This window comes from Canis lupus, chromosome 22, assembly GCF_003254725.2.
Source record: "Canis lupus dingo isolate Sandy chromosome 22, ASM325472v2, whole genome shotgun sequence".
NCBI lineage: Eukaryota > Metazoa > Chordata > Mammalia > Carnivora > Canidae > Canis > Canis lupus.
In genome coordinates, this window is record NC_064264.1 from 1,300,570 (window position 1) to 1,372,658 (window position 72,089).

The 72,089-nt window shown below is 40.1% G+C and overlaps 1 long non-coding RNA gene across 1 annotated transcript; it reads left to right on the top strand.

The window, feature by feature from the left end:
- Positions 1 to 6,208: 6,208 nt before the first annotated feature.
- Positions 6,209 to 38,211, top strand: LOC118351909 (uncharacterized). The gene is made up of 3 exons (XR_004808110.1): positions 6,209 to 6,312; positions 37,018 to 37,116; positions 37,761 to 38,211. It is a non-coding gene; the product is annotated as an uncharacterized LOC118351909 (long non-coding RNA).
- Positions 38,212 to 72,089: the final 33,878 nt, after the last annotated feature.

Genomic DNA, 72,089 nt, shown 5'->3' on the forward strand with positions numbered 1-72,089 from the left:
AGGAGGACAAGAAGGAAGAGGAGGAGGACGAGGAAGAGGAGGAGAAGGAGGAGGAGGAGATGGAAGAGGAGGGGGAGGAGGAGGAGAAGGAAGAGGAGGGGGAGTAGAAGGAGGAGGAGAAGGAGGACGAGGAGAAGGAGGATGAGGAGGAGGAGGAGAGGGAGAGGGAGGAGGAGGAGGAGGTGGAGGAGGAGGAAGAGGAGGAGGAGGAGAAGGAGGAGGAGGAGATGGAAGAAGAGGGGGAGGAGAAGGAAGAGGAGGAGGAGAAGGAGGAGGAGGAGATGGAAGAAGAGGGGGAGGAGGAGGAGAAGGAAGAGGAGGGGGAGTAGGAGGAGGAGAAGGAGGAGGAGGCAGAGGCGGCACTCTACCCCATGGGGCCTGAGGCTCGGTCAGTCGCTGGGTTTCCTGAGGAAGGAAGGCTCCCCCAGAGAACCGTCAGGCCCAGGCTGGGCCCCATATAGAAGGCCCCCTGGGGGGGGCAGCGAGAGCCTGGGGCCCTCCCTGCCCCCAACACCAGCCGCGGGCTTCTGGGGAAGGCCGCTCCGCAGTAGGACAGCTGGGGACACACTGTGGCGGGACACGACCAGAAGGGCATCGCGCCTCCAACGGCCCAATGGGAGGCAGTGCGGAGTGGGGTGAAGGCCGCCCGAGGGCCCACGGGGGAGGATAGGGTGGACCATGGCGCGCGAGACACAGGGTGCAGCACCCTCAACCCTTCAAAGAAGGACATCCTGACACCTGCTGCTGCACGGGTAGCCTCGGGGACATCTCAGTGGGTCAAGCCAGTCACAAAGTCCCAGGTACTCTAGGATCCTACCTGCATGAGTCACGTCCAGGGTCAGATGCAGAGGACTAGAGCCAGGATGGCAGGTGAGGGCCCGGGGTTGGGGCCAGTGGCCTTTTAGTTCTGAGAGACGGACAGGTTCTGCAGATGGTCATGCGACCGTGTCAACCTACTCAACGTGACTCAACTAGACACTTAGAAATGGTGAAGATGGGTTTGTTTGTTTGTTTTACCACGATGAAAAATTATTTTTTAAAATTCCAGGGTTGGCATCATCAAGAAAGAGCCATGCTAGGAGGCGAGGGAATGACTGTCATCATGGCGAGACTAAAATGTGGCACCTCTGAAGGGCTAAACTGGGACTTTGCTCATGAGAGGACACAAAGCCAATGCAAAGAAGCCAACGTCGGGACAAAGAAGCCAAGCCTCGGCCCACGGCGTGGAAACCAGCCACGGGCCCAGCCTCACGGCAGGAGCCCCAGAGCTCGAAGGACTATCGTCCTCTTCCCCTTTTCCTTTCTCTTTTTCTAAGGATCTGTCCTTTACCTAAAATCTCACTTCATCTCTTCCCCTGCCTGTCAGAGACGGTCGTTCAACACGGATCATGAACCTTAATGTCAACGGCCAAACTACCAACTTTTAGAAGACAGCGTACAAGACAATCCATGCGAGTTTCAGTCTGCCAATGAGTTTTTGTTGTTTTTTTGTTTGCATTTTTTTCATATTCCTTCTTCTTCAGCTTTAATGAGCTGTAATACACAAATGAAATCTGTATCTAGCAGAGGTGGGCAAGTGGATGTGTTGATACACACACTACGTTATGAAACAATCGCCATAATCCAGCGGGTTCCCCTCCCATCACCTCACGTGATGACCATTTTCTTTGTGTGTGTGTGGTGAAACACTTGAGTTGTGCCCTCTTAGCAAATTTCAAGTAAGAACACAGTATTATTATTTATTTTAAAGATTTTATTTATTTATTTACGAGAGACCCAGAGAGAGAGAGACACAGGCAGAGGGAGAAGCAGGCTCCATGCAGGGAGCCGGACGCGGGACTCGATCCCGGGTCTCCAGGATCACAGCCTGGGTCAAAGGCAGGCGCTAAACCGCTGGGCCCCCTGGGCTCCCTGAGACCGCAGTATGATTAACTACAGTCACCAGGCTGTCCATCAGCTCTCCAGACTTACTGAGCCTGCATTAACTGAAACTTCTCAACAAATACCAAGAGAGCTCCCTCCCGCCACCACCACCACTTTTAGGTGTTAAATGAGAAAAAGTTCAACCTCCTGCTTCCCAAACAGCAGGAACTAGCTCTCCGATGATTGCATTTGCATCTTTTATCAACTGTCAACACACTCTCCGTACCAGGCCCTAGTGAACCTAGGCTTCTTGCAAAAAGTAGGAGACAAAGTCTTCTTCTTGAAGAGAAGAGTTATGTGAGAGCCCTCATGTAAGACGCTTTGCCACATACATACTGCATATTTTTATTCCCTCATAAAATTGATTTATCTTCTCAACAGAGCAAGGACGTCTCTATTTTTTTCTTTCTTTTTTTTTCCCCTGACCAATGGGCACTTTCTCCAATTTTTATGGTAGATTGACATGACGCCAAGGAATGATGACTAAGATAGACTATGCAACCCAACTGCACTTGAAAATCTAACTTCTTCATCAAGTCAGAGGACAATTGCGCCTGCCTCCAATGGCCAGTGTCCCTTAATGCCTTACAGAATGCCCATAGTCGGAGTATTTTTACCACCTGGACACTGAGTTTTCAGCATTATAAAATTTGAGAAAATTCATTCACTTGAAAAAACATTTAACCCGCCTTAACACTCAGCCCCATACTAAAAACAAAAACCAACAATGTCTGGAAACATGTTTTTCTTCTATTCTACTTTCCACTGTTTCAATGAGCATTTCCTTGGAGCAAGCTGCTGTCAAAACTAAATGCTCCCTAGAGGGAAAACAAAAACAAAAACAAAAACAAACAAACAAACAAACAAAAAAACAAGCATTCTCTCTGACTTAGGGGCCCCTCTTGGTATGATTTATTTCACCATAAACTAATTCAGTGAGAATGATGGAGCCTGTGCATCGAGGTCACTCTTCTAAAACCCAAACAATTCTCGCACACAAAAGTGACAACAGGTAGCGAAGGAGGCATGAAGCTTACTAAGGCTGGCTGTTTGTGCCTTTTATTTTGTTCATTTTTGTTTCTCTTTTTCTGAAAGCCCAGCTTTTTAATAGCAGGTGTAACCCGACTCAACCCACCCAAAAATTCCCATCTTTCCAGTTCAGACTATCTCCTGCCATGGAATGACTCCAGATGGTCAGTCAAGAAAATAGTGATGGCAAGCTCAGAGAATTCTACAAAATGTGTAAATAGTCCACTAATAAGTTAACTACTGGGGGAAGCAGATAGAATTAAATGCAAAAAAATTAATTTTGAGAGAGAGAAAGAAAAACATGGCAGAAAGAACGCAAGCCACAGAAAAGGGAAGGGAGGGAAGGGAGGCAGGAAAGAGGCGGTTATCCTCTAAAGCAGTGACAGTTGAAAACTGTGAGTGCTGTAAAATATTTACACGTCCTGAGTGCTTTCCCCTCTCCTGCCACATTGTGCCAACTCACAGCATCTTATAAACTCTTCCAATTTTTATGGTCCTTTAGGTACAGAAGCTCATCAGCTCAAAGGTGAATGGCAACTATTTCACAGAAAATAAACTTGGGATATTTTTATGGGATCATTGCTCCCAAGACAGCAAGAGAAGGAAGAGGAAAAAAAAAAATTCAGCACACTGACCATTTTTAAGTTTCGATCCCAGCCAAACCTCCAACCCAATCTGACTCTGAGACTGGTCACCTCAGACTCCTTTTGATTTCCTGCACACCAGAACATAACCATGTGACACGTCGAAGAATCAGAGGTCTTGGAAGTCAGTGTTGGCACAGCTGGGCTGGCGGTCCAGCCGTCTTGACGTTGCCCGGGGTCCCATTCAGGAAGCACAGGGGTCAGTATAAGGATTTTATTTAGACATTATTTTTGACCTTTGGGTGTCATAACTATGAAGAAAGGTTTCAAAACCACACAATAAACTGGAGCATAAAGATCCCTTATGGGATACCTGAAAATAACTTTTGGAATAATGCAAATGTTTAAAGTAGCCTGAAGTGAAACTTCAATGTTTAATCAGCCCAGCTGCCTGTGAAGCTGGCGTTGGGGCTGGGGGAGGAAGTAGTGGTTTCTTTTTGAAGCCTGGCTGCTACCAGGCCAGGAGTGGCCAAGTTGGGGGGGGGGGGGTGTGGACTGCCTCTCCCCAGCCCACGTGGCTTCTCTAGAGTGGTAGAGACAAGAGAATTGTCTTTTTGCGTCTTTTCCTGAAGGCAGAAGAGAAGTTGGAAAACATGAAACACAAAAGGACGAGTTGGAAAACTTAGGGCTCTAAACTGAAACATTTTTGTGGCAATTAAATTATAAAGAAACCAAGCCGCTTGTAGCAGAAGGAAGTATGCTGAACACTGAGCAAACAGAGGTGGTTGGAAGTGGGTCTTTTGTTTTCTGCTTTGATAAAAAGAAATTGAGGGCCAAGAAATAAAAGAAAAGATGACCAAGTGGGACGACTTCTCCCCTGGGTTATTTCATTTTATGTCTTTGGTCATGAACTACCCGTGAACCCAGAAAGTACCCTATACCGCCCTTCTCTTCTAAGCAGTCTACAGCCTCGCAGCTTTTGTTAAGCTCTGTGGTCGATGGTGTGATTACAAAAGAGGACCTCCTCCCCCATGCTCTTTCTCAGCTGAAAAACGTCCTTCCTACGTCACTAAGAATGCAGAAGAGGAACTTCCATAAATACTCACCTCTCTGCTTCCAGGCCCGTCACTTCCCTCCGGTTACTCTGCATGAACCTCCCGCTGCTCCGTGCTGTGAGTTTCTCCCAAACCCCCTTCACCACCAGCTATGACCCTGTTTACTGTGTATCCATCCTCCTTTCTAATAAAACCACTTAAAAGCAGTGTTTCTATCAGCGCTCTTCAGGAGAAATATAAGGAGCCGCATTTGTAATTTTGATTTTTCGAGTAGCTACATTAAATTCTCTTGCTGAAAAGAAACAGGTGAAATGAATTTTGATGATATATTTTCTTTAACCCAACATCTCCAAAATCGTATCTTTTCAACATGATTGTTATAAAATTATTAGGGTACTTCACGTTCTTTTTGTGATTCTACTCCAATGGGGGTGTTACCCTTATAGCACATTTCAATTACAGTGGCCACAGCTCAAGTCCGCAGTGGCAGCCGGTATCCAGCGGCCCATCCTGGACGGTACCTTTCTGTGCTGTCCCAGTCCCTCCTCCCATCCCCTTTTGACTCCACTCTAGTCAGGCTTTCGCCGTCACCACGCTGCTGAAATTGCTTTTGCCAAAGTGCCCAGTAATCTCCATTTCACTCTATCTAGAGGTCAGTTCTCAGCCCATATCTTGCCTGACCTGCCAGCAACATTTGACCCAGTTCATCCCCCTTTCCTGCCTGATAAACCTCCTTCACTCCACTTCCAGGACACCACAGCCTCCTGGCTTTCCTCTTGTCTCACTAGTTGCCACCCTCAGTCTTTTCTGTTAGTGTACTCTCAGCTCTCTGCCCTGCAAACGACGTCCCAGTGGAAGGTCCCAGGGCTTAGTCCTTCATTTTATTCACTTTTCTAGGTCCCTTGACCCCTTGGTGATCTTGTACGCCTAGCTGTCGTCTCAAGCCGGTATTTCTTCTGAGCCGCAGCCCGCCCTGCAATCTTCATCTGGGCCTGCATGTACATCTCCATCTGGGTGTCACAGGATATCGGACTTAACTCATCCAAAACTGATCTCTTGATCTCTACCTCCTGAACCTCCTTTTTCAGCTGTCTGTCCCATCTCAGTATATGGCAATTCCTTACTTGAGTGGCTCGTGCCAAAAGCCCTGGGACACGGTTGCTTCTCTCTTGCTCATAACCTTCAACCAGTCCTTGAATAAATACTCTCAGCTATGTCTTTAAAACAGATCCAGAACCAGGCTATTTCTTTCCACCTTGTCTGTTTTGTTTTTTTTTTTTTTTTAAGATGTTATTTGTTTGTTTGAGAGAGAAAGAGAGACAGCACAGTAGAGGGGAGGAGCAGAGGAAGAGGGAGAAACAGAATCCCCACGGAGCAGGGAGCCTGATGTGGGGTCCCTGGGGCCATGAGCTGAGCTGAAGGCAGATGTTAACCAGCCAAGCCCCCCAGGTGCCCCACCACCTTGTCGGTTTTGCGCCCCATAGTAAATGGCTAGCACATGCTAGGGTAGTCAGTAGTAGGTGAGGGACCACTTCTTGAACCTCTGAGAAACAGGAACTGAAATAAGTTCTCAGTGGCTTATTCCCAAGTGCAGCGGGTGTTACAGATGCTACAGCAATAGCACACATCTGACGGTAGGAACAGGACAGGCTCAGAGTCGACCCTGGGTAAGAGGACACAAAATAGAATGGCTGAACCGTGGTCACTTGCAGCATAACCAGGTAGGAAGCCATGGCTCGGTCCCTCACTTTGCCACTCTTTATCCATCCAAAGCCACCAACCTAGGCGCGCCAATCATTACCTCCAACCCGTCTAAGAATCACCATCGCTGTCTCTTGCTTGGGTTGCTCTGATTGTAAAGGCCCTCGTTCCAGTTCCATATGTCATCTTCCCTTCTCCCTTAACATGGTGTAAGAGAAGGAAAACCTTTGCAGGCTCCTATTTTAATGTTTATAAATCAGCTTTGTGCTCTAATAGTTTTTCTATGTCATTGAATCCAAAATTTTTTAAATCGGGGAGTAGAAATCACAAAGTAGGAGACTTGCAGATTTTACATATTAAAATGAAAATTTTCTGAATATATAAAAAAAAGCTGAAAAATATTTAAAAACTGGGGCAGGGTGCCTGGGCAAAGATGATTGAGCATCCAACTTTTGGTTTCGGCTCAGGTAGTGATTGATCTCAGGGTGGTGAGATGGAGCCCTGACTCTCTCCCTCTCCCTCTACCCCTCCCTCATGTGCTCATTCTCTCCCCCGTCTCTTTTTAAAATAAATAAAATCTTTAAAAAACACATTAGAAATTACTCAACAAACTGAAAAAATGTCACAGACACTAAGTTAAATGATTAATATTTAAATAGTGCAGTAGAATAGGAAACAAAAAAAAATATGTCAATAATACAAACAGTCCTTGAGAGCCAATACAAGTGGTTAGCAAACATACTGAAAAATGAGCATCCCTAAGAAAACAATTCAAAAACTGATAAATAAATCTTGTATTCAAAATCTCTTATTCAAAATTAATAGCAAACATTATTTTTCCAATAGTGATAGAATAAACTGTGATATGTATATTTGGTATTATAGAGCCCATAAAAATGACATATTGCAAGAATTTATAATGATAGAAAAAATTGTAACTTACATGAAAAGAGTGAGATATTAAATTATATGTAATCTTATATTTTAAAATTTCTAAATTTTAAAAAATTATAAAATAAGTAATAATTACACATTGAAAAGATTAGAAGAAAAGTTGCCAAAATATTATTATCTTTGAATAGTGGCATTTTAGACATTGTTGATGTTTCCTACAGTGAATATATATTATCTTTACAGTGAAAAGAACTCCCTTATTTTTTGTAAATAAATGAAATAATAAAAATACACCTCTCATCCTATTGATGTAATTCTCTCTTAACATCATTCACTATTAGGCTTTTATGCATTTGGTAAACACAAATCCTTTTTATTTATTTAATAATATTTTACTGTCTTAGTAGAATCTAAATTATTGCAAACATGTTTCTAAAAACAATGGACACAATGCTGGTGAATAAATAAGCAATCATAGTTTCTTGTTGACTTCATGAAATTAGAAAGAATCTAACCATTTACATCTACATGGATGGAACTGGAGGATATTATACTAAGTGAAATAACTCAATTGGAAAAAGACAATTATCATATAGTTTCACTAATATGTAGAATAAAGAAATAGTGCAAGGGACCATAAGGAAAGGAGCGGAAACTGAATGGGGAAAACTCAGAGAGGAAGACAAACCATGAGAGCCTCTTAACTCTGGGAAACAAACTGAGGGTTGCAGAAGGGGAGGCTGAGGGGAAGGTAACTGGGTGACGGGCATTAAGGATGACATGATGTGATGAGCACTAGGTATTTTACACAACTGATGAATTATTGAAAACTATATCTGAAACGATGTACTTACTATGTGTTGGTAAATTGAATTTAAATAAAAAATTTTTTAAAAGAAATAAAAAATGCCCCCCCCCAAAAGAATATGCCTCTCATCCCTCCCTGTCTACAAAGGGACAATAACTAAACAAGGCTTTGGATCCCTGAGGTCTTTCTTCTCTTCGTATTTGAAACACACAATCTCCTTGAAATTCCAGAAGGAATTTCAGCAAATTTTCGAGATGAAATGGGTCAGATCTGGGCTTAAAGAGTATAGAGGTTGATGTGACCCTTGATCTGAAAAGCTGATATAATAAAACAAAACTAAACTAATGCTAATTTTTAAATCATTGAATGCCCAGTTCATATTAAAAAGTCCAAGTTATTTCCAAAATGTCTTTTTACTTTTTGATTGTTCCAATCAGATCTAAACAATATCTTCTTATTGGATCCAGTAATATTCTCTTAAATCTAAAAGCAAAATATTAAAAATGACATAAATTTCCAATTACAGAAGAATGCTTAAATACATCATAACTATGAAAAGAAATAATATACAATCAGTAAAAATATTTTTTCAATTAATCATTATTTCAATTATTTATTATTTATTGTTTCAAAGACTATTTACTGGTATGGGAAAATGTTCCTGAGATCAAATTAAATGATAGGAAAAAAGTCAACAATTTTTTTCCAGAGGATAAATTCTTCGATATGGGATTTCTGTAACAAAGTGATATATTTAATTCCAGCAACAGTGTATAAAAGAACTCCCTTCCCCTCATTCTCACCAGCACTGGAGATACAGATTTTTAAAAATCTTGATGAGCAACAAATTATATCAGCCCATTTAAATTTGGATTTTAATGCTGAATTCTACTCCCAAAATATACTACATTATATGTTAACTAACTTACTTTAGATAAAAACTTGGAAAAAAATAAAAATTAAAGAAATTTGGATTTTAAGTTGGGGTGAGGGCAAAAATTCTACATATGTTTATTGGTCATTTTTATTTCTTCTTTGATGAACTACTTATTTCTAGACTTTATCTACTCTGCCTTTTTTCTATATAAAAATAGTTTTATGAATATACGATGTTTTTGCATGTTAAGGATATTAATTTCTTATGTTACCAATATTTTCCTTTACTCTATTGCTTGCATTTAATGATAAAAAATTTTAAAGCTAACATATCTTTTGAAAAATCAAACTTTTATGTAATCAAAGATCTTTCTTTTGCTCCATGTCTTTCCTCATTCTGTTTACTCTTAAAAAGTGTTTTTACATTTTTTCTAATCTTTTTACAAGTTCACATTTTATATCTAGATCTTTATCTATAATGTGGTTTTGTATCAGCTAGGAGAGGAAATCTAACAACATTTTCTTCTAAAATATCAATATCTTAATATATATTTCTTAATAATACATTAGTATCCCATGGATACCATGATACTGATGCCATCAGTATCAAATCTTAAACTTACATATATACTCAGTATATTCTTAGATTCTTCTCTGTTCTACTGATTTACTTGTCTTTTTCTCTGTAAAGTGCCATATGATTCTTATTATAGTAGCTTTAGAGTCTGCTGAAATATTTGGACAAATGTCTTTTTGCTATTCTTTTTCAAATATTTATTGGCATGTTTTATACATTTTCTCTTCCATAAAATTTTATATAAATCTATAAAGTTCCTTAAAATCCTCATCTATATTTAATTAAGCATTACACTTATGTGTACATTTGAGAAGGACTGACAAAGTCACAACTAAAGGATGCTCTCTGCAACAAAGTTTACAATAGTAATAAATTTAAGTAATCCAAAGTTATTTTAATCAATAAAGGAATGGTTAAATAAATTATGGTATATCCACATATGATAACTATTCTGCAAAGAACACTCTCTAAGATTCATGTTCTTGTCCAGGCCCTTCCCACATTGAATCAGGGTTGGCATGTGTGTCCAATAAAATGTAGCAAATGTGATACCAAGTTGTTCTTAAGAAGCTTTGAGGATTCCATCTTGGTCAATGGGAAGTATACTCTGGGGGAAGCCAGCTGCCATGTAAGAAGTTTAGATGCCCTAAGACCTTCCTGCTATGAGACATCCTCAGGTACCTACATGAAGAGGCCACGTGGAGGCAATAAAGTGCCCAACCAGTCTCTGCTCTTCCAATTGTCCTAATTGAGGCACCAAAACCATGTAAATGAAGAAGTCAGCTTAGATATTCAGCTCAGCCGAACGTTGGATTCCAGTCCCAGCCGCCATTAAATTAGAGCCACACGGCCTAACTTAGTCAACCCATGAAGTTGTGAGGCACAAAATAATTGTGTTAAGTCACTAAATTTTGGAATGGATGGTTTTGCAGCCAGAGATAGTCACAACAGAAATTGGAACCTGGAACTGGAGTGCCACCATAACAAAATCCAAAACGGGTGACTTTGACTTTGACATTGGGCAGAGGCCAGAAGGTCTCGAGAGACAGTAAATGAAGGCTAAAAAGGCAGTGAAGATAATCTTATTGGAGGATGAAAGAAAGGACTAGTGTTATGTAATGGTGAAAAGTTTGGCAATATGTCACTCACGATAATGAGAAAAACAAAAAGGATTCCTAATGAATTGGTGAATTTGGCTAGAGAATTCTAGGCAGAACATCCAAGTGGCCAAATAGTTTCTTTTAGCTACATATGATAAAGTATGGATAAAAAGAGAGGAGTCAGAAACAGAGCAATTTTTTAATAGAATTTAAAGAAAATTTATGATATCTAAGATAATCTGTCTTGCAAAGGGTCTCAAAGTAAGAAATGCCCTCAGGATAAAAATTAAAGATGTAGCTGTCAGACATTTTGTGAAATGCAACACACATACATGTTTTATGAGTGTTTATAAGATACACACATACACGAAACATGTATGTGTGTTATATTGATACGCATACATGATAGGTTTAAATTTTAAATTCTATTTAATTTTTAAGAGATTTATGAATGTTGTTTTCATTAAATTAAATGAGCCCCAATAAGATTCATAGGCAATACACAAAGTTGTTAAGAGAATACTCTTCAGAGAAACATCACCAGCTTTGACCAAAAGGAACAAAGATAGTTCAAAATGAGAAGAAATCTCAAGGCCTCAACATTTACAGAATGAGATAGCCTCTCAGTTGCAAATAAGGACTTTTTCTTCTGAATCAGGAAAATTGACTTGGAAAGCCAGATAAGAGCCATGGAGAAATGTTTCCAGGTAGTAAGGCTGGGTCCTGATATAGCAACTAGCATTACGTGCCTAGTGGAGATTTGGAATTGCTATGGAATAGTTACTATTATATGATTCTAGTTCTCATCTTTTCCATGTTATCCTATGTATGTTTTATAATTATATCTTAAATGTGGGGTCCACATAACTTGTCTCACACAGTGGACAAACTCAAAAGGACAAAATACTATGACAAACTCAAAAGGATGTGATAGATCTGGAATAAAACCTGTATGTAATATGACTTTAATTGAGAAAAACAAGTATTTAATATACATGTTATGTAAGTATTTAATATAGTATGATTCCATTTTGATTAAAAGAAATATATATTCATACCTATATTTCTTATGTTTATCAACAGAGAAATAGATACATAGATAGGTATACGGCAGGCATACACATAAATAGATCTTTATAAGCATAGGAAAAATTACTCAAGACCATATACTCCAAACTGCTAATAATGGTTATTTCTAAGGATTGACATGGATAGAAGTGAGACTCTGTTTCTTTATAAAAATTCAAAACATGTGCTGGGATTATAGGTAATTTTTGCTTTTGGATATTTTAGAGATAATTTTAAATAAGATTAAAGTTTAAAACCAACCAGCTGTTATCATATACACACACACACATATATATGTATATGTGTGTATATATATATATGTACATATATATGTATATATACATGTGTGTTTTTAAATTTACATTTTAAAGCCTACTATATTTACATATAAACATGGATGTGTGTATGTACATATATATACATAACACACATATATCTGTGTTAAACTTAAAAGATGACTGTTACATGGAAGGCAGTATGTTCCTTGTTGCTTTAGTTACAACAATACTGGCCATACTTTAAAAGAAAAAAATGATCTTTTTTTTAAATGACATTTTTATGATCAAATGAAAACTATGTTCTCAAAAGGACTGGAAGATATACAGGCAATCTGCTACAAAGTCACAAAGTAATTCTTGAAAATCCTAACGTTCTGAAAAATCAAGTACTGGCAATAATAAGGCTTACCAGTAAACATAAAGGCTAGACAGCCCTCTTAAAACCTATAGAACTTTCTGACAAAAATAATCAAAACAATAGTACATTTGAGTCCTCTCAGGCATTAGACCCAGCATCACAAATAGATTATTTTTTTCACCCTTAAATACTAGGACTCATGATTCCTACTTCAAGAGTTAAGTCCTTCAGTGTATGTGCTCCTAATAGATACCAGTCTCATCAAAACTTAAAAATATATTTAAACTATGGCAATTCATCAAAGAATGTATTAGCATTGTGAATAATTCTTATTATACTTCAGGTTTTTTTCTTGAAGTATATTGATAAGGCTTTTTCAAATTATTTTAAGATAGCTCACTCTTAATCTCTTCAAAATGTTAAAATGCTGGGAAAAAAATAATCTCCCAGTAGATATAAAACTACTGTGTATGGACACATTTCTCTATTTATCAATCACATATGAGTTAATTGGCATGTAAAGCAACTCACATTATAGCAGAACACTGTGCAACAAAATGTTAATACTAGTTATTCCTGAAATGTGAAACTATGAGTAATTATAATTTCTTTTTATGATTTATCCTTATTTTTAAATTTTTATATAACAGGCATTATTTTCCTAATTAGAAAAAGAGGGGTTTTTTTTTGTTTTTGTTTTTTGTTTTTTTTTTTTTAAGAATTGAAACTGTCTCCTTCCTTTGTAATTCCTCACACTCATGTAATATATACTTAGTCCTGTCACCAGTTTCTCTCCAACAGTACCTTCAAATGATTGCTCACTTTGGCCTCCACCAACTTCTTAGTTTTCTTGTAGAATTTAGAATTTAGTTGAATTTAGGAAATAGTTGAAAAATATTCCTCTACATTAGATATGAGATACAGAATGAAGAACCAAGGGGCAGTCCCAGGTCTTCGGAGATTATTTTCACTACAAAAAACCACTTTTGGTGGTTCATGGCAATTTCACGACCCATATTTGTGAGAGCGCCTGGCTCCTGCAGGAGCATCAAACTGCCTTGGCCACTTGACTCTTCTGAAGTTTTCTTCATTGACCAAAGTCTGGAAAATCAGGCCCTCTGGATAATGAAATCCTCCAATGGGCAAGTGTATTCTGCTTCTTTTCCAGCTCTAACTTGGCCATGTCTGAGCACTATTAAGCAAAGCATAAAATTCTTTACTTTTACTGTCATCAGTTGGGAGCAGACAAGGAGGAACAGGCTTGGGTAGGAGGGAAAAAGTTTTTAGTAAATGTAAGAAAGTTGCTTAATTGCAAGAATTTCATAAGTCATCCAAGAAGTGGTTGTTTCTAACCTGCATCCTAGGGATATTAACTCTTCTGAAAATGACTGCTTGATCTCAGCTCCACTTTTGTGAAATAACAAACCCAAATTCTATCATAAGTAACTATGGAAAGGATTATTTTCCTGACCTAAGGACCTAGAATATCACTTTTTGAGGTTTATATGACATTTCTGGAAAAATCACCCAACACTAAATATGGTGCAGGGATTTTAGCCTATATAATGTCAGGCTGTACCCTGGAAGCCCTCAAATGATGTCAGCCACTGGGCCTAGTACCACAGAAGGACAGGTAAATGAGATTATAACAGTTGGAACAGATGATCCCATGGGCATAGTCCCACCATCATCAACACCACAAAGAATAAGCCCACCTTGCATCAATCCCATATCAGAACACCATTCCAATGATCCTTCCTTGTCTGTTCCAACCCTAATACTTCATTTCCCATAATCTTTAACTAGGACCTCTGGAACTATTTTTTAATCAAACTTCTATATACCCTGGACCTAATTTCTACCTGCATATTTTTCTCTTGAAGTTACTGTTTCTCCTGTAGCCCTCTTGTACCTGTCATCATCTTACACTGCATATATCTGTAGGATCAGCAAACTTCTTTGTTCCCCATTGCTGTTTCTAGTTTATTAGCTTCTTATAAAAAATGTTAATCATATGAATTAATGATTAGTTTTGGGATTCAATAATTTGTTTATACTATTCTCTCCACTATCCTGATGCTATCCTCTACTGATCTAATTATTCCTTTTATTCATCAAAGATTTTGTGACTTTGATCACAGTTTTCTCTGCCAGGAAGCACAAAGTCTCTGGATCAGAGAACATCATGTTTATTACTCACAGAGCATGTTCACACCAGCTCCCTGAGCCTCAATCCCCATAAGGTGACATAATGAGAGCCAGAAAGAAGTACCCCATGCAAACAGCAAGGTTGTATACAGGGGAAGGTACCTAAGATGATAAGCTTACTTAGGGTGCCTAACACATCTGCCCCGCCTCCCTTCTGGAAGGAAAAAGAGAGAAAGAGAGACAGAATTTTACTCTGGAAGGTAAACAAATCCTCTCTGAGATTCTGGGTGAAGGTCCTTGGGTGTTTACTACCCAGAAATGTAAGCACATGACCCCATGAAAAGTAAGTCTCTAAGTCTCTCTAGAGTAACACACTATCTCTAGCTTTCTAAGGTATATTCGTTATTCAGTCATCATCTAACCAAGTTTGCTAGTGTTCTCTGCTTGAAAAGCCCAGTCGGAGCAGAAATGTAAAAATATGCATGGAGAATTATCTCTCAGAATTACCCCAGAACTGGTCATTACTCAAAACCTCTCTATAACCAAAATCATTAAATCATGTTCCTGCTAACTCCTTTCCACCCAGGTTGCTGCGTGGGCTCCTTAGATTACAAATGTTCTTTAATCTCTTTAGGGTCTCTAGTCTACAGACTCTTCCTCTTCCTCCCAATCCATCAGGCTTCTTTTTCGAATCCCTCCTTTCCAACTTGAATTTCATGTTACATAATTTCAATAATATGTTTGCCAGTATCCTAAACTCCCTCTTTTTTTATTTACATTTATATCAGCAGCTGCTAACAAAATGACAATGTTACCTGAACCTCTTTCCCTCTGTTCCTGAGTCAAGATAGACAAGTATTGATGGAAAAAGTAACATATGGAGCATATGGGGATCATGGTGAAGTCATAAACACCAAAACAAATGTGTCCTCAACACATCTTAGCAAGATTCCTACATGCATTTAAATCAGTTCTCTTTCCCACTTTCTAGTAAATACTTCAAATTTTCTCCACCCTTCTTGGATCTCTAATTTGCCCTTTTATCTTCACCTTCCCTTTCACTCTTTTTTTTTCTTCCCTCTCACTCTTAAAAAATGGCCTCACTTCCTACTTCACAAAGAAAATAAAAGCCGTAGGACGAAGCTCCCATGGTGAACTCCTTATATCTACTCATCGTTCTTTCTCCTCTTCAGTTAGAGTAGAATTAGTCCTTCTCTTTTCTAAGACAATTTGTTCCGATTGCTACATTGGCCTTTCCAGGTACCTTTCACCATCTCTTCTCTCTCCTTTATATTCCACATTTCCTCTCACTTGAATCTTTCCTATTGACATTTACACTTACTCAAGTTTCTGCCATCTACAAAGGAAAAACGAAACAATCCTCATACCTTCTAACTAGTCTTTCCACATTTACTTTTGCTGTCTTCCCAATCTATTTTCCACCCCACAGCCTCTGTGATCTTTTCAAATTAGACCATGGTCACCACCTCCTAACCCTGCCCCACTTAAAACTCTTCAGTGGCTTCACTAGCCCTTTGAATGATAACCCAAGCTCTGCAAATGCCTTATAAAGCCCTGCTGGCCTGACCTGTCCCCCGCCCCTTTCAACTTTAGTTTGCACAACCCTCTTTCCTTACTCTCCGTACTACATTTTCACTGCTCTTCTTTCTCTTCATCAAATTTGCCATTTCATTTATCCCCAGGACCATTGTGCATGCTTCTCCAATTGCCTGTTGTGTGCTTCTTTCTTTCTACATTCTTTACCCCATCCCTGACCAGCTCATCTAGTTCAGAAATTTTCTAATTTGGGGAAGACTTCCCAGAACCCCAAATCAGATAATTCTCCTTCAGAGTAATTATCTCTGAAATACATTTATCTTTGTGATTATTTGATTAGTAGCTATGTCCCTCCAGCAGACTATAAACTTCATTAGAAAAGTAGAAAAATCCAGCACGATTCCTTGAAGTTTAGCCCATCATAAACAAAGTATTGAATACATTTCAGATGAAGGAATAAATGAATGAATGAAGACTGGCAAAGAAGTACTCCTCATCCACCCAGCTCCCATAATCAAGACAAATCTTGGTTTTCTAAAGAAGAAGTTGTCATAGCCACATCATTGATGTTTAGTTCCTAAAACAAGCTATATTATATGCTAAAGGAAGAAGCAGGGCTAAGAAAGTTAGTGCTGCCTTCTGCTCATCCTCTAACCATCTTGCTAATCCCCAAAGGAGGGCATTCACCACAAGGCAAAGTAGTCATCTCTGTTTCTATTATTCTTAGTATGTTTGTTGAGTGACATGTCAATTACAGTCCTCTTGCCCCTGATTGCAGGGGTCATTTGAGCCTAAGAGAACTCACTCTTAATCCTGTCCAGAAAATACAATATCATATTCCAGTTTGGTGGTTGAATGTACCAGATGGGTACACATGGCCAAGACACTGCAGGGTTATGAACTCTGTGGGGTCAATATACTCACAGGAGAAAATTCTGAGATTTAAGCTCTTGGAAGAGATGACCACTGGAGCTGAATTTTTAAATATACTTTTATGGGATCTTATTTTCAAGTTGCTTCTTCACCATTAGCATGGAATCAGCCATTTAGGGAACAACCTCTACAGGAAAATCAGATGCTTCTCATTTCCAAGTTGACTCCTTAGAAGACCCTGGAGTGAGTTCATCGTTAGTTACCTAAAGAATTTCAAAACATTTAATTTAGTGGCTGCAAATGACAATGACAGTAACAATAGATACTCATTATGGATCTTCTTCTAGAAGCCTGGTGCTTCATATAATGTTCACAGCAATCCTGGGAAATAGGAAACACCTTTAGCATTTTGTATATGAGGAAATTGAACCTTAGGAAAGTAATTTTCCCAAAGTTCCTTGGGATATAGGTGAGAAAGCAAGATTTCAAACCCAGATTTGTCTGAAGTAAAAAAATCTTGGTTTTTCTTGATGACACCATGAAGATACCTAAAGTAATGTGAGAATGTGACTTCCAGAATGTGCTGTATTTTTCCATAGTTTCTTCACCCACTTCCTGCATCCTTACTTCAGGTTCATAGGTCTTTCCCTCTCTCATCCCAAACCCATTGTCACTTTCCTGAAGGAACACAAAATAAGATGTCTTAGAGAAATAGTGATTTTCCTGGGTTTCCTCCAGTAAGAACTCCCTGAACTTTACCATAAACCACATTGGGCTAAGAAGGCCTCTGCTGTATTTCAAAGCATCTAGAGTCTACTCCTACCACGATACACACTAGGTTATAATGTTTACCAGTTTGTAGTTCTCTACTACAGAGCTTCTGAGTAGGATGAAACAAGTCATAGTCACATTTGCATCTCAAGCACTGTGGCATATAGTTGGCAATTTTCTTATTATTAAATACATCAAGACACCTCCTTACTTCTTTCCAGATCCTTAAGAATAGATATCATACTTTTTAAAGTAAAAAAATTAAAACTAAAACAATGCAGAAAAAGGTCTTCAGGGACACAATGCCTGCCTAAAGCAAGTTTAATGAAAACAACATTACCAGGCTAACAAGCTTCAGGTAACAAGAAGCAGTGCAGAAGAACTATATAAATATGGAAAGAGATTCCCTCTGAGGCATAGTGTAAAGGAAAAACCTAAAGCTGAGAATGGACATTGAGAAAAAGCCCCCAGCCAACCAATCTCCACCCTAAGCACATAGTATCACTAGAGAAATTTTAAATCTATGATGCATTCATTGTAAGTAATCATAATAATAATAGCCCACAATACCAGCTCAATTCCTGACTAGATTGACCAATAATCCACACTGAGGCCTAACAGAAAGAAGTATTTATTTCCAGGCATAAAAACCACACTTTAGGATCTACTGTCCTACAGAAGATATCTAGCCTTCAACAAAAAAATTACAAACATACAAAAATAAAGCAAGAAGAAACAACACACTATTTAAAGTAAATAAATACAAAAAGACTCAGATATAACACAAAGTTTGAAACCATAAGGCAGGAAATTTAAAATAACTATAATTATATGTTAAAGGCTTTAATGGGTAAGGAAGACAGTATGCAGTATCAGACAAGTAATTTCAGCAGACAGATGAAAACAACAAAGGGAGGTTCGAATAGAGATGCTAGAAAAAAAAAAAAAAACACAGCTACAGAGATGAAGGATGCCATGGAGTGGATCATCAATAAATTTGACACCAAGAAAGAATCAGTACCTGAATATAGCGTAATACAAATTACCCAAATTGAAACACACACACACACACAAAAGAGTGAAAAGAGCAGAACAGAACATCCAAAGGATGTAGGACAATGATATGTATCTTTTTTTTGTAATTTGTAAACAATTATTTTTTAATTTAAATTCAATTTGCCACCATATAGTAGAACACCCAGTTCTCATCCCATTAAGTGCCCTTCTCAGTGCCCATCACCCAGTCACCCCATCCCCCCATTCTCCTCCCCTTCTGCAACACTTTCTTTGTTTCCCAGAGTTAGGAGTCTCTCATGGTTTGTTTAACTCCAGTTAAACTTCTCTTAGAAGAAGAGAAAAGGAATAAGGCAGGTAAAACATTTGAAGGTATAATGGTCAAGAATTTTCCAAAATTAATGACGGATACCAAAATACAGATCCAAGAAACACAGAGAACATCAAAAAGGATATACACAATACAATGCAAAACAAACAAACCCTAGAAATACCTTCTTCAAACTCCAAAAAACAAAAATCAAACAAAAAAAAAACTGTCAAAAAAACAAAGAAAAGAGAATAAAATGTTGAAGGCAGACAAAAATAAATGATACATTAATACTGATATAAACAAATGATTGAATAAGTAAACACTGGAAAAGAAAGGACAAATATCCCTTGCAGAAGAATTTCCAATAATTTATGCAGATACTCTCCCCTTAAGGAAGGAGAGTAGAACTCCCCACTCCTGAAGTATGGGCTTTGCATATACATTTACTTCCAAAAAGTTCAAAAAGAAGGGAATAAATGTAAAATGGAGAAACCTAACAAACACCACCTCTGCCAGATGATCAAGCCAACATCAACGGCGATATGTCACGTTGACAACACATACCCTTGATATGATGGCACAAAAATGTCACTTTACCCCTCCAGTCTTCTTCCCCAAACTCTAAAACCCCAGCCTCACCATGAGAAAAACATCAGACAAATCCAAATCAAGAGATATTCTAAAAAATATCTGACCAATATTCTTCAAAACTATCAAGATCATCAAGAGCAAGGAAATTTTGAAAAACTGTCACAGACAAGAGGACACTAAGGAAATATGACCAAATATAACATGGTATTTTAGATGGGATTCTAGAACACAAAAAGGACATAAGGTAAAAACTAAGAAAATCTGAGTAAGTATGGATTTTGGTTAATACTAAGCTATCAATATTGTTTCACTAATTGTAATGATCTATCATACTAATATGAGATACTAATAATAGGGGAAATTTGGTATGGTGTATATTGAAACTGTTCCACAAGTCAGTTTTTCTGTAAATCTAAAACTGTTCTAAAAATAAGTTTTATTAGACACCAGATAAAGCTAAAGACATATTGCATACAGAGGAACACAGATAAGAACAAACTTCTCATCCAAAACTGTGAAAGCCAGGAAAATATAGAGTGACATCTTTAAAGAAAGATATTTTTTAAAAGTTAACCCAGAATTCTGTATCCAGGAAGGCATTTTTTTTTAATGAAGGAAAGATATTCTTTTTTTTAACTGAGAGAATTCATTGCCAGTAGACCTGCACTATAAAAATTTTCAAGAATATCTTTCAAGCAGAAAGACTATAATATCAGACAGAAAGTTGGATCTACACAAACAAATGAAATGTGCTGTAAAGAGAATGAATAAAGGTTTATAAAATCATCTTCATGCTAGTAAGTGTTCTAAAAGATAACTATGCGAAGCAAAAAACATTATCACTATGTTGTGTGTTTATAACATAGCAAAAATAAAATGCAGAGCATAAGATACAGGATAGAGAAATTGGGAATATACTGTCTTAAGGTCCTTATGCTACATATGAAGCAATATTGTATTATTTGAAGGCAAGCTCAGATTAATCAAAGACTCATGTTGTAAGTAGGGCAAGCACAAAAAGTTAAAATAAGAAAGAAGCATAAATAATAAGCCAATATTGAAGATAAAATGAAATAATAAACAATTAAATTATCCCCCCAAAAGGCTGAAAATGGCAAAATAAACAAAGAACAGATAGAACACATAGAAAATAGCAAGCACGTGGGCAGATTTTAATGCAACCACATTAAAAATTACATTAAATATAAGCAATCTCAACAAAATAATGAGAAGACAGAGATTTTCAGATTGAACAAAAAAGCAAGATCCAGATTATATGCTGTCTACCAGAAATTCAATTTAAATATAAAGATGAATTTAAAGTAAAGGGATAGAAAAATGTATAGTATACCAACAATAATTAAAAGAAAAGCTGACATAATTAGTATAAAATGAAGTATACTATGAAAGGAATGTTACCAAGGAAAAAAGAGAAAAATAATCTCTGAACAAAGGGATAAATTCTCCAAGAAGATATAACAATCCCAAGTGTGTATTCACTTAACAACAGAGCTTCAAAATTCTTGAAGCAAAAGTTTATGGAACATAAATGAGAAAATAGAGAATCCACAATAGTAGTGGAAATTTCAACATTCCTCTTTTTATAATTGGTAGAACAAGTAGACTGAAGTCCTGATCATTACTATCAATGAACTTGACCTAAGTGATATTTGTAGGATTACTACACCCAACAATAACATTATACATATTCTCTTCAGGTGTAATTATTATATTCAATTAGAGCATATTTTATTCCATCGACAAATTTTACCAAATTTAAAAGACATCATAGTAAGAGTGTTCTTTTACCATATCAAAGTTAAATTCAAAAATTACTAACAAAGATATCTGTAAACCCTCAAATATTGGGAAATTAAATAAGTCTAAATGAGAAGGATCAAAGAGAAGGTCTCAAGGTCAATTTTAAAATATTTTGTACTAAAAAAAATAAATAAAAAATAAAGTATTTTGTACTGAGAGAAAACTAAAAAGCAGCATATAAAAATTTGTGGAATGTATCTAAAGCAGTGCTTAGAGAGAAATGTTAGCATTAAATTCTTATATAAAACATAGTCACAAAAATCCTGTATAAATACTAGCAAATTTAAGGTAGCAATCTATAAAAATATATTTTAAAAGAAAGTACATCATGACCAAGTAGGATTTTTCCAAAATGTAAGGTTGGTTCAACATTCAAACACAAATCAATATAATTCACCATATTACAAAATAGAGAAAAAATAATATGATCATCTTAATAGATGAAAAGATCAGGAACAAGACAAGGTTGTCCTCTCTCACCACTCGGATTCAACATCACACTGAAAATTCTAGCAGATGCAATAAGAAAAAATAAAAGAAGGGCATACAGATTGGAAAGGAAGAAATGAAAGTCCCTATTTGCAGCTCAAATGCTTGTCTAAAGAGAAACACAGAATCTACACACACACAAAAAAAAATGTTTCTGAAACTAATAGTTTAGCAAGGTTGTAGGATAAAAATCAATATACAAAAATCCATTATATTTCTGTATACCAACAATGAATAATTGAAATTCAAAATATATAAAATAATACTATTTATAACACCCTTCTCCCAAAAATACTTAGGTATAAACCTAACAAAACACATGCAGAATAGGTATGCTAAAAGTTACAAAACACTGATTAAAAAAAAAAAAAAAAAGCAGAGTCTTAGGTAAATGGAGAGATATACCATGTTCATAAAATGGAAGATTCAATATTGTTAAGATCTCATTTTTCCTTAAATTGGTGTATACATACCATGCAAACTCAATCAATATCTCAAAAAGATTTTTTTTTTTTTAAAGATTTTTATTTATTTATTCATGAGAGATACAGAGAGAGAGGCAGAGACACAGACAGAGGGAGAAGCAGGCTCCATGCAGGGAGCCTGACGTGGGACTCAATCCCGGGTCTCCAGGATCACACCCTGGGCTGAAGGCGGCACTAAACCGCTAAGCCACCAGGCCTGCCCTCAAAAATATTTCTTTATAAATGCCAAATAGAATAACCAAAACAATTCTGAAAAAGAAAACACAAAGCTGAAAAACTCACTGTATATGTTCTCAAGATTTATGACAAAACTTTGGTTAAAAAGAAAAACTTCATATTTATAAAAGGATAAATACAGATTAGTGAGACACAATAGAGTCCAAAAAAAAAAAAACGCACATGCGAATATAGTCAACCAATTCTTGACAAAAGTGCAAAAGCAATTCCATGGATAAAGAATAGTATTTTCAACAAGTCGAATTAGAGCAATGTATGTATGTATATGATATATATATTATACATACATATATAAATACATATATATGCAAAAAAATGAACCTTAACACATACCTTGCACTCTATTTAAAAATAACTCAAAACTGATGTAATGTAAAGGATAAAACTAGAAAATTCCCAGAAGAAAACATAGGAGAAATCTGTGTAACCTTGTGTTAACCAATGAATTCTTAGATATACCACAGAAAGGCCAATCTGTAAAATAATATATTTATATGTTGTACCATATCAAAATTCAGAACTTTTGCTCCATAAAAGATACTGTAAGGGAATCAAAAGGCAAGTCAAATACTGAGAGAAAATATTTATATATAACATATCTGACCAAGGACTTCTATCAAGAGTATATAAATTCTCAAAACTTAGTAAGAAAACAACTTTAAAAATTGATAAAAGATCTGGACATACACTTCACCCAAAAAAAGATACCCCGAAGGCAAATAAGCACATGAAAGATATTCATATCATTAGTCATCAGGGACCCAAATTAAAAAGGAAATACCACTATTTACCTACAAAAATGGTTGATTGATTGACCAATTTTGAGAAAGAGAATGAAAGAGAGAGAGAGAGGAGGGAGAAAGAGAATCCTAAGCAGGCTCCTCGCCCAGCACGGAGCTCAACGTGGGGCTCGGCCTCACAACCCTGCGATCACGGCCTGAGCCAGAATCAAGAGTTGGTGACTTTACCAGCCGAGCCACCCAGGCAAGACCCTGGATTATTTAGATCAAATAAACTGACAATACCAAGTGGTGTCACAAGATGCTCTCGGATCTTGCTGGTGGGAAAGCGAAATGTCACAGCCCATTTGGAAACCAAGTTCACCGTTTCTTACAAAGTCCACCCTGGGCTGACCATATGGCCCCGGGAGCTCACTCTCAGGGTTCTGCCCAAGAGACGTAAAATCCCACGTTCACACGAAAACCTGTGCACAAAGGTTTTACGGCTGCTTGCTTCACCATCACTCCAAACTGGACGCCGCAGCAACCACAAGGGTGAGTGGATGCACAGACCGTGGCACGTCCCTGCAAAGTTTTGCTACTGGATGGTGAAAAGGAACAGCCAGTCCACCCATGCACGCAACAGCACAGAAGAATCTCTAAGGAGTTTTGCTAAGAGAAGAGTCATCCCCAGAGGCTGCACGCTGCACGCTGCACATTCCCTTTACATGATCTTCGGGAAAAGGCAAAACTGCAGGATGGAGCCCAGCTCAGCGTCTGCCCGCCCTTGGAAGACAGAGAATGCACATGGACCAGCGGCGTGAAGTCATTTATTGAAGCAACAGAACCCAGTGTCTGTGGATCGTGGTGGTAGAGACACGGCGCTGTGTGTTTGCTGAATCTGTACGTCCCTAAGGGTGCATTTTACAGTTTGCAAACTTAAAAGCGGAACAAAAATAAGAGGTCCTTCATTCCAAGGAGAAGCTCGAATTGAAGAAAATTCAAAAAATTCAGATCTGCTCTAAATCTGGTCATCCTACAGAAGGGGTCCTGCCCCCAAGAAAAACCATGGCCCTATCCCCAAGTCCTGGGGGAAGCCATTTAGCTCTGCATGTCACAAAAGCATTTCTTGGAGGGGGAGGGAGTGTACTTGAAGATAGAATAATCGAATGAGGTACGTCCCCACGCTCCCTCCCTGCGCGAGAGGCCCTGATAACACACCAGCGCCGCAGACCGTTTGGGCAAACCTAACCTTTTCCCTCTTCAACAAACCGAGGACTGGAAAGCCTATAAATGTGCTATTTCAGCTGTTTTAAGCAGCTTATCGTGATTTTCTGAGAGTCTGGCCTCAAGACTCTGGATCCCTTCTTAATAACATTTAATGCTACCATTATGTAATTGAATCCATTTTGTCTGTGTAGTGGGAATATCATTAAACTGTAATTCATTTCACTGTCTTCGAGCTTTCAGACCCTCAAATCCCAGAGTCCAGAACATCAGGAACTTGAAGCAGGGAGCGATCCTAATCCTTTCTCTTCCCGCCGCCCCCTGGGCCAGGCTGAGTTTCTGCAGCCTGCGGTGTAACCCACTTCATTATCGACAACACCCCGGGGTGCCTCAGGCCCCGGCCCCATCTGCAGGCCGCATCCCCATGGGTGAGTGCCTTAAACCCTCTGATACAGACCGTGACACCCGCTCCCCATTTGCTGAGTCTCCGTCTGGGCCCAGAGCATTCCTGGATACGCCGTCATGTCAGGAGATGGTACCTTCTCCGACGGCTGCGCCCTCGACGTTAAGTACCTGGCACCTTGCCACCTAACGTGCAAGTAGCCACAGGATTATTGGAACCACATGTTCATTAGCGACGTTGGCACTGGCTCAGCCTCCACTGTCCGAGGCTAATGTTCTATATTCCATCATAGCCCAGGCGCGGGGACAGCGTAGGATACAGTTCGGGCCCGAGAACAAACAGTCTTCTTTGACGAAATCCGAGTCCTCAACTGTTAGAAACACGATCCGGTTTCTATCTTGACATATGTCTGCACTGATGTTTCAGAGAGGGACGTGTTTTGAAAGAAAACACCGTTCTTGCACTGTTATCTTTGCAAAATTGTATTGATTCTTTCCACCACTCGCAGGGACAACTGGAGTCTGCCGGCTTCTTGCTGTGCTAATCACTCCATCCCTGGAGATTCGTGCAAGAGTGTTTCACTTAATATAAAGGAGTGACTCAGAATCGTTGCTTTCAATTAAGAAAGCCTGAGAGAGTTCTGAGAACAGTGTTCTCTTCTTCTGGAAGTGGAGAGGGGAGGGGGTACTTGGACAGGGAGGGAGGGAAGGAAAGAAGAGAAAAAAAAAACATAAGCAGAAAAATGACTTGTGCACTCAAAATGAAATCATCAGTTCCATGCACTATTTTCATCAAATTTAATTCAGATTGCCCAAGTTCTCAGCCTTTCAGACATGATTTATTTACAATGCATACTTGCTTTTTTGGTTCCATCCTGATAGAGAGACATGCTGGGTTTTTTTTTTTTTTTAACCTTTTTATTATCATTTATTCTCATGTGTGTGCATCTCACACATAAGTCAGGGGCTTTTGATTTCCCCGTATCTTTTACTGGAGAAGCAAACCCCTCTCCCAATATGTGTTCCATAAAGCCGCCAAAAGCATTTGTTTGACCCCACGAGCTGTATTTTTCTTTCTTTTTACAGAAGTTTTCTACAGCAAAGCATATATTCAAGCCCCTTCTTGTTTATGTGTGGCAACCTTAAAGCAGGATTTTGCAAATTTAGAAACCTACATTGTGGGGAAACGGATTAAAGTGTTTTTATGTTTGCTTCTGGAAATCATGGCATCGAAGGCCAGGTTTTCCCTCCCGGATGATCCACGAAGTATCACAATCCTCCCATGTATGGCCAGATCTACCATAATAAAATATTTTCCAGAAATCCGAGGGGGATCTAACCTCACCAGCTTCTCCCCAGCGCAGCTGTACTCCAGCCAAAACCAAGTACTCTCAGGTCGGGGTAAGCGTCCCCCGCATGGGCCACACTGGTGCGGGCCCACCCGGCGGCCTTCCCGCAGGAGGTCACACGGCCTGGGGGCGTGCACCGTGGCCACTGCGACCTGCCCCAACGCAGTGCAAGCACGTGGGTCCAGTAAATCAGGAAAAAGAAAGAAAAAAATTTTGAAAGGATTTGGTATTCCATTTTTTACGAAAACCATTAAAATGATGGCAGATAAAGTCAGGTAACAGCGAGAGCCACCTTCTGGGATCTCCTAGGTGTTTGCAGAGCACTGCTTGCTGGCTTTCTTCTGACTTGTGTCAGGGGCCCCGGCCTTCAGGGCTGGAGGCCTTGCCAGGCCTTCCTGTGGCCCTGGTCCCCTCACCCGCCCCGGCCTGGGGGACGCCCGGCTATGGCCTGTCCCTGCGCTCATGCACCCACCCCACGCCGTGTGCCCCGAGCCCCATGCCCACAGCTCCCGAGGGAAACCCTCGCTGGTTCGCTTCTCTCCTCGGCTCCATGTCGCACAAATGGAATTCGGAACTGCCTGAGGCCACGTGCAGGGTCAGGGCGGCCTTGGGGCCCTCTTCCCGCATGACCTGTCCAAGGGGCCGAGAAACACGTCTATTGTCCCCTCGCCTCCGGCGGGTGTGAGGTCATGGTGCCCGCAGCGGAGGGCACGCCAGGGAAGGGATGCCCCGGCACAGATGTGCCCCGGGCCAGCCACCAGGACAGGTGAACCCCGGGTGGCCAGGACAGGTGCGTCCCAGGCCAGGTCGCCAGAACAGGTGCACCCCAGGCCAGCCACCAGGACAGGTGCACTCCAGGCCAGGCCACCAGGACAGGTGCACCCCAGGCCAGCCGAAGACCCCGAGAGGAGCTCCCTGAGCCCAGCCAGGGCCCCTCGCTCTGTACCAGTCGCGCCCTCCCTTCCAAGCCAGCCTGGGGCCGCGGGTGGTGCGCGGCCACAGGGTGTGCCGTTGGCAGATGCGCACACACGGCAGGATGCTCGCTTACACAGAGACGCCCTAGGCCCAGGTGGATGGCCGTGGTGGCCCCGCCCTGCACCCTTGACCCAGCGGCTGTGGAGGTCGCGGTGGCCTTCCAAGCCCTGACACATGCAAGGTGGGCCACAAGGCGGGCCGCTGCTTCCTCCTCCCCAGCCTCCTGCAGACACGGGCCAGGCTCCAACCCAGACGGCAGGTGCAGAGGGAGCCACGTGCAGGCCCCCCCCCCCCCCAACAAACGACACCGCGTTCATTCAACAGGCATTTTCCTGTCTATTTGGGCAAAATGACAGCTTCAGATTTTAAGTGAAAGACAACTTAAAAGATGAGCAACTATTGTTTGTCTTTTGGTTTGGGTTTTTTTTGTTGGGGGGGAGCAGGGAGAGAGGAGTGGAAAATGAACATCAAATAGTTCGCATACAATATTTGAACGAGCTAAGTAGAAACATCGAAATCAAATTACTTTTAAGGCACAAATGATTCATCAAATAAGAGGGACGGTGTTCGGAATGGTGCGCCTGGGACTTCAGCGACCCCCAAACGGGCGCTGAAGAAGTTCTCACGTGCCTGGTTGACACCTTCCAAACCTAAAGTCTGACCCCTGTTTTAAGTAAAGAGGCACTCCCTAATTTTCCTAAGATCACCTATGCAAAAAATGTCAAGTGTCACTCAAACCCAACGTAGAAGCAGAGTTAACAGCCTCTCAGGCATCCAACACTCAGTTTCTACAACTATCAACCTGCCACCACTTTTGTTTGTCTGTTTGTCCCCCAAGCTGCTTCTGCCTCCCCTGATTATTTGAAGCACATCCAAGAAAATGTATGATTTCACCCATGAATCTCTCTTACTCTGGGATTCTTGGGTAAGAAATAAAGATCCTTTCTTAAAACAAAACTGCAGGCAGTACCATGACCATACCTTAAAAAGGTGTAACGTGGATTTCCTAAAGGTATCTGAACATCCTATGTTTCTTTTTTTTTTTTTTTTAAGACTTTATTTATTTATTCTTGAGAGAGACAGATGCAGACAGAGGGAGAAGCAGGCTCCATGCAGGGAGCGACTCGATCCCGGGACTCCAGGGTCACACCCTGGGCCAAAGGCAGGTGCTAAACCGCTGAGCCACCGGGGCTGCCCACCTGTGAGTGTTTCAAGGAGCTTTGTCCTCCTGACTGAGATTCAGGTAAGGTCCTTACCTGGTGTCTGGTTGACCCGTTGCCTTAAAGCCGGGTGGCTCCGCTCCTCTCCTCGCCGGCTGCTGCTGTTACCGCTTATCGTGGTTGAGAAGCTCCGGCCGCTGTCCTTTCTCTGGGTTTTGCTGACCCCATCCCCATGGCCTCGCTGAGTATTTCCTGCTGTTCCTTGTGCCCCTGTAAGTGGCGATTATTTGCCTGTAACCCCTCCGTTTTTAGAAGCTCACTTTATGTAACAATCTCTTGTCCAGGACACAACTTTGAAAATACGGGTCTTGCTTTCCTTAGAGTAGATCTTCTCTGCCAGGCAAAATTTATATGTATGCTGTTTGTATATCAATCTTTTCTACTGTTGCTTCTGAGTTTTAAGTCACAGAAAAGTTTTGTTCACTTTGTATTTTTGTATGGTACCGGTAGGGTGTGGGGTTTTTTTGGTTGGTTTTGTTGTTTTTTTCTTAATTTAACTCTCTAATACACTGAATGATGTGCAGTGTGAAGAATGGATGCAGTTTATCTTTTTGCCTAAGGCCACCCAGCTCTCACAACACTTTTTATTTTTTTTTAAATTTTTTTTAATTTTAATTTTTTTTTAATTCACAACACTTTTTAAAAGTGTATGTCTTTCCTCACCGATTTGCATGTGTAACGGAACCTGTTTCTGGATGTTCTAATGCATGAGCCCAACTGCGTATTCATGTACCCAAACCCCTCTCTTTGTAATGTGTTTTATTATCAGCTTGTTCTAGCTCCGCTCTCTGTTTTGTTCTTTCCCTGGCTATTCTTGCATGTTATTCCAAGTGAACTGTTCAACTCGTCTAATTGATTATAAAAATTTAAAAACCTGATGACATTAAAGGTTTAAACTAATTTAAAGAGAGTTGACAGCTTTAAAACGTTGAATCATCCTATCCAGGAACATAGTATGCCTTTCCATTTGTTCAAGTTTACTTTTGTATTTTGAGGGAAATGCGTGTAAGTTCTCTTTATGTAGTTTTTTAATATGTCTAGTTTAATATACACCTTGTTTTCTCTTTTACTACATTTCTTTTCATTTCGTTCCATTTTATTTTATCTTATTTTATTTTATCGGCTATTATAAGTGAAGTTTTCTTTTATGCTATATATATATATTTATTACATGTTATATATATAAAATTTTATATACATAATATATTTATATATTTTAATATTTAAATATAATTTATATATAATTCAATATATTAATAAATATATTTATATATATATAAATTATAATTTTATTTTTATATATAAAAACTTTATTTTTGCACACTGATTTTATAATCCATCACTCAAATTATTTTACTATTTATAATAGTTTTCAATTGACAATTTTGAAATTTCCAGATGTGAAACCCAATATAATCTTGCTTTTTCAATTCCTTACTGCTATTGCCTTCTTTTGTCCAATTCCATTGGCTGACACCCACAACACAGTATAAAATGGTGGTGAAGGTAGTGAGTATCATTGTCTTATTCTCAACTCTGACTTTTAGAAGAAAAGACACTATATTTATCCAGCAAGTAAGAGATTTTAACACCGAGGTTTACAAAGTGCTATGTTTTTAAAATATTACAGATTCCTATTTTATTGAATGTTTTGTAACATGAAAGAACATTGAATTTTGTCACACACCTTTTCTGCAGGTACAGAGATAATTATAATATTTTCCTTATTTCTCTGCATTTATCAATATTAAATAAGCTTTTTGGTCTTAGAGTAAACCCTGGGTGGTAATTATACATTATTTTTTAATAGGCTGTTAAATTCTATTTGCTAATATTATATTTATGCATTTTTTTATCACTATTCATATGTGATATTTCTGTATCACAGAAAAGTATTCTGTAATTTTCTCTTTTTTGGTGAAGCCCTTGGCCAAACTTAGGGCTCAGTATTTAAATATTTATATTTGCAATAATATAGCAATGAAATTTATAAAACAGAAGAAGAAAACACAGATAAAAGTATGCTAATTCTCTCAATCAAAGATAGATCACAATTCTCTCAAAGATAGATCAAGTGGATAAAAATAATAATAATAGGATATAGAAGACCTAATTTTCTAAAACAAATTTGAAAATCTTCTTTCTCTTCCTATGTCTTGGTTTAGTTTATCAGAATTTGGATCATTTTATACTTGAAAGTTTTTATAGAATTCCCTTGTGAACATTTAAGAGCCTGAGGCTTTTTTGTAGGGGAGCTCTTTATCTACTTTTCTCCTTCTTCTAAAGTAATAGATCAGCTTATTTTGTCTCTATTGGGGTCAACGCTGCTGTGTCATATTTTCTTAAAAACTACTTTTTTACCTAGATTTTCAAATTTATATGCATAGAATATACAAAATAGTTTATGATTAACTGTCTACTTGGATATTTCTTTCATTTTGTCATTTCTAATTTTTACTATTTGTGGGGTATTTTTCATTTCTTTCTTGACTCCATTAATCTATGGTTTGTCAATTTTGTTGATTTTTTTTAAAGATTTTATTTATTTATTCATGAGAGACAGACAGAAAGAGAGAAAGAGACAGAGAGAGGCAGAGACACAGGCAGAGGGAGAAGCAGGCTCCATGCAGGGAGCCCGACATGGGACTCGATCCCGGGACTCCAAGATTACCCCCTGGGCCGAAGGCAGGTGCTAAACTGCTGAGCCACCCAGGGATCCCTGATTTTGTTGATTTTTTAAGCAAAGTTTGTGGTGTTTTGTTTTTTTTACTTACTGAGCTGTTCCACGTTTTTGTTTTTTGTTTTTTGTGTTTTTTTTGGTTTCTGTCTAGTTAATTTCTGCCTTCATCTTATTATTTCCTGCTTTTTGTTGTTGTTTTAAGTTGGATTTTTCATTTATTTTCTTTTTTTACTTTTTATCATTGTAGGTATTTTTAAAGTTAAAAATTTTCCTTTGATAACTGCATTGACTGTGTACTATAGATAAGTCATGTTTTCATTACCCTTATTTTCAAAGATTTCTCCAATTTAGTTTTTTCCCCCTTTGACCTGAAAGTTAATTAATAGCATTTTTATGGTTGTTGTGCTCATTTCTATTTTATTGCACTATGAACAGAGAATTTTATTTGTAATTTTTCTATTCTTTGAAATTGAATGAGGTTTTCTTTGATGTTTAGACATAGTAAAGTTTTGTAAATGTCTCACATGGATTTATAAACAAAGTGTATTCTTTATTAACTGGATTCAGAATTGAAGATTTATCTATAAACTGTATCTTGATGATTAGGTCATTTAGATCTTCTATATCCTTATTAATATTTGTATCCACTTGATCTATCTTTGATTGAGGGACGTATGTCAAAACCACCTATTATTGGCATCCTTTTGTCTATGTTTTCTTCTTGTTCTGTTTTATAAATTTCATTGCTATATTATTGCAAATATAAACATTAATGACTATTTTCACTGTGGATTGTAGGTTTTAGTATCACAAAACTTTTTAGGTATATTGCCTGTATACAACAGTATTAGATTTTGCTGTTAGACAATCTCCGTTTTTATTTATTTTATTTTTTCACTGGTGTGCCATTTACATTTACCAATGTATTCAACGTACTTGCCTTAAACTTATATTGTGTACTTTGTGTGTATGTACTGTATATTCAGTCTTTCAATATGTTGTCTCTTTTGTTGCTTTTTTATGTATCTTTCAAAATCTAGGAAGCTTATATTTTAATTCTAATGATTACCTTTATACTATTATCCGTAGCTTTCTTTCAATTTTTTTTTGCTATTGTCTATTGGTTCCCTATTCTACATATGATTGAAATTAGCTAATAAATACTTATACCATTCTTTATATTTCTTTAGTATCTAACTTGAAAAAATTTCTTTTTATTCCCAATTTTATCTGTAAGATCATTAAGTGAACTTATTTTATCTGCATTAATTATTTCCTGGTTATCTCTCAAATTCTTTGTAATTATACCTATCTACATCATCAGATCATACAGCCATTATGTATTACAAAATGTCTCCCCTATAAATATTATGTAATCTTAATTCATTAATTGTTTATTTATATCAAATGCTTTCATTTCATTCTCTCTGGTCATCTTAGTTGCCTTAAGCTTGTTTTTTAGTAGATGCTTCATAAAGTCTCAAAAAATACAATATCCTAAGAGTTTTTTCCATAGTCATAACAGTCTATTACCTTTATAACTAAATGTCAGTTTGACAAGTTATAGTATCTTTGGCTCATATTTCAATTACTGACTCACTTAAATGTGTTACAATGAAGTTTTTGCTTAGATGACCAAAGGATTGTTTCATTTTATTTAAAGTCCATAGTTCTGGTGAAATATATATTTCAGTTCATTTCCCCAGGTTTGCAGTATTACCTTTTATTAAGTACTTTCAAGTGAGGAAATTTTTTTTTGAATCATACTCTTCAGTACTTGTTCTCTTCTATTGACCTGATTCTTTCCCTGGTAACTCCTATTATATATATGTTGCATTTCCTTTGTCTGTTTTTATAGCTGTCACCTTCTCTTTAGTCCTTTTAATCCCTTCATTTGTTTTTATAATATCTTTTCTTCTTTTCTTCATCTATCTTAAGGTGCTTATTGCTCTCGAGTTTCTTCTAGTTTAGATTTCATTACTGAACTTGTTTTTCTAATTTTATTGCCAACTCTTCCTAACTTGTCTCCAGTATTTCCAAATATCATTGTTTTCCAATCACTTCATCTCTGATGTGATTCGACCAGAGATGTGACACAATTAAGATTTGCATTGTTCTTTCATATCTATTAAATGACTTCTCAATTTCTTTTGCCTCATTTTGAAATATTAGGTTATTTTTATCAATCTTGTAGGCCAGTCTTTCTGGAGTGACTTCACTGTCTTTAGATATATTACTCTATTTCATCTCTTTTTTTTTCTTCTATATAGGATGTTACTGTAGTCCTTTTCTGTTCCTCATGTTAAAGTGAAATGAGTGTGCTTATACTTTTACAGCAGTAATGGGGGCTTAAATTTACACTCTAGTACAACTTCTCTTTTTTTTTCCATGAATGCTCTCAAATTATGGCCTATGAAATTTGCCTCTTCTGCTCCTCCACCTCACTCTTGGTGGGATCTTCTCTTTCCATGCCCCTATAGTGTCCATCCTGCTCAAATTGAGTCCTGCTTCCAGCATCTCAGTGCAGGGCTCTGTTCTGAAAGTGAGCTTCACTTGGTTAGTTTCAAGAGTTCACAGAGCCAGAGACCCATAGCAGCATCTGATCTTACCATAGCCTCACTGCACTCACCAAGAATTGGGTCCTGCAAAGCTCCTGCCCAGAATCCAACAAGAGTCTCAATGTCTTCCCTCTGCTTTTTGCAGTTTTGGTGATACCACTCAACTCTTTGCTGTCAGGGTTTTGTCCCCACGTGCACATGTATAAGGGCACATATTTTGTTGTTTTGTTGTAGGTTTCATCTTTGTAGTCTTGGTTTTCCTACTTTACCTGTGCTTACTGGAGAATTCAGGGACAGCCATAAAGTATATTGCTATTGCTGCCATCTCCTCAGAATTATTATTTCTCTAATTTCTTATATAACAGATCTTAAAAATAAAGTCACTTTTCGGGATCCCCAGGTGGCGCAGAGGTTTAGCGCCTGCCTTTGGCCCAGGGCGCGATCCTGGTGACCCAGGATCAAATCCCATGTCGGGCTCCCGGTGCATGGAGCCTGCTTCTCCCTCTGCCTGTGTCTCTGCCTCTCTCTCTCTCACTGTGTGCCTATCATAAATAAATAAAAATTAAAAAAAAATAAAATAAAGTCACTTTTCATCTATACAGATTATATCTCATCTCTGCATCTATGAGACAGCTAAGGAATAATAAAAACTTAGAAGATAATAAAAATTTAAATAAAACATGCTCTGTATCTGTACCTGAAATGACTGTGAGTTAAATTTTTCTAGTTATTTTTGAATATTCTAGGTACACAGACATACGTTCAATGTTGGCTCAATGAATGCTAATGGTATTAAATTCTTTACTTCTCTACATGGTCATTCTTTTTAGTTGCTTTAGATTTTCTCTAATTTACTCTCTAGCCATTTTGTCATAGAAGAGCAACTTTTTCCAGCATACAATGTGAGATAGTCTCCCCAGTCATTGGTAATAGTTTCTCATAAATAAATGGCTTAGATTTGTTGTAGGATTAAATGAGTTAAGGTATATAATGTATTTAGAACAGCTAACAGAAGTTACACTTAGAATATGGTATATAATACATAAATGTTAGTTACTATTATTATGATAAATATTATTTGTCTTGTTTTTTATCCCTGGAACATATGTTCCAGCCCTTCCCCACTTGACCTTCTACTATAGTATTGGAAAAGGGAATGGACTATGTGTTTCAGAGAACATTACTTTTGTGTAACATTTAAAAATACTGTGTTCAAAACCAGTTCTATTATTGACCAAAAAAAATTTAGAAGATCCAAATTAAAGGAAAACAAGATTTCACTAGATCATTGTAGTTCTCTGACAGTGAATCCAAAGCACTTCTATGTCACTGTGTTTACCCACTCTCTCATTCTTCTTCCCACTGTACTGTCCCAAGAATTATCAACACTTGGAGTTCACTCTCAAAGATACCATACTCAGGCCTAATATTCACCTCAGATATAAACTTAAGCATACTTTTATTTGCCCCAAAAGAAAGAATGGATAGAAGGGACACAGAAGAACATTTTTGGGTTCTTGTGTTTTTAAAAAATGGAATTTGCTTCTACTGATGTCTGTAACTTACATCAAATATTCCATATAATCAATATAATGTTTGACCAGCTAAAGCTTTAATTTCTAAAGAGGGTTAGCTTATGAAATCCAGAATGCAGAGTTCATGGTAGTCACCTACATTATTAGAAAAGATCATGTTCCAGAGTATCTATTATAAGTCCCTCATTTACCAGCATCTGAATGAGCAAGCTACTTGGTACTAATTAGCATCCATAATGTCAAAAATGATCTATTGGTTAAACTAGTGACATATTAGAAACAGGCTTTCATTGGTGACATTAGAAGTACCAAGATATGTGAATTGGCCACAACAGTTCAAAGACACTTGCATGAATGGAGTTTGAAAATCCGATGAATCTTGCAACCTGGATGATAGGAATTAGTCCTAGTTCCAGTCATTAGTTTAAGAGGATTTCTGATTTCATGGTACCTACTAGAGGGCACAATATCCTGACCCTCAAATATCATGCCTGCTTAGAGTAAATCTTTCATCCAAGATGTGGTCTTAGTGCCAAAGTAGAGTTTAGACATCATCAGACTTACAGAACAGGTTATAAGAACTGTTTTGTGCCTGCTTGCTTGCTAATGGAAGACAGGGTAATAAATGTATGGAGAAAGAATCTCTTATGAGACTTATTTTTATTATAGCCATGTAGGAAGTTTGTGGCACAGTAGCTTAACCCTAGCCACCTCCAATTTCTTCTGTAGCTCTTACTACCTATCAAAAAACAAAGTAGACAAAACTCCAAGTGTTGTGAATTAATCAAAGTATTACTTTCAGAACTGGTGAGTTGCCTGTAATTCAAGGAATTCAAGAAGGCCATTAGTCTTGACAAAGTTTTGCCTACTAGAACAATATCAGAAAGTTGTTAAAGTACTTCCTTAGAGTAATTTTAGGTTTACAAAATAATTGAAACTAGTATAGAGAATTCCCACATACTCCACATCCAATATCCCCATATTATCAACATCATACATTAGTATAATACATTTGTTACAATTAATGAACCAACACTGATATATCATTAATAATCAATTATTGATACATTCCTGAATTATTACTAATAACCAAAGTTTATAGTCCATACTGTAACTTTGGAAGGAAGTCTCTGTGCAGATCATACCTAAGGAATGGGAGCTCCTCAAGAAGGAGTGAATATCTACATAAATTATTTGGAATTCTTCTCCATAGGGTCAAAGTGTTTTTTAACTTGAGCTTTTATGATACTGTGACTTAGCTTTAGGAATCCCATCACTTCCACCGATATTCTCCCTTGTTTTAAATGGTTGGAAATATTTTCTAAATTTCCTAGGTAATTATCAGCAAACGATTTAATGCTTCACCGATTACATTGATTGTCAGACAAAATATTAAGAAGTCAAAGAAATGCTAATGGTCTAATAAGATATAAACATCATCCTTTCTATTACTGATTTCCTGGGTGTGAGAACAGCATCATTACTAAAAGATATACATGGAGTACTCCCCAAGAGGCAATCAGATCCTGAGGAAAACAATTCTATAACACTCTTGCTTGTTTACTGCAAGGCAGTATAAGCCATCCAAAGACATAAAAATAGAAAGAAATCAGCAAGTGGTATTTTCTTCTGTTTTTGTTTTAGGAACAAGAACTCGGCTATGATAATTCCATAAATTTCCAGCACTTAAGAAAACATACTAAAGTACTAATTTAGAGGCAGAAACCCAGTATTTAACCATAGAGACACAAGCTTGTACAATAACTTGATGTTCTATAAATATCTCTCGTTTCTTGCTCCAGGACTGTCAGATGAGGGCTCTCCATGAGAGCAATATGGAGGAGATCAAAGGTCAAGAGTCCAATCGTGAATTCCCAAGGGAGGAGACAAGATCCTGGAAGGTCTGGAATTTACAGCTGTCTGTTACATGCCAAAAAGACACCAAAAGCAAAAGGAGAAAGTCTGGATAAGCAGAAGAATGTTATTTTCAGAAAAATGATTATTTTAGACCTGAACTTAAATATTCCCATTGCCCTCGAAAAGAGGCTTAAGTTAAAATAATTCTTTTTTTTTTTTTAAATAATTCTTTATGGCCTCAAAAGTATTCATGCACAGATCATTCACTGTCAGGCATGAGTGGCTGGATAAAGTTAGGATATAAAAGATAGTTACTAAAAAAAATAAAAAATAAAAAAATAAATAAATAAAAGATAGTTACTATGCTTTCCTTCACCTATTTTAAAGTATTTCTTGTCCCTTCCTCTAACATGAGGATAGAACATTTTTTTAAAAGATTGACTATTTTAGCCAAAAATAGAAAAATTATGTTATATTTAACAATATGTGTGTATATGCATATGTATGGACAATAAATGGGTTTTTGTTGCCTACTTCGAGATAAGTTCAGGTACAGGAGTGATGGTATTATAACAGTAAGATCTCCATGTATCAGCACTTTACAATTTAAAAAATATTTGGCATTTATTATACATATATTCAACATTAGAGGCCATAAAAAGATGTTACTATTATTCCTATTTTACAGATAAGGAGACAGGCTTGATGAGGTTAAGAGACTAGCTCAAGGTTTGAGAATTGGAACCCCAGCTCATCAGGAACCCAGCTCTTGAATTTCTGATCCTGGAATTGTTTTACTGCACCATCCTGCTTTTCTTTGTATGTGCATAAACTGAGATTGTCCCAGTAAAAAGTTTGGCCTTCCTTCTGTTGAGGTCCTGAACCTGGTTCATTAAAAGATGAGCAGATACATGTACGTATGTGTATCTACGTACACATACACACACACCTCCCTTTAACATATTTATAACATCCTTTCCCCCCCAAAAAAAACCCACTAAGAATCATTGCATCTTCTCTATATCAGCCAAAATTTTGACGATCTTTAAGTAGCTCATGTTATGAAACTGAAAGTTTTTATTTTCAAATGTAAATAATATGATATTGCAAATGCTTTTTTAAAGACATACTAGGCCCCAGCCCTCATATCCTGTTGTTACTTTGTGGGGAGTACTAAACTTCCCCTTATGATTTCTGCCAATGGAACCTAAGTTTTCTCCTCCTAAGGAAAAATAAAATTGAAAGTAGAGACCACTTATCTGAACATGGACCCAGCATTTGTGTTTGGTTTGACACATTAAAAGTGATGCCAAGAAATATCAAAATAAGCAAACATTCTTCATTAAGGCATGTCAGAAAATCATCAATCCACAAACTTGTTTTCCAAAATATCTGAAAGTCAGGAATGTTTGTCACAAAAATGATAGTGGGAATTAAAGTAATTTTCCAGATAATTTACATTGAAAAGCTTCCTTCCCCTCATTTTGCTATGGCATTTTGGCCCAAATTAGCCAGGTGGTTGACTCCGTTCTGCACCTAACTTTGGAAACTTAAAAGCCCCTATCTTTGTAAGTGATGATGCATGTCAACACTAAACTCTGAACCACATTTCTAACTAAATCAGCACAAATTTCCCTGGCATAAATGCTCAGCATAGTTCCCTCCCTGAAAAGAGCAATCTCTCAGTCTCCCCAGCCTTCTTACCGAGTCATTGGAGAAATTAATGGTGAAAGTACCTTATTAGGTCCTCCTGTCCATAAACTTACACAAAGAAGAACACTTCCTGTTCTCACTTACTCCCCCCATATGTAGCCTGAGCTTGCACATCTCCCAACTACAGAGTTTCTACCTTGTTCTCGGGGACTTTCCACAGTTTAATATTCCTCACTGCCAGTATTTGCTGAGTGCTGTTGACATTTTTCTTCATTTCTCATCATGACCTTTGCCCTACTCTCCTGAACACCTTTATTTATAAAGGTGATTTATATTTCTCCATTGTTCTCAGCTAGATAGTCACAGCATTGTGACTGTCCCATAACCATTCATGGGCATTTACTAGGGAGCTAACATTTTCAAAGCACTTTAAATATATTAAGGCCTTAATCCTCACAACAACTGTCTTGGGTGGCTGAGTACAGTTATGATTCCCATTTTACAAATAGTGAAGTTGAGACACAGGAGGATTAAGGCTGCATGATTAGTAAAAGGGAGACTCAGGACGTGGATCTCTGCAGCCAAGTTCCACAGACCATGTCATAAGCAACCCCGCCTCTGTGCCATCAACAGCCTCCATTGTCTATTTGGCTCATCTGGATACCACACGTGCAGTTTTTCCTTATAAATAAATGCCTCCACCATCCTCTGCTGCAGGGAGTAGAAAAATCATCCTTCAGTTCGTTCTACTGTTTAATGATTAAAAGGCTGGTCTTGTCAACGGAGTCTTCTGTATCCATGCTCTAAGTGTAAAATCTGGTTTGCTGAGCCTAACTTTCAGAAAGACTTCCTTAAAAGCATAAAAATAACAAAACAACCATATTTCTTCTTTATCCCAAATCCTCAGGAAAGTCTGATAAGCCATTTGGCCACCATGACTATTTCCCCAAAGTCTGTCAAGGCTTAAAAGATACTTTTATTTTTTCCATCAAGACTATTTCAAACCAATGATTCTCTTAAGACAAGTTTTCCTTATTAATAATAACAGTAGCTAGCATCAACTCAAACCTAAAATGTTCAAGACACACTTCCAACTGATTTATGGGAATTATAGACCTTACAACCCTATGACAGTGACATTATCATTATTACTATTATTATTATTATTACTATTACTATATGCATGTTATATATATGAAAATGAGGCACAGTGGGTTAAACAACCAACCAAAAGGCACACAGCTGGTAATAGGTAGACCACAATCTTCTTAATACATGGGGCTCCACCAGCATACCTCTACTACCTACGTTCTGTGACAGAGGGTAGTACACACCAGATGTCCCATATGCGCCTCTACACTTCCCAGATGCCTAGTTAGGTAGGGCCATGTGACTAGTTATAATCAATAAGGTATGAGAGAAAACTGTAAAATTAAAGGTCATTGTGCTTATGCATCCATGAGTTGGGATAGTGACATCATATGATAAAAGGAACTCAGATCATCCACCTGGAAAAGAAATGCTCTCAAGGATCACCTGAACTACATTGGACTTGATGTGACAAAAATTGAGCTGTTATTCTAATATATCGTGGAATACAGACGTCTATCTCATTACTGCAATATAACATAGTAACTAATGTTACTCTAGAGCATTGATCTTCTTCCTATTTCTCTGCAGCTATAATCTTATATCTGGATTTTTAGTTATCAGAATATGATTTTATTGGGAAGGAAAACATTCAAAGAATTTCTAATTCTACCAGCAATCAAAAGGTTCACTGATTTAATGAAAATGGAAGAAATATAGTTAAATGTTGGTCTTACATATGGGTAGTAAGACTTCTATGAATACCCAATGCCTAACTCCTGTTAATAGTATTTCAACCAACTCATAAAAGCCTCCAATGTATTAAATTTTCATGTTCAAAACTCAAATATCCTGATTCAACAAATCATGTTGTAAGTTGACCACAGGCACTGAGTTCAAAGCAGAAAGAACAATCAAAAAGAGGAAAGTATGGGTTAGAGTTCTGCTGAGCTAAATTACAACATATAAAAAGCTCTACAGAACCAAAAGGAGAGGTTCTTGCATGCAAGGATAGGTAATTTGGGATGTCTCCTCTAGGCAGTAAAAACTACTGAAGGCCTCTGAGCAGACGGGTGTAAGAGCTGAGCTTCAAAAAGGCCTAACCTGACAGCTAAGCATAAAATAAATTCATCAGAGAGACAGGAGGCTAAGAGCCCAATGGAGAGGCTATTGTTAGCCTGAGATGAGGAAGAGGCAGCAGTGAGAGAAGGGAGAGCCTGCAGAGATAATACAGAAAATCACCAGGATTTTTGTATGCATTCAGAGGTGGCCAAGAGTAAAAGGGAAGGGGACGCCTGGGTGGCTCAGCAGTTGAGCATCTGCCTGGAGTCCCAGGATCGAGCCCCACATTGGCTCCCCTCAGGGAGCCTGCCTCTCTCTCTCTTTCTCGAATAAATAAATAAAATCTTAAAAAAAAAAAAAAAAGAGTAAAAGGGAAGGAGCAAAGATTCCTTTGAGATTGAGAACCTGGAACACAGATGGGATGTTGGTTCGATGAATACACAAAGAAATGCAAGAAAAGAAGCAAGTCTGGAGAGCAAAAGCTATATATTCAGCTTTATCATCTTTTCAGGTCATTCAGTGTACATTTAAACATACTACATTTCACTACAGTGTTAGAAAGCTTCCTGCAGAGATGTCTGTACGGTGTCCTCAGAAAAGCTATTGTACATTCTTTTCCTCTCTTCCTGGAAGTTGCTCTCTTCTGCTGTAAGAAGCTCTCCTAGCAGGCAGGGCCTAACTTCAGTGGCGAGCGCCAAAGCTTACTATCCCACATCTGTTCCATCCAGGCCATTTACTATCCGTATGCTTCCTACTGGCACTTTACCATCCATGCACCACACACCTGGATTACAAGTCTCTAAAAGGCAGAAAAATGTATGCTTTTTATGCCTAAATTTCATCAATTTGCATCAAGATTATGTGCATAGGGAGCGAGAGAGATATGCTGCTCTGACGGGGGAGAGGGTAGTTATTACTTATATGTTTGAACCACAGCATTCTTACGCCCAATAAAATACATGCCCAATATTTGACAAATATTAAAATTTAAGCACTGTTAAAATATCTACCATGTGTGATTTGTTACAATTATTGAAAAATACATTATAAAGTAATATAAAAGATTGATGCAAAACAGGTGGTCTCTCCCTTGTTGACCAAAGTATCACCATTAACCCTACTCACGTATTTCGACAGTCGAGGATGAGGAACGGCCATCAAAGAGTGGGTTTAAGAGAAGATAATATTGACACAGAGAGAACTTTTCTTAAATTCTCAGCATTACCAAAAAGAAAGTTTCTGCTTCCCATACCCAGATCCCCATTCCTTTTTTCTGAACTCTCAAAAATGCTTGCATTACTTGAAAGATCGTGTGAAGCATGTCTCACACAATCTGAAACTTCGGGTATGTATATTTATCTTCTCTCTCCTTGGTTATAAAAATGAAACACAAAAGTGAAAGAAGCAATCTGAATGACTATGAAAAGCAAAGCTGCTCCGGAAGTCAATGCCAGCTTTCATCTGAGACAGGACTCAGACTCACCACTTCTTCCCCAAACCATCTAAAATCAGGCTCAGAGCCCATTTCTGGATTCACTCAGAAGAGCCAAAGGGTTAAGAAATGATCCAGAAAGTATAACACAGCCTTTCAAATCACTCTATTTCCAACTGAAGCACAGTGTTTATTATTCAGACTTTTTTCCTTCTTGCTCTCCTTCCCTCAACTCAGAAGGCGTTCTCTCTTTTTTTTTTAATAAAAAGAAATAAATCCCTATCTTAATTTAATCACACAACTAGCATGAAAATGAACTCAATGAATAAAATTGTCAAGACGGGTAAATGATAGGATTCCCTCTTAGCCAACTTTTCTGTCTAAAATTAGACTGCCTTTCAGGATTTACTGCCGTTATTAAGCAAACATCCTTTTGACGATAAAGCAGCGCTTCTTGGAGGTTCAGTGCTATGCAACCAGGCTAAAGTGCTCGGTGATGTACGACGTTGATGGACTCCAGGGATCTCACTGCTTCAATGCTATCGTCTGTTCTTTGTTCACCAGACGAAGACACTACAGGGGAACACGCAGCTCAGGACCAGCACTTGGGGAAGGATGAGTGTAAGGACGGAGAATACCTTGTTTTTGCCATGCTAACATGATGAATTACAGTGTATTAAGAAAGTGTTGACACATGTGGGAATAAGCTTTTGACAGGCTTGCCAGTAATTAAGGCACATTGTATGTAAAGTCGCTACAAAACATTGCAGCCTCGTTCTCTGTGCGGGGTCTTCTGCCAAAGGGTGTTATTCATAAGCTTGATGGAAAATACTTGTATCTACAAAATCTCTGTGGTTCACTGGATGACGAGGGCAAGAAGGAAGAGAGGTTGGGTTTTATGAAAGCTTTCAATGTTCTGCAGCTAGGGATAGTCATGATTATCCTACCGCTCCAGAGGGCTGCAGATTTTAAAGATAAATCACCTAAAATGGACAGGGACATACCAGAATTTAGGAGATGTTTGGAAAAGACAGGAAAGTTCCCCCTCTCATTCCTTCCCTGACCATTTATTCTTACTGCCTCCACCTTTACAAGCTCAGTGGAAAAACCAAGAACTGCATAATAGAGTAGCGTTCCGTGTCACATTCCTTAAGCCCACCTGGCTCCTCATTTTCGGCTACTGCCAAGAAACTGGCCTTCCTACTGGTGATAATAACCACGTAGATCTAGAGCTCCCAAGCCCAAGCCCATAGCCAGCCTTCAGACTAGAGCCAGCAACCTTTGTCCAGGCCCTTCACATTTGGCTCCTGACCATCTGCACAGTCTCATTCCTCAGCTCCCAGCCAGCAGCCATAAGGAACGGCATATCTTAGTTACCTCTTTTGCTGTCCAACAAGATTTAGGACATTTATGATTTGCAAGGGCCGTATTGTATGTAGTCTGGCACTTCTAAACCTTATTTTCCTAATAAATTGTTTTATTGAGTGATAAGAAATAGAATTGACATTGAGGCCAGGTGTAATGGAAATTCTTGGAATTGTACATCACTAGAAACCAAACTAAACCTCTCATTCCCTAAGAAGGGTTGAACTGAAGAGTTCATGTAAACAATAGCCTCATACTGAGTAATTTTCACTAGAGAGCTATTATTCCAAATTGCATCTCAGTGAAGGACAGATACTCAAACTGGATACCTGGCAAATACAGCGGTGAAGTGCAGGCTCTGCCCCTACAGTCAAAGGGCCAAAAACCAGACTGGAGGTAGGGATGGGTTTTCACTTGCCTCAGTTTATCCTGCTTGGCTTCTACTTCCTCGGCTGCTGAAATGAGCCAAAATGTCAGAACTCCCGAACACATATGCTGTGAGCCTCTGACAATGGTTTGAACCCAGCTGTACATTAAGATCACCTGAGTATTCTTTGCCTGGGAGAGGATTTTGAAAGCCTCTCAGGTGATTTTAATGTGTAGTCAAGGCTGAGGGCCATGAGCCTAGGAGGTTTACTCAAGTCCCATCCACAACGGTGACAACTCTGTAAAGAGACCTCTTCAATACAAGGTGAACATTCATCGTAGACTTTGCACCTGTGTTTGAAAGACCTGTCACTCACTGTATTCACATCTACTTTCTTTCTTCAAGAAAAGATAATGGATTTATTTTGAATTGATTGAAATTATAAAGATAAAATTATAAAATATTCCATGCTCAATATAGAGAATTTGGAAAATATAGTGTGAAGAAAAATATAATACCTCAAATCTCACCAACCAGGTATAAATGCTTTTCATATTTTGAGATCTTTGTTTCCAATGCTTTTTAAAAAATAAATAATAGCATGCATATGCACTGTGTTTAAAAAATATTGGGATAACACATGGTTAGACAGGAACATAGCTTATTTATATCACTGGAATTCTTTGTTCCCTGAAAGTTCAAACTAACTTACCCATGGATTTTCATGGTTCTAAAGCCTTTTTTTTTATGTAAGTCTCTGACATTAACATTTTTTATTGATATTTGTCTATGTAACATTTTTCTTTTAGAATCAATCTTGATAATTCATAATTGCCCAAGAAAAGAGTACATTTATTTGGAAATTTCCATTTTATTGGGATAGAGTTCAATGTAGTCTTTCTTTATATTCCTTGCTATATTATTCTTTTTTTTTCCTTGCTATATTATTCTTAACAGGAAGAGGGAGGTGGCACTGAGGGGAATAATGAAACATAATCTCCTGAGGGGCATTTTTAGAGCATATGCCCCAACATTTTGCTAATGTTCCTCATGTGCCCTACCCCACACCTCCTTTGCTCTTGACATTGTTGAGACTCACTGAGGTGAAATGAGAACAACTACTGAAAGGTGCACCTTATCCATGCAAATGGCCTGAAGCCACTAAAAAGAAAATGGTGAGAATCACCATGGAGCACTCTTACTCCAAACCTGGAAGTTCCTGAAACATCACCAGGACAGTATGACTGTCATCTGGTTTGCCCCGCATGCTTCAGCAATAAGGAGCATGACTTAAGGTAATATACTTTATTTATGTGGTAACGTGGGGCTTACACTCCTTACATTCAGAGTGGAATAGACCATCCAAACTCATAAATTCTACACATGTTCCTACTATAAACAATTGGGCTTCACAATTAGATCCAATTACTTTTCACTTCCAAGAACTCAATCACCTCTGTCATAAGACATTTATTACATCTGAATTTTTATTTTTGCTTTCTTGGCAATTTACAGTCCCTCTTAACATTGGCTCTGAGGAAGACATGGAGAGGTTCCAGGCCTGTAAAAAGACTTAGGTGTCTTTCTGGACAGCTCAATGAAGACGTATGCTCAATACACAGTGGTCATCAAGAAAAAAAAAGTCAGAAACAGAATTTGAAAAATTATGGAATATATTATTATTCTATTTCATAAATCATCCATGACTTATTTTTATCACTTAGGGTCATCTTCTCCCAAAAGGGAAAGTTCTACAAAAGAGCAATAAAAAGGAAGCAACACAGAATGAGGATTTTCACATACAGAGGGATTAGAAAGCCTAGGACTTTGTTTTTGGTAAGGGACACAATGCTTAAGTGTAATTAGAGAAATGTGAAATAATGTGCAAAGATGTAGCAAAATGAATTAAAACAAATGAAGGAATAAATTATTGCCATACTATGTAAAAACCAATTCACTTTAATCAAATCCTACATTGGCAGAATTACAACAATAATTCAGAATTTTTAGACCAATTTTATTAACTGATTTGAGTTATTATAGTATTTATTTAAAATTAATTAAAGGCAATGATTTTTGGTGTACAATCATATACAACTCCAGTTCCTAAAAGACTAGCAAAACCAATTGATTTCTGACTTTTTCTGTGCTAGAAAACTATCAACCTCTAATTTAAATATTGTCAGCTATACTTTCATAAACTATACAAGTAGATCAAATTAAGTAGTTTTTTTTTATATCAAATTAAGTAGTTTTAAGCGAAACACGAGCCCACATAAACAAAGGACCGCCATGAAAATGTCATTTTCCTGGAGGACTCAACCCAGTACATAAAATGAAATCTGAAAATCATACAACCAAGAAAGAAGCTTTGCTAAAACAACACTCTCTGGGAAACACTTAATAAAGATGATTAACTCCCTACTCAGAACAACTGAAGGATGAAAGCTTTGGCACATTTACGAGAGCAATGATGAGCGGCCCCACATAAATGAAGTATACATAGCACAGTGTGTAATGTACCCTTCCCTATCTTTACATTCCACTTGGTCTATAAATGATTGAGAACAAAACTGCATGTGTCATAGATACAATGATTAAAAACTGAAAACTAAGTAGAAATGGATCAGCAACAGACAACCATCCTCACTTCGATGCTTTAAAAGCAAGCTGGAGATTTCTTATGAAATCTTAGGTTCATCATTTAGCTCTGTAGAGCCAGAGGACAAGGGAAAAGCCTGATTTTAGTGAATATTGATTCTAGAAATTCCATCCACGTCCCATGACCCTATGTCTTCTAATGTGCCAGCACAATTCAACAGAAATTATTTTTTCCTATTTCTATACAATATTCTCTTAATGCTTAGATGGCACGCCTACTGATTAACAGGTAGTCTGATGAATAAGAGCCAGAGATGGTACAGTGGTTAACACACTGGCTTTAGTTAGCACTAAATGAACCGAGTATGATCCTATCAGATGCCACTTGCCAGCATGAAACCTTGCACGGGCTCCTCAACTTCTCTTTCAGTGTCCTCATCCATAAAGTGAAGGCAACAACGGGCCTATCTGAGAACATAAGCTCATACAAACGGCACAAATCTTCCTGAAAAGCAATTTGACAGTGCGCCTCGAAAGTCTTAAAAGTGTCAGTACAATTTGTAGGAGAAATTTCACTTTTAGGAACACAGCCCAAGGAAACAGACTCACACGCAGAGGAATGCTCATTGCATTGATGTTTTCAATCTGAACTTAGAATTTTCAGATAATTGTACATTCACATGCAGTGGTATAAAATAATACAGAGAGATCCTGTGTACCCTTTATCCAGGTCCCCTGATGTTTACATTTGACAAAACTATAATACGGTACCACAACCAGGATATTTACACTGATACAGTCAAAATGCTGATTTTTTTTTTTTAATGAGGACATTAACTCCATGCCATCACCACAGGGATCTCCAAGTTGCCCTTTTATGGCCATATCATGTCCCTCCTACACTCTTCCTCCTCCTCCTTAACCCCTGGCAATCACGTGTATGTTCTCCATTTATATAATATTGTTATTTCAAGAATGTTACATGAATGGAATCATAATGTATTAAATCTTCGAGACTGGCTTTTTCCACTCAGCATAAATCTTGGGGATTCACCCAAGTTCATTCCCCAGAGTAGCCCCTGGAATAGATATACTGTGGTTTGTTTGACCATGCAACCATTGAAAGGTATCTTTCAATCTAGGTTGTTCCCATTTGGGGTCTTTTATGAATAAAGTTGCCAAGATTATTTCTATGCAGGTTTCTTGTGACCACAAGTTTTTATTTCTCTGGGAAGAATACCCAAAAGTTCAACTGCTGGGTGGTTGCATACTGAGTTTACTAAGAAACTGCCAAAATGTTTTCCAGACTGCCCATACCATTTGACATCCCACCAGCAATGTATGAGTGATCCATTGTATTATTTTAAACACTAAAAACAGTAAACCACTCCTAGTGGCAGCAGCAAATAATGCCACAGCCTCAGGAGGGACTGCTATGAAGGTATTTAAAAATGCCTGTTTAAAAATTCAAATATAAATAGGAATAATTCAGTTGACCCTTGAATAATACCGACTTAAACTGCATTGATCCACTCATATGCAGATTTTTTTTGGTAAATATAGTGCAATACTGTAAATATATTTTCTCTTATGATTTTCTTAATCACATTTGCTTTTCTCTACCTTACTTTATGGTGAGAATATAGTATATAATACAGAAAACATACACAATAGGTGTTAATTGTTTATAGTATTATGGCTGCTAGTCAACAGTAGGCTATTAATAGCTAAGGTTTGGGATGTCACAAGTTATATGCAGTTTTTCGATTGCACAGGGGGTCAGTCAGCACCACTAACCCCCATTTTGCTCAAGGATCAACTGTATAACCATAGAAATATATACTGAGTATGTATGTATACATGTGCACATACACACACATAAATTGGAAAACTGATCAAAATGTAACTCTGAGAAACCTAAGTTAAGTTTGTATTTTTAAGACTTATTTTCTCAATTTTCTATGCTGACTCTGTGCTTTTATAATTTAGAAATGTTTCTTTTAATTAGTGATCTTCCCATCAAATCAACATCTTTTTAAAAATGATACATATGAATGTACTTAATTCAACATATGCTCTAATTGCACACATTGATGATTTGTCCAGCTTTTTGCCCCTTCAAACAATTGTATAATAAGAATCCTTGAATATATAGCCTTACCCTCTGATGATTTTATTTCTATAGGAGAGATGCTTAAAGGCAGTACTGATATGTCAAAGAATATTATTAATCTTTAATCTCTCAGATCACTTTTCCAAAAGAGTGAAATCTCACATTCCTAAGAGCAATTTATGAGAACTATATCCCCCCACACTTTTCCCTCTAGTTGTTATAAATTTTGGACATTTTTGCCAATACAATGCATGAAAATGACATGTTGTTCTTGCTTTGATTTGTATTTCCCTCACATGTAATCTTTGTATCTTTTCATTTGCTTATTGCCTATCTGATTTCCTCTTCTGGCTAACCTGTTGAGATGCTTTGCCCAGTGTAAAACTGATTTACTTAAACATTTCTTATCAGTTTGTACGACTTTTTTTTTATTAAAATAAGGACTTTGGCCCCTTGACTATTACATGTATTACACACATTTTCTCCCTTTATGATTTGTTTTCAGCTTTATCTATTGTCTTTATCCTAGCAAAAGTCTTTATTCTATATATGGTCAAATTTGTCAATCTTTTTGACTTCTAGACTTCTTATGTTGTTTAGAAGTCTACCCTAATACACACACACATATCCAACATTATACAAAAGGGTGTCCTAAGTTCTTGTCTAATATTTTCAATATTTGATATTTAATTCCTTAAATTTACTTTTATTTTTATATACTAGTCTGTATATACAGTACACAGTAAGCATGTATGTAGATGAGAAGGGTGGAAATCATTTTCTTACCAATTTAAAAGGTCAAATTCCTGTACGAATTTAGAATTATTCCTGAACTCTTTATTATGACTTATGTATCTATTTTGTGCTGATACCACATAATTTTGATTCAGTGGTTTCATGACAAATTTTAATATCTTATAAGGCAATTTTTAAAAGTCTTTTTGTTTCAAGCACACTTATTTTCCTATATGACATTTAAATTCAGCTATATCCATGATATATTAAGTAAAAAATGTCATGCTGTTGAACAGCATATATAGCATGATCTATGATCGCTTTTTTTAATAAACAGAATAAAACACTGGGGGCAGGGGAAAGTGAGTGGAGGGATGGTGTGCATATGTGTGTTTGCATAAATTTGTACGAATACAAAGAAAAGCCCAGAAAAAGAACACAAACCAAGCTGTCAACATTGGTTACCTCAGAAGGATAGGATTAGGAGGTGTGGAGATTGGCCTTCTCATCCCCACTCCACCCCGTTGTTGGGTCACCCTGTGGTTTGGCTTGTTACAAGAATGCTAGTTTGAAAGAAAAACCCAATTAAATATTTTAAATAAATAAAATATAATTACATTATTAGACCTGGAAGAGACCTTAGAATTTGTTTCTTCCAACTCTTACCCAAACAGGATTCTCTTTGGCAATATCTCTGCCAGATGGTCCTCCAGACTGTTTTAAAATGTCCAGACACAGAGAGTTCTCTTGTTTTTACTCAGCTCCCTGTTCTATCATTGGAGAGTTGTAATTGTTGGAAGGATCTTTCTTGAATTTATTCAAAATGTGTCAGCCTCTAATAACCACTCGGGTCCTGGGGCTGTCTTCTGAAGCAACATAGTCTGAAGAGGACTTTTGCTTCATTTAATCGTGTGCCCCACTATGAACTTGCCCAATCCTTCAACTGTGCTGTTAGTTGTTGTTATACATGTTTTTAGAGTATATTATGTACTAAGCACTAAGCACTGTGTCATTAATCATTTTGCATGGATTTACTTAATTCTCACAATAAACTATTAATGTGATCTTATAAATGATAGTACCAAGACTCAAATCTAAGTCTGGGGTTCTGAGGAAGATGGCAGAGTAGGAGGGCCCTAAACTCACCCTAACCCATGGTTACAACTAGATAACAGTCACATCAGTGCAAATAACCCAGAAAACAACTAGAAGACTTGATGAACAAACTCCACAACTAAATGTAGAGAAGAGGTCACATCAAGTAGGGTAGGAAGGGCAGAGATGCAGGGAGCTAAATCCTGCAGGTCTGGCCACTGGAGGGAAGGATGAAGGGAGAGAGGGAGAAAGGGAGGGAGGGAAGCAGGGGTGCAGATAGGACTGAGAAACAGACTCATAACAGGGAGCCTGCACAGAAAAGATGAATCCTCATAGCATTTTGCTTTGAAAATCAGAGGGACTGAACTTCATGAGTTCTTAGAACCAGCAGGACTTCAAGCCTAGAACTTTAAAAATCAGCAGCTTGGCTCTGGACAGCCCAGAGACTGATAAGAATCTGAGTCCCCCACCTTTAAAGAGACAGTACAACAGCCAGGAAGATAGAGCTTAAAAATAGCAGTTGAAAAATGCCTGGGATACAGGAGAGAGAATTAGTTACTAATTTCCAAGTTCACTGAGGGACTCCTCCAAAAACAAAGGAGCTGGCAGGCACCACTTCCCTCCCCCACCCCCTAGTATAATCACACAGCTGGGTGCTGGAACAAGAGTGGCTCAGTTATTTACCATCTAACTTACTTATACCTTGCTCCACTCCTCCAGCTTGACCTGCTTGCTTCCCCTCCAGTGCTGCAAGTCTCCTTCTCAAGAAGACCAGCACAAAATTTGCCAATACTGTGACTCCTGACACCTGCAAAGGATGTGCACACCTCGTTAAACCTCGTTGGCCGCCTGTGCTTTGTACAACAGCCCCGCTGCCTGGATCTCCACAGAGGCTACCTGTCCCCTGTGGAAGAGAACAGGCACCACCTTGTTAAAAGCGCACACCCTGTCCACTACTTTCAAGAGCAAGAGACTGACTGGATTTCCTAACACACAGAAACAGACACAGAGATTTAGGCAAAATGAGGCGACAAAGAAATATGTCCCAAATGAAAAAACAAGCCAAAATCACAGACCTGACTAAAATGGAGATAAGCAATATATCTGATAGGGAATTTAAAATAATGATCATAAATATACCTACTGGACTTGATAAAAGAGTGGAGAATATCAATGAGACCCTTAACACAGAGGTAAAAGAAGAAACAATCAGAGATGAGAACATAATAATTAAAGTTAAAAATACACCTGATGGAATAAATAGCAGGCTAGAGGGAGAAGAGGATTAATGAGCTGGCAGACAGAGTAACAGAAAGTAATCAAGCTGAACAACTGAGAGAATAAAGAATCACACAAAATGAGACTTAGGGAACTCAGTGACTCCATTTTCTTTATAGGGATCCAGAAGAAGAAGAAGAGAAAAAAAGGGGGCAGAAATTTTATTTTATTTGAGGAAATAATAGCTGAAAATTCCTGAATCTAGGGAAGGAAACAGATATCCAGATTCAAGAGGCACACAGATCCCAGAACAAAATGACTGAAGGACATCCATATCAAGACACATAATAATTAAAAAGATAAAATGTAGAGATAAAGAAAAAAAATTAAAAGCAGCAGGGGCAAGAAGACTGTTACATACAAGGGAAACATCATAAGGGTCTCAGTGGAGTTTTCAGCAGAAACTTTGCAGGCCAGAAGAGAATGCCATGATATATTCAAAGGGCTAAAAGGGAAAAATCTGAAGGCAAGAATACTCTACCCATCAAGGCCATCATTCAGATAGAAGAGATAAAGAGTTTCTTAGACAAACAAGAACTAAAGCAGTTCATGACCACCAAACCAGCCCAATGAGAAACATTAGAGACTCTTTGAGTGAAAAGGAAAGACCTGACAAGTGAGAGTATGAAAAGTAGGAAAACACAAAGCAGTAAAAATAAGTAAATCTGGGGAGCCTGGCTGGCTCAGTCATAGACCATAAGACTCTTGATCTTAGGGTTGTGAGTTCAAGCCCATGTTGAGTGTAGAGGTTACTTAAACATAAGATTATTTTAAAAAATAAGTGTGTCTGTAAAAATTAGCCAAGATATTAAAAAAATAGAAAGTTGTAAAATATGACAACATATAACCTAAAACGTAGGGGGAGAAAAGTAAAGAATGGGTTCAGACTTAAATGACAAGAACTTAATATAGATTGCCATAAGCCAGAAGATGTTATATATAAACTTAATAGTAGTCACAAACCCAAAACCAGTAACATATGCAAAGAGAAAAGAGAAAGGAATCCAAGTATATCACTAAAGAAAGCCAGCAGATCATGAAAGAGAACAAGAGAAGAAAGGATCAGAGAAAAACTACAAAAACAACCAAAACCAACTAACAAAATGGCAATAAATACATACTTATCAATAATTACTTTGAATGCAAATGGACTAAACCCTTCATTCAAAGACATAGGTTGACAGAGTAGATTAAAAAAAAAGCCCATCTATATACTGCCAACAAGGAGACTCATTGCAGACCCAAAGACATCTGCAGATTGAAAGTGAGGAGATGGAGAAACATTTATCATGCAAACGGATGTCAAAAGAGCCAGGTAGCAATATTTATATCTGAAAAAATAGACTTTGCAAAAAAACTGTAACAAGAGTCAAAAAAGAACACTGTATAATAATAAAGGAACAATTCAAAAAGAAAACATAACAATTGTAAATATTTATACACCCAATATGGGAGCACCCAAATACATAAAACACTTATTAATAAACATAAAGGAATTAATAGTAACACAATAGTAGTAGGGGACTTTAACACCCAATGTACATTGATGGACACATCATACAAACAGAAAATCAATAAGGAAACAGTGGCTTTGAATGAGACACTGGACCAGATGGAGTTAGCAAATATATTCAGATCATTCCATCCCGAAACAGAAGAATACACATTCTTTTCAAGTACACATGGGACATCCTCCAGAATACATCACATATTAGGCCACAAAGCAAGTCTCAACAAATTCAAACAGACTGAAGTCATACCATGCATCTTTTCTGACCTCAATGCTAGGAAACTAGAAATCAACCACAAGAAAAAATCTGGAAAGAGCACAAACACATGAAGGTTAAATAATATGCTACTAAACTCCTGAATGGGTCAGCCAAGAAATCAAAGAGGAAATCGAAAAATACATAAAGACAAATGAAAATGAAAACACATGGCTACCTCAAAAATCAAGAAAATCTCAAATCTAACCTTATCCCTAAAGGAGCTAGAAAAAGAACAAAGGCCAAAATCAACAGAAGTAAATAATAAAGATTAGAGCAGAAATAAATGATATAAAACAGATAGAACAGATCAATGAAAATAAAAGTTGGTTTACTAAAAAGATAAATAAAATATGTAAACCTCTACTAGATATCAAAAAAGAGAGAGGACTCAAAATCACAAATATATAGAAATCCATTGCATTTCTATGCACTAATACTGAAACAGTAGAAAATGACATTAAGAAAACAATCTCACTTACAATTGCACCAAAACAATGGAATATTTAGAAATAAACTTAACCAAAGTAGTGAAAGACCTGCACACTGAAAACTTTAAAACAGTGATGAAAGAAATTGAAGGTGACATAAACAAATGGAAAGACATTCCATGCTTTTGTTAAAAAGTCTATACTATCCAAAGCAATCTCCAGATTGAATGCAATCCCTCCCAAAATACCAACAGCATTTTTCACAGAACTAAAACAAACAATCCTAAAATTTGTATAGAACCATAGGAGATCCCCCAATTGCCAAAGCAATCTTGAAAAAGGAAAACAAAACGGAAAGTATCACAATCTCAGACTTCAAATATATTTGAAGCTATATTGCAAAGCTGTAATACTCAAAACAGTAAGGTACTGGCATAAAAATGGAAGTATGGCATAGATCAGTAGGACAGAATGGAAAACCCAGAAACAGACCCACAACTATACGGTCATTGATCTTCAAGACAGGGAGATAGAACATGCAATGAAAAGAAGCGTCTTCAACAAATGATGCTGGGAAAACTGGACGGGCTATGTGCAAAAGGATGAAACTGGACCACTTCCTTACACCACCCACAAAAATAAATTCAAAACAGATTAGAGACCTAAGTGTGAGACCTGAAACCATAAAAATCCTACAGAGCGGCATAGACAGTAATTTCTCTGACCTGCCCTTAACATCTTTCTAAATATGTCTCCTAACACAGGAGAAACAAAAGTAAAAATGAACTGTTGGGATTATATCAAAATATAATCCTACATATATATATAATATATATCAAAAGCTTCTGCACAGTGAATGAAACAATCTATAAAACCAAAAGGCATCCCACTTAGAGGGAAAAGATATTTGCAAATGACATATCCAATAAAGGGTTAGTCCTCAAAATATTAAAGAACTTACACAACTCAGTACCTAAAAAACAAATCCAATTAAAAATGGTCAGAAGATGTTAACATTTCTCCAAGAGACATCCAGATGGCCAGCAGACACATGAAAAGATGCTCAACATCACTCGTCATCAGAAAAATTTAAATCGGAACCACAATGAGATGCCACCTCACACCTGTCAGAATGGCTAAAATAAAAAACACAAGAAAGAACGAGTGTTGGCAAGGATGTGGAAATAAAAGAACCCTATTGCTCTGCTGGTGGGAACGCAAACTGGTGCAGCCAGTGTGGAAGACAGTAGGCAGTTTCCTCAAAAAGTTAAAAATAGAACTACCCTATGATCCAGTAATTGCACTAATAGGTATTTACCAAAGAAAACAACACTAATCCAAAGGGATACGTGCACCCCTATGTTTATTTACATTATTACGTTGCCCCTATGTTTATTCAGCATTATTTACAGTGGCTGAGTCAGGGAAGCAGCTAAGTGTCCATCATTTGATGAATGTATAAAGAAGATGTGTATATATACGCAATAGAATATTACTCAGCCACAAAAATGAATGAAATCTTGCCATTTGCCACAACATAGACGGAGCTAGAGAATATATTGCTAAGCCAAATAAGTCAGAGAAAGATAAATCCATATGATTTCACTCGTATGTGGAATTTAAGAAACAAAACAAATGAGCAAAGAAAAAAAAAAGAGAGAGAAAGAGAAAGCAAGAAACATAGAAACATGCTCTTGACTATAGGCACTGATGGTGACCCGGGGGGGGGGGGGGTGTTAAATAGGTGATGGAGGTAAAGGTGCACCTGCTGTGCTGATGTGTGGAAGCACTGAATTACTATACTATATGCCTGAAACTAATATAACATGACACTGTATCGTAACTAAACTGGAATTAAAATTATAAAATTAATTTAAAAAAAAATATAAGTCTGGCTGGCTCCAAAAACTATGTAATTTAACTACTGTGTTGCATTACACTTCACTGCCTCCCTATAACAGTATGATGGGATTTTTCTTCTAGCATAAATAATGCTGCAATGAACATCCCTGGCCTTGTCTCCCTTGTACATGTTCCTGAAGTGAAAATTTAATTCATACATCCTCAGTGTTATAAGATATGACAAAACTGGCCTCGCAAATTCACTGGCCAATTTATATTTTTAATCTTAACTTGCTATGGAGAGTTGAATAATGGCCCCAAGGACATCCAGATCCTAATCCCCAGAACTGTTGTTAAATGTTAACTTTAGCGGGGGATGGGAGTGAATGGGTGACGGGCACTGGGGGTTATTCTGTATGTTAGTAAATTGAACACCAATAAAAAATAAATTAAAAATAAATAAATAAATAAATGTTAACTTTATGGCAAAAGGGACTTTACAGAAGTGATTAAGGGAAATTTGACTACAGAAATTTAAAAAACAAAACCAAAAAAACAATGTGATGATGGAGGCAGGGAGAGAAGAGTGAGGAAGGAGTCGTAAGCAAGCAAGGAATACTGGTGATTTCCTGAAGCTGGAAAGGCAAGGCAATGAATTCCCCTCTAGAATCTCCAGAAGGAATCATACCTGACAACAGACCTTAAAATTTTTTGGATTTCGGACCTCCAGAACTGAAATAAAATAAATCTGTGTTGATTTAAAATACTAAGTTTGCAATAATCTGTGGTAGCAGTCGCAGAAACGGATAGAATTTCTAAGACCATTTTTTTAAAAAAAAAATCATACATGTGGTGCTAAATTGTATTTATTCATTTTTTTCTACATATATTTTATCCTCCTTACTTTGTTAATATTTTGAATTACGTTGGTGGCACCGGTGGCTTTTTAATATCAAATAATTCTTATATTTCTTGGAAAAATCGAACTTCATAATGATGTGTTTTTAAAATACGTTGTCGAATTCCATTTGCTAATGTTTTGCTTATAATTTTTGTACCATGTAAAATGTCCCCTTATTTTCCTCTTTATACTAACATTGTCTTTTTGCACCGAGATTACTGCTCCAGTAAACCCTCCAGCACACAGATCAGTGGAACAGAACAGAAAACCCAGAAATATACCCACAGCTATATGGTCAACTCATCTTCAACAAAACATCCAATGGAAAAGAAAAGACCGTCTCTTTAACAAATGGTGTTTGGAAAACTGGACAGCGACATACAGAAGCATGAAATTGGACCACTTTCTTACACCACACACAAAAATAAAATCAAGATGGATGAAAGACCGATATGTGAGATAGAAAACCATCAAAATCCTAGAGAAGAACACAGGCAGCCACCTCTTTGACCTCAGCCACAGCAGCTTCTTACTAGACATGTCTCCAGAGGCAAGGGAAACAAAAGCAATAATGAACTACTGGGACTTCATCAAGATAAAAAGCTTCTGCAGAGCAAAGGAAAATATCAACAAAACTAAAAGGAACCGATGGAATGGGAGAAGATATTTGCAAATGACATAGCGGATAATGGACAATTATCCGGAATCAATAAAGAACTCAACAAAATTGACACCCAGAAAACAAATAATCCAATGGAGAAATGGGCAGAAGACATGAACAGACATTTCTCCAAAGAAGATTGACAAATGGCCGACACATGAAAAATGCTCGACATCACTTATCATCAGGAAACACAAATTAAAACCACAAGGAGATATCACCTCACGCCTGTCAAAATGGCAAAAATCAACAACTCAGGAAACAACAGATGTTGGCAAAGATTCAGAGAAAAGGAACCCTCTTGCACTGTTGGTGGGAATTGCAAACCTGTGCAGCCACTGAGAAAAACAGTGTGGAGTTTCCTCAAAAATTCAAAAATAGAAAAACCCTACAACTCAGCAATGCACTATTAGGTGTTTATCCAAAAGGCACAAAAATGCTGATTCAAAGGGGAACATGCACCCCAACATTTATAGCGGCAATATCATCAACAGCCAAATTATAGAAATATATAATAATAGTATATTTTTATAGACACACAATGGACTATTACTCAGCCATCAAAAGAATGAAATCTTGCCATTTGCAACAACGTGGATGGAGCTAGAGTGCATTATGCTGAGCAAAGTAAGTTGGCCAGAGAAAGAAAAATATCATAAGATTCCACTCATATGGAATTTAAGTAACAGATGAACGTAGGGGAAGGGAAGGAAAAAAAATAAGATAAAAACAGAGAGGAAGACAAACTGTAAGACACATTTTTAAAGATTTATTATTTATTTATTCATTTGAGAGAGAGAGAGAGAGAGCAGGAGAGAGACCATGAGAGAGCGCAGGCAGAGGGAGCTGCAGAGGGAGAGGGAGAAGCAGGCCCCCTGCTGAGCAGCATCCTGAGGCTTCACCCCAGGACCCCGGGACCTGACCCAAGTCGGAGGCAGAGGCTTAACCGACTGAGCTACTCAGGTGCCTCAAGAGACTGTTAGGTATAGACCACAAACTGAGGGTTGCAGGAGGGAAACAGGGCAGGAGATGCACTAAGTGGGTGATGGGCATTAAGGAGGGCACTTTGGGGGATGAGCAGTGGGTGTTCTATGTAAGTGATGAATCCCTAAATTTTACTCCTGAAGCCAATACTACATTGTAGGTTAAATAACCTGAATTTATTTTATTTTATTTTTTAAAGATTTTATTTACTCATGATAGACATAGAGAGAGAGAGAGAGACAGAGAGAGACAGACAGACAGAGAGAGGCAGAGACACAGGCAGAGGGAGAAGCAGGCTCCATGCAGGGAGCCCTACGTGGGACTCCAGGATCACGCCCTGGGCCGAAGGCAGGTGCCAAACTGCTGAGCCACCCAGGGATCCCCTAACTTGAATTTAAATTAAAAAAAAAAAGTTAAAAAAAAAGGAAGGTTGTGGAGAAACATGAATATATGATGTAATATATGCAGAACTTGTTGTATGTGGTTATACATACACATACATGCAGAAAAGCAACTTTTAACATACTCGGCAGAATGTTTTTTTATTGGAGTATAACTAACCTACGATGTTGTATTAGTTCTAGGTGTACAGCCCAGTCATTCCATACGTTCTACACGTGACTCAGTACTCACCAGGCTAAATGTCGTCACCACCTGTCGCCATGCAACGTTATTCTAATATTATTGACTATATTCCTGATTCTTTACTTTTCATGACATTCTTTTTTATTTGAGTGTAGTTGACACACAACGTTACGTTAGCTTTAGTGTACGACACTGATTCAAACACTGTGCCGTGCTCACCACAAGGGCAGCTTCCATCTGTCAACAAATGACGCTACTACAATATCGTTGACCACGTTCCCTGTGCTCTACCTTTTGTCCCTGTGCTTTGTTCGCTCCATAGCTGGAAGCCTGTATCTCCCACTCCTCTCCACCCATTTTGCCCGTCCCCTTGCCCCACTTGCCTCTGGCAACCAACAGTTTGTTCTCTGTGTTTATAGGTCTGAGCAGAATCTTAATTTAGGTGACTGTCTCTGTGGTGAGGTCGAGAGTGACTCTGAACTTTCTCCATTGTCTTACGTGTGCATGTATGAGGTGTGTGCACGTGTGTATACAAAAGTCTTGACCCATGGCAGTGTTTAGCAAAAATATTTTGGCAATGAAATGCTTATTTAACACAACTGTATTTTTTTGCCTTTTTATATTAACTATTTATGTATTTATGTATTTGTGTTTGTTTGTTTGTTTGTTTGTTTATTTATTTATTTATTTATTTATTATGAGAGGGGAAAAAGAAAGAGAGAAGAGGGGAGGGTCAGAGGGAAAAGGAGAAAGAATCTTAAGCAGACCCCATGCCCAGCACAGAGCCTGAAGCAAGGGTCTATCTCATAACCCTAAGACTATGACCTAAGCCAAAACCAAGAGTCAGACACTTTAATGACTGAGCCACCCAAGCACCCCCTATGTTTACTTTTATAACCAGAATAAACACTAAAGCTACTTTTGCTTTGGGGAAACGTAAGTTAGTGGGCTGGTTACCTGCTACAGCAATATTGTGTGACAACTGCAAAACACAATGGTACAAAATAATAAATATTTATTTATCTCACAAATCAGTTAGGCAGTCCTTATGTTCTTTGCGGAGCTCAGCTGGTGTTGGCAAGTCTTAGGTGCCTGCAGACAGCTAGTAGCGTGGCCAGGAGCTTGTGGGTCCAGGTTGGCCTCGGCTAAGATGACGTGACTCTGTGTGATCTCTTGTCCTCCAGCAGGTTAGTTAGCTTAGGCTTATTTTCATATGGAAACAGGGTCCTAAAGGATGAAGTGGAAATACCCATGGCCTCTTAGGCCTAGGCTTGGACCTGGCCCACTAATCATTTTCATTGCTTTCTTGTGGCTGCAGCAAGTTTCAGGCCAGCCAAATCCGAGAAGGAGGGAAACAAACTCTACTGGAGGGGCAACAGAGTCACAATGCAAAGGGTATGAATACAGAGAAGCCACTCCCTGGGGTCACGGATGCAGTCCACCCACCAGAATCAGATTAACCTACATCCCCCCTCCCTGTGGGGTACATCACCAGCTGTCACTTGGTAAATGGCTGTACCCCCATACTTTTAATTCTGACATTTCTTATGGTTGTGTGTGTGTGAGCGTGAGCGCATGTGTGTGTACACACAGTCTCAATTGATCTATGGGCATGATTTAGTAAAAGTATTTTGGCAACCGAAAGCTTTATTTAATACCACCATCTATGAATCATAGGTCTGTCCATAAGAGATGAAACATGGCCCAGTTAAACATGGACAAAGCACCCAAGACTTCTAAACAGATTCACTGTTGAAAAATCTTTATTTTCTATGTGTTCTTTCTATATAAAATTTGTATGTTTTTCCAAGGTTCAACTGGATGTGACTTTCACATGATCACTCTAGAAATAAACAAAGATTTAGTGATTATGTCAAAGCAGATCATCTGTTAACTTACAGATGTGAACACTGACAGTTGACAGGTAGATAGGAACTGTTTATATCAATTGTAGGCATTTCTGAGTGTATATTTACTCAACCTTTTAGAAATCAAACTTAGAATTTCTAAAATGTGTAATGTTAAACACACTATTTTGAACTTCGTATGGCACATAAACATGTTTGTAAGAATTGTAATCATTTCTGAAAGGTTTCTTCCTAACCCAAGGAATTTTTATGTGTTTTGGAGCATGTATTTATTTAATCAAAGGCTTAAAAGTTTTCGGAAGTATAGAAATGGCTGAAGCCTGTGAGGGATTCCTGAGAGGCCATGGATAAAATGCTAAGGAAGTATGGAGAAGACGTCCAATAAATACCAGGACAAAACAAAATTCTAGGATAGCAAAGGCAGAAAAAAAAATTTTAAAGAGACTAACACTTGCAAACGGGTAGAGGGGGGAAAAAGAATAGAAATAATCTAAAAGAAGCACCATATGTAAATAATTAAGTTGAAGAAATACTTCAAAAAAAATGGATGGACCAAAGCAGCACAAGGCAATACAGATATTGTCAACAAGTTAAACACAGAATAAATACAATCATATTTTATTAATAACATATTTTATTTTAATCATATTTTATTAATCACTATTAAGAGCTGCTAGACTAGATTATGTCGAGTCAGGTATGGCCGGTGTACAACAATGTGAGACGATCCCATGCTCCTCGTTACGAATCTGAGGGCGATAAGTCACCTCACATATGCTAGGAAATTCTTACACCAGCTCAGCTGATGTTTGGTGTCTTCTGTACAGCTCGGAAAATAGGACAAGGCGCAGGCCCAGGTGCACATCACACGAATAGCAAGCCGGGAAGAAGACCAGCATCTCAGCATCTCAGCCTATGAACTTCCTCCCCACTTTTGGATCCACTTCACCAAACCATTCCCTTGAGACATGAGGTTGATTGCCTCTGAATTAAGTTGCCAACTTTTAACTACTTTCCTTCATGCAACCCTACTGTGCTGCAGAGACTCAAGCTGGAGATGGTCGCTAGCTTCGCCTGCGGGCCCAGCCGCAGGAGATGAAGTGCTGGAAACCAACACCCTCCCGCATTTCCTCATTTGCTGTATTCAGCCTCAGTGGGAAACTCACGCGCCTGGCTCTGTGCTGGAAGGCCAGCTTGATGACCAGAACCGTGCGATGCAGGGGCCTTGACGCAGGGAGCTCCCGGTCATTCCCTGCTCTGGTGCCAGCCCCCCTCAGCACATCACAAGGAGACTTTTGAGCTGACTCCGTGAAAAGAAAATGTTGGCGAGGATGTGGAGAAAGGGGAACCCCCTCACACTGTGGGTGGGAAGGCAAGCTGGTGCAGCCACTCTGGACAACAGTGTGGAGGTTCCCCCAAAAAGTCAAAAAATAGGGCTACCCTATGAACCAGCAATTGCACTGCTGGGTATTTACCCAGAGGATACAAGCACAGTGATCCGAAGGGGCATAGGCCCCCCGATATTTATAGCAGCAATGTCCACAGTAGCCAGACTATGGAAAGAGCCCAGATGTCCACCAACAGATGAATGGATAAAGAAAAAATATATATAGAATAGAATATTAACCATCAAAAAAGATGAAATCTTACCATTTTCAACGATATGGGTAGAACTTTATGCTAGGCGAAACAAGTCGGAGAAAGATAATTATGATTTTACGCATATGTAGAAATTAAGAAACAAAACAAGATCATAGGGGAAGGGAGGGAAAAGTCAAATAAGATGAAATCAGAGAGGGAAACAAACCATAATAGACTCAACTCTAGGAAACAAACTGGGGGTTGTGGGAGGGGAAGTGGGTGGGGCAGCGGGGCGCTGGGCAGGGAGGAGGGCACGCGACGTGATGGGCACTGGGTGTTATACGCAATGGAACAACTGAACTCTACCCTGAAGCTCATGATACGCTATATGCTAATTAACTGAATTTAAATATAATAAAATTTTAATTTAAAAAAATGCTCCAACAGGAGATCAGTGCCTAGAAACATTCCTTGATTTTTTAACAAAATAAAGTTTACAAGTTGTTCAAGAGCTAGCAAGGTAACCACAAAGGGTACCAATGAGTTAAGTTCACTCCTCGGTCCTACAGGTACTAAGTCATCTGCTGGGGGCACACGACAGCGGGGTGTCACTTTATAAGAAGAGCTGAGCAAAGGTTAAGGTGTCCAGAGACCCCCCGGAGAGAAGATGTGCCCCCTTGTCGTTTCATTGTCCGCATTTCACATGTACATATGGAGCGAGAGAGAGAGAAATTTGGGGAGATGCAAAAAGTCATGTCCACAAATTTTAGCGACGTTGAAAACGGATTAGGGCAGCGGGGAGCGATGGTTCTGGGGATGGGAACCAGCGCTAAAGTCATTATTAACTCGAGGGAAATGATGACGCTCAGCAGGAGCTGAGTGCAGGGTGCGCTTGTGACGGGGGCTCGAGCCTGAGGCCCGGGAGCCTCATGGGGGCTGTCACGGGAAGGCGACACTGACTGGCCCACGCAGCCTTTCTTCCCCAGAGTTTCCCTGATTGTCCCAAATGCAGCTTTCTGTTGTCCCACTCCTGGAGGCTAGGGGCTGGGGCCCAGGCCTGGCCCTGGAGGACAGCCGAGCGCCGAGCTAGCAGGCCGGGCCTGGGACGCGGGGCACACGGGGACCTCAGGCTGGCCCGGCGGCCGCCCACCGCAGAGCTGAAGGGCACAAACAGTTTGGGCTCCCATCAGGCCACTTTCTCCGCAGGTGACCGGGGATCGGCTCGGCCCGCTTGCTCCTGCTCATTGACCATCCTGTGCTAGTTGGTTCTTTTGGGTTTTAGGGGTTTTATTTTAATATTTTATTTATTGGGATGCCTGAAGCAGCGGGGGGGTGGGGGCTCAGTGGTTGAGCATCTGCCTTCGGCCCAGGCCGTGACCCCGGGGTCCCGGGATCAAGTCCCACATCGGGCTCCCCGCAAAGAGCCTGTTTCTCCCTCTGCCTGGGTCTCTGCCTCTCTCTCTGGGTGTCTCATGGATAAATAAATAAAATTCTAAAAAAAAAAAATTTATTTATTTACTTGAGATACAGAGAGAGCACATGCGAGCACAGAGCGGGAGGGCGAGGCAGGCCTCCCCGAGCAGGGAGCCCGACATGGGGCTCGACCCGAGGACCCTGAGATCATGACTCCAGCAGACACTCAACCGACTGAGCCAACCGAGTGCCCAGACCCGACGGCGGCTTGACGTTCTGGCTCTGCCGAGGAAGCGGCTGGAGGACACAGTGGTCCCATTGGTCCAGCGGGACCGCACCGACCCCCCGTCACGGAGTCCAGCCACCCAACCTCCTCCCCGTCACCCTCTGGGTATTTCTTCCCCACCCAGTCTCCCTGCCAAGCCGTTCCCGGGACGGAGGCGGCCCCTAACGTGTCTGGACACCACACACAGCCTCACAGCCCCGCTACGGGGACATCCAGCCGCGACCCTTGAAGCCAAGAGCAGCCCGAGAAAAGGCGCCCCGGGCAGCCCGAAGACAACCGGCCGAGACAGAAAGAAGGGGGGCTTTTCCCAGCAGATTCTTCTGTGTTGCCCCCTTCACCGTCATTTTTCCTCACCGGTTACCAGGAATTTTAATGCAGCCTCTCTGCGCTGTTGCTTAACACATTCCCTCTGATGTGTGCAAATTTGCTTCAAAAATTTGAATTTCCAACCGTTCCTCCTGGTGAGCTCATGTCCCCAGATTTGGGTTGTTCCTTTGCCGCACGACTTTCTAACCTGAGTAGCTCACTGTCACCCGAAGACCTCGTCCCTTTTTCCTGTCGCTGGCAACTCATTAAAAAGGCAACTGGTACTAATCCCAGGTTCCACTCTGGACAGTAGCATTATTATTAATCCTTGGTAGCTTTTCTCTTGGTCTAACTTCTGGTTTTGATTTGAACTGTGTGATTTCTCAATCCACAGGCCATCGCTGTCAGAGTTGAAAATATGTGTGCATAGGCTGGATAGATAATATACATGTCTACATCCTAAGCAATGATGTTCTGTGTGCCAGTTCTTTTTTTTTAGTTTTTTTAATCTTTTTTTTTTTTTTTTTTTTTTAATAAATGGAAGCCTAATATATACGAAAAGTATTGCCTGCTCCTCTGGAGATGTGTGAGAGTATTTTGTAAGATTTTCTCGGCCACTTTGTAAACTCTCCCAGAAGAAGACTCTCAACTGAAGACCGGCAACAATTCCAATATCGGGTGACATCCTCTAGAACTCTAATTCCTCCAACAATAATGCCATGTCTCTCCGGCCTCCTACTGTGTGTTTTCGTTTCTGACGATGGTCCTTTTAAGCCAACGCATTTTAGGTACAATCTCGTTTTCTCAAGCAACAGAACAGAGGAGGTTAAATTCGTGATCGGTTAACCAAAGAGCTTACCACAATGTCGCAGATCATAAACTATGAATTATTTTTCAGCGAATCGTATAGTAAAAGACTCTCTTTTGAAATCATAAAGATCTTTAAAAAAAAAATCAGACATCTTGGTAGTAGAAAACTAACAAGTAAAGAGAAAGAAGAAAAATTTTCCATTATTTATAACGGGACTGATTTGTTTGTTTCGTTAGAAGTGATCACTGACTAATGTTGTGTGGTTGAACCGGATGACTCATTTGAGCAACTGAAGTAAACGCTCGGTTGAGTTCCCACAGAAAGTCAGAGCCTTCAATTTGCTCCTACCTCCCCTAATAATAGTGGTAATAACGCTCATAATGATCGTTCTTAATCAGTTCAGCTAATATGTATTGAGTATTTATCATATTAAGCCCTTAATTTAACACTAGACAGACATCATTCCCCGTTTTTAATATTCAGGGATGTTTTATGGGAAAGGTACAATCATTATCCCCATTTTGCAGATCAGGAAACTGAAGTAAAAGCCCAGACTCCCACAGCTGTAAGTGGCAGGGCCATGCTTGTGTCACCTGACCTCAAAGGCCGTCCACACGGCCAAACCAGCGGAATGCCAAACTTTAACAGCCATAAAAATCACCTGTGGAAAAATTATTCAAATGCCAGATTCTCCAGCTTCGGTTCTTGAAACTCTGATTCTGTAGGTCTGAGCTGGGGCTGCGGAGTCTGCCCTTTGAGGCAGCCCAGCCTCACACCGCTCTCCCGTCTGCATACACGCGGGAACCAGAAGCTGCCTTCGAGCAGTTCTCTAGATTTGAGGTCTTTGACCACAGTTGTTCATAAGGCCTTGAGGGGAGCCCAGAACCCCCTGAGAGTCCGGTACAACCCATAGGCCTTCTCTCGATCAAAACGCACCCAAAGTTTTTTGTCTTCATTTTCTGGGAGTTAAAAGCCCATGCACTTCACATGAAGGACTCCTGTTCTAGTCTCTCTCTACCCTTTTCATTCGAGCGTCTCTTACCTCATTATTCCCACCTCTGAAATAAGGACACTTACCTGCTTTGCCAAGACCATGATGAAGAACGTTTATTTTTTAATACGGGGGTCTGGAGATGCAGAAATGGAAACACTGCACGTAAACTGCGTGCTTACAACCAATAGACAATTAGGGAAGAACAAATTGGAGTAGGAAGGGCTTTTTTTTTTTTTTTTAAGATTTTATTTATTTGTTCATGAGAGGCACAGAGAGAGGCAGAGACACAGGCAGAGGGAGATCCTGGGACCCTGGGGTCACGGCCCGAGCCCAAGGCAGATGCTCAACCGCTGGGCCCCCTAGGTCCCCCCACCCAGGTGGGGTTTCTGAGGCAAGTCCTGGAACGGGATAGGGAGCCTTAGGCTCTTCCCTCTTCCCAACCACCACTCTGCCTCCTGGGGGAACAGTGGGCAACACCACTGCAACAGGCTTCAATTGCCATTACTGAGCAGCGGCTTGGTCCACCCAACGGGCAAGCAAGACAGCAGGTGGCAACAGAGACGCTTAGGTTCCTGGTGGCAGCACCACCTGAGACAGACCCGGGCCATTGCCCAGGTGGGTGTCTTTCTGCTCGCGTCGAGCCAAGTGTCTACTGTCGAAGCTCTTGGGACCAGCCGGCTGCGTCACACTGTTCAGGGCCGGCCCACCTGGTGGGAAGTATCCCGCCCTTGAACTAGGTGCCGCTCCCAGGAAGGGCTTGCAGGCCGCCCGGCTCGGCCGTGACACACTGGGCCGCAGGCAGATCCTTCCACGGCAAGAGGAAACCTCCTCACGGACCAGTAGAGCTAGAACCAGTCCAGGAAGACTTGCGGGGAGGCCCACGAGACACCTGGAGGCCCGCACGCTCACTCCCACTCTCTTGGGAGCCCCCAGCGCTCTTGGGAGGACTCTACTAACAGGAGCTGACAGCAAGAACGACAACAGGGAATCGAGTTGAGGAGGGCCCAGGCCCTCCTGCAGTCAACCCGCGCCCCTGCGCTCCCCCTCGGCCCATCCCGGTGTCTCTTCCTTAAGGCTGCTTCTCACACCCTTGTTTTACGGACTAACCTGCGCCCCAAGCCCGCCTCAGAGCCGACAGACGTTGCAAGGAACCACTTGAGCCCGGATTCTCTCTACAGGCCCCAAGGCCCGTCAGGGCCCCAGGCTTCTGCACACACTGGCGGTTCTAAAGGCGCCCGCCGCTTTCTGTCGCATCCAAAGAACCTTCTTCAGCTAGATTTTTTTTTTTAAAAAAAGGGGAAGAACCAGCTGCATCCCATATCTCGGACTATTCTTGACTGGTTATTGGAGGAAACCTGTTAGATCAAGCTGTTACTTTTCTTGGTTTCAAAGATAAGCTTTTCTGACCTAGAACTGGCCTGATTCTGTTATCTATTAACGTGCCCCATGACTTGCGAAAACTTAGACTTCTTGGAATCTTAATTTTCTTTCTTTTTTTTTTTTACTTTTTTTGCAGTAACTTCCCTTAACTCTGACATAAGGGATCGTGTTGTCAAAAACCATAAAAAAGGACCCAAACATAATGCTTTATTTTAACAGTTATTGGTATCGCTTTTATATTAAAGGCACCCGGAGGTTTCGGAGACATCCGGGGGCAAAGGCGCAGCAACAGCAGGCACGGCCACTCTAAGCCACGGCCCTGGGCGGGTCCTTAGTGGCTCGACGCATCTCTAAACGTGTCTGAGGGCAGCCCGGGTGGCCCAGAGGTTTAGGTTTAGGGCTGCCTTCCGCCCAGGGTGTGACCCCGGGGTCCTGCGATCGAGTCCCACGTCGGGCTCCCTGCAGGGAGCCTGCTTCTCCCTCTGCCTGGGTCTCAGCCCCTCTCTCTCTCTCTCTCTCTCTGTCTCTCATGAATAAATAAATAAAAAATCTTTAAACATGTCTGAATTTAATGTGTCGCAGACTCGATATTTTACAAAACATCGTAACCCTCTAACCCTGGGCTTCCAACTGCCCACACTTCCTAGGACAGAGTGGACAAGGCTGCAGCGGCAGGAGTTCGGGCCCCGACGGCCCACCTGCTCTGCGGCTTCACAGTAACGGTCCACACGCGCGTCACCAGCGACCGCCTAGCCTGCAGCCTGGTCCGGCCTTGGCTCCAGAGTCTGCAAGGGGGGCCCAGGGCAGATGGATGAGGTCACACCAGCAAGGGACTGCAGAAGTGGGGTGATGGCGGCACCGAAGTGCCTGCAGGGCCCGAGGGGGGGGTGCTGACCGAACAGACCCGAGGCCCCACCCGCGGCAGCTCCGGGCCACGCAGCAGAGCCGGCTGTGGCCTCTGGTGACCATCTACACCCACAACCTGGCTGCAGGGCCCACAAGGCCTCAGACAGACCACCTGCCCCCAGGTCCCCAGCAGGGGCCTGGTCGCAGCCCACCTCGGCCTTCAGGTGAGAGCATCCAATGTCCTCACACCCAGCTGTGGGGCTCACAAGGCCGCGCATGGACCACCTGCCCCCCCTCGGGTCCCCAGCAGGGGCCTGGCCTTCAAGGTGAGGGCGTCCAATGCCCCCACAACTCAGCTGTGGAGCCCACAGGGCCGCACACGGACCACCTGCCCCCGGATCCCCCAGCAGGGGCCTAGCCATGGCCCACCTCAGCCTTCCAGGTGAGAGCATCCAATGTCCCCACAACCCAGCTGCAGGTCTGCGCTCTCACCCCTCACGCCCACCCCGGAAGCCGCTCATCCCCTCCTCTATACCCAGCTGCTCACCAAGAAGCTGGGGGGGGGGAGGGGGTGGTGAATGGAGCCAGGACTCCGTCTACAGATGAACGGCTTCAACTTGGGGCGACTGTTTCCATGAGGCCGCTTCGGAGGAGGAGTTACAACCGAGCCGAGGGAAAGCTCGCTCCGTCAGCCAAAAAAGTTCCAGAAAAAGCATTTTTCTTTTGCTTGGGAAACACGGGGTTGCTTCCCCTGTCACTGGGCTATATACCCCATCCACCAGCCATGTGGGGTGACGTGGTGGGTTTTCAGTCTTGTCTTCAGAATGAGGCGATCGGATTACTTATCCCGAGGCTCCTTACTAGGTTCAGACAGGAATCCCAGGGCTCTGCTACTAGCAGAATTATCTATTTCTTTTTTTTTCTAAGATTTTTATTTATTCATGAGAGACACACACACAGAGAGAGGGAGAGGGAGAGAGGGGGAGAGGGGGAGAGAGAGAGAGAGAGAGAGAGAGAGAGAGAGAGACAGGGATACAGGCAGAGGGAGAAGCAGGCTCCATGCAGGGAGTCTGATGTGGGACTCGATCCCGGGACCCCGGGGTCACAGCCTGGACCAGAGGCAGATGCTCAACTCCTGAGCCACCCAGGCGTCCCGAATTATCTTAATAATTATGTGGCCGAAATAACCTCTATTTCTGCAAGAAGAGGTGCACAGTATTATTGATGTTTGCAGGCACGTGCGCAGGGTCTCCGCGCGTCAGCCCCTTCCGTCCGGTGACCCTGAAGCCGCCCTCCCATCAGGCGTCCAGGATTCCCTCCAAGTGCTATTGTACGTCAAGTGCAAGAGACTCAGAAATAAGTAAGACCGATGTGGTCGTGCCCCGGAGAGCCCGAGTGTAGACCCGGCTCTGGGAAGGTCTCGGGGTTCACGAGAGCCCTGAGCCCGGGGTGGAATTCCTGAGGGTGAGTGGTTCCAGGTGCTCACCCTCGGGCTTTGCTCCCACCACGGAGAAGTTGCAGCTGCTCCGTGAAGTCGCCTCCGCGTGTGAGTTCGGAGAATCTCCAGGAGGAGCACCAGTTAGGGGCAAGGGCGCGCCGAGCGGGTGTTGCAGGCCCCAGTGCCGCCGCCAGACAGGTGCTTCTGTCCCCAAAGCGAAGGCCTGGAGCTGCTGTCGATTTGCCAGTGGAAAAAGCCGCACAAAACTTGACCTCCGTGACACTCGAGCGGCCACGGGGCACGTTTCTGTCATCTCCCCGGGAAGCGGGGACGAGAAGCAGGCCAGACGCACGTAGCCATGGTTCTCTTTACCGTCGGAGTCGCACCTGCTTCCACTTAGCGAGGGGGAGAAAAAGACCTTTAATTAAATTTCCCCCCAATTCACGTGGGGTTAGATTAGGGAAAGGTGCTAAATAAAAAATAGAAAATAAAAAAAAGCAAGGGAAGTTTTGCCAAAAAAAAAAAAAAGATTAAAAACCAGTTTTCTAGAGATTCTACAAAAACCTGCAGGCTGCAAAATCCTCCCCGACGCCCGCCCGGCCAGGTCACTCCCAGCTCGAGTTCACATTTGAGCTGAGGGTGTGGGGGCGTCTCATTATGTCCGAACAAAACCAACTAGCCACGCGGGCTTTCCTGGCTGCACGCTGGCAACGGAGGGGCCTGACCCTCGGCAGGAGAACGGCTGCGCCCCTTCAGCGGCCTTTAGCTGGGGTCAGGTGGTGCTGGCAGCAGAGGGGCTGGGGCGGGAAGGCGCGACCCCTGCCTTCCAGGACAAATGCCTGTGGCGCACACGCAGGCAGCAGGGAAAATTCCGTCGGAGGCCCGGAGACGGAGGGCCGCGCCGGCCAGGGGTCGCACAGGGGCAGCCTGGCGTGGTCATCACGCAGGTAAGGCCACAGAGGCTGCCCCTTGAGGCCTGGCCACGGCAGTGCGGGCGGCCGCAGTCCCACGGAGGCCTCCCCGGGCAGAGAAGCCGAGAAGCCGAGGTGGGCGCCGCGGGTGGCTCACCGCAGGGCCTCCTCCGTCGTTGGTTAGGGCGGCAGCTGGCTTCTCCAGTCGGCCCTAGGTTGGAGGAAGGGACCACAGGAGGGGAAAGCGCCCGTCGTTAACCAGGGCCTGGCTCCCAGGGGCTGACGGCCACAGAGATCCTCCTTCGGCTTCCCGGATGGATGGTTACCAGAGACGGCGGTCTGGCTTCCCGCACACCTGCCTCCGCTCCCCGGGATGTTTCCTGCAGATCAGGGGGTGCCTTTCCTGGGTGGGGAGCTTCAGGCTGGGTGCCGCGGGCTGGGTGCCGCGGGCTGGGTGCCACTGGCTGGGTGCTGCGGGCTGGGTGCTGCAGGCCTATCTCAATGTATGTCCAGCAACTGTCCAGCCGCACATTCCCTCTGTCACAAGTCCTGGCCCCAGGAATCCGCTTGACATCAGCCCCCCCTTGCAGTGCAAACGTCCCTAGAGCCACCCCTCGGCCCCCCACCCCGAGTGTCTCCTAACACGCCCAACTTGCGGCCTCCACAACGGCGCCAGGTCAAGGCCTCTCCCGGGCCTCCTCTAGGCAAGCCGTGTCCTGCCTCCCTCCTTGTGCTACCTGCGCCGACTGCACCCCATGTAACATAAGGAGAACGCGCCCTTCCCACGGAAAAGCAAATTATCTTACATAAAACAGCAAGTTTTTGAACCATAGACGACCCTGGGGCAAGGGCCTGGTTGACCCTTAATGGTATTAAACATCTATCAACATGACCATCCACTGCAAGCCTAGCAGCAGGACTATAGCAAAACAGAAAACATACACATTACTGAATGAAACGGCACTTCTTTATTTTTTTATAAATTTATTTTTTATTGGTGTTCAATTTACCAACATACAGAATAACACCCAGTGCTCATCCCGTCAAGTGCCCCCCTCAGTGCCCGTCACCCAGTCACCCCCACCCCCGCCCTCCTCCCCTTCCACCACCCCTAGTTCGTTTCCCAGAGTTAGGAGTCTCTCATGTTCTGTCTCCCTTTCTGATATTTCCCACTCATTTTGAAAAGGCATTTAAAAAACAACAGTGTGTACCATCCCATTCTA